General features: G+C 42.3%; 2 protein-coding genes and 3 pseudogenes across 2 annotated transcripts; all 5 read left to right on the forward strand.

Moving 5' to 3' along the window:
• The first annotated feature begins 6061 nt into the window (after positions 1 to 6061).
• Positions 6062 to 7024, forward strand: LOC123346726 (olfactory receptor 6F1-like). Its single transcript, XM_044984197.1, has one exon. The coding sequence runs from the start codon at positions 6062 to 6064 to the stop codon at positions 7022 to 7024; it is 963 nt and encodes a 320-aa protein (XP_044840132.1).
• Positions 7025 to 18940: 11916 nt separating this feature from the next.
• On the forward strand, positions 18941 to 19867 carry LOC123346234 (annotated as a pseudogene).
• An 8602-nt stretch (positions 19868 to 28469) lies between these two features.
• LOC123346231 lies at positions 28470 to 42071 on the forward strand (annotated as a pseudogene).
• On the forward strand, positions 31314 to 32240 carry LOC123346232 (olfactory receptor 6F1-like). Its single transcript, XM_044983517.1, has one exon. It carries the CDS (start codon positions 31314 to 31316, stop codon positions 32238 to 32240), a length of 927 nt encoding a protein of 308 aa, XP_044839452.1.
• A 15596-nt stretch (positions 42072 to 57667) lies between the features above and the next one.
• LOC123346727 lies at positions 57668 to 58627 on the forward strand (annotated as a pseudogene).
• Positions 58628 to 59652: the final 1025 nt, after the last annotated feature.

Here is a 59652-nt window from a genome sequence, read left to right on the forward strand (position 1 = left end):
TTAGGAGCGTAAAACCGATTTAACGCCACAACCGTCCACACTAGGAGGCACCTTATATCGATTTTAATGGCTCTTTAAACCGGTTTCTGTACTCCTCCCTAACGAGAGGAGTAACGCTAGTATCGGTATTAACATATCGGATTAGGGTTAGTGTGGACGCTGATCGACGGCATTGGCCTCCGGGAGCTATCCCACAGTGCACCAGTGACCGCTCTGGACCGCAATCTGAACTCGGATGCAGTGGTCAGGTAGACAGGAAAAGCCCCGCGAACTTTTGAATATTTCCTGTTTGCCCAGCGTGGAGCTCCGATCAGCACGGGTGGCGATGCAGTCCGAAATCAAAATAAAAAAAGAGCTCCAGCACGGACCATGCGGATGTGATCGCTGTAAGGGCAGGCAAATCCGTTCTATCAGCGCTCCGTTACAGAAGATGAAATTCAGAATCCTTTTTTAAAAATCTCCAGACAGACGCCATAGCAGGGACTCAGCGCACTGCAGCGTGACAAGCGTAACGGAAAGCCAAAGAATCAAATGGACGCTCATGGACTGGAGGACTGAAGCTATCCCACAGTTCCTGCAGCCTCCGAAAAGTATTTGCATTCTTGGCTGAGCTCCAAATGCTTCTAGGGTCAAACACAGTGTCCGCGGTGGGTCAGGGCATAGCTTGGCAATCTACTCACGCCCCCCACACACACCCAGAAGCGAAAGGGAAAACAATCCTCTGACTCTTTTACATGTCACCCTATCTTTACTGAATGCTGCAGATAGACACGATGCTGCAGCCGTCAACACCAACATCCTCACTCCCCCCCTGCCATGGGTGGCTGATGGTACAAAAGGACTGGTAACCGTCCTCGTCATCAGCCTATTGGCACATGGGGCAGTAACCATGCTGACTAGCATCCGTCAGGTCGATCAAGGGCGCCTGGCCCTAATTTTTTCTGGTGGTGGATGGTGCAATATGGCTGGTAACCATCGTCATCATAACAACAGGGGGCTGAGCTCCATCAGCCCCCACCCTTCATGTGTAAAGAAAAGATTCAGTTGCCCCTGGACTAGCAGAGGGATGCTGGGCTTCTCTCCTACACACTGCTTAATGTCCTGTCTGGACTATCATAGCAGCTGGAGGCTGCCTTCCACTCATTTATCACTAACAAGTCACCATGTCTTATTCCTGCATTCTTTATTACTTCATCACACAAGTGGGGGGACAATGGTATGGTAGCCCAGGAAGGCTGGGGTAAGAACGGAATGAACAGGTGGTGTTGTTACAGGAGCACCCCCTGTGAATAGCATACAGATCATAATTTCTGCAGGATCTGACACAGAGCAGCTGTGCTCTCTGGTTCTATGATACAGTGGTTATCTAGTACACTTGCCTATATTCTAGGCAGGACTGATTCTATTTTTAGATACCAAAAAGGAGGGATTGACTCAGGGAGTCATTCCCAATTTTGGCTTTTGCGCCCCTGACTAAGAGCAGCCAGGGGCACTTATGACAGCAGCAAATGGTACAAAAGGACTGGTAGCCATGATCATCTTAGTTCCAATTTATGGAAGGGTTTGGATGGTGCAATATGGCTGGTAACCATCTCTGCTGTCATGCAAAAGCAAAAGCATGCTTCTATGTAGCGCTGCTGAATCGCCTCTGTGAGCGGCATCTAGTACACATACGGTGAGAGTCACAAAAGGCAAAACAAGCTCCATGATTGCCATGCTATGGCATCTGCCAGGGCAATCCAGGGGAAAAAGGCGCGAAATGCTTGTCTGCCGTTGCTTTCCCAGAGGAAGGAGTGACTAACGACATTTACCCAGAACCACCCGCGACAATGATTTTTGCCCCATCAGGCACTGGGATCTCAACCCGGAAGTTCCAAGGGGCGGCGGGGGAGGCTGCGGGAACTATGGGATAGCTACGGAATAGCTACCCACAGTGCAACGCTCCAGAAGCCGACGCTAGCCTCGGACCGCGGACGCACACCACCGAATTAATGTGCTTAGTGTGGCCGCGGGCAATCGATTTTATAAAATCTGTTTTACAAAACCGGTTTATGCAAATTCGGAATAGTCCCGTAGTGTAGACGTACCCAGACAATGTATCATTTGATAACTGCCCTGTTCTGTTCATTCCCTCTGAAGTATCCTGCATTGTCCACTGGATACTGAACTAGATGGACCATTGGTCTGACCAAGTATGGCTGTTCTTATGTTGTTACAGTCTTAGTGTAAAACAAGAGTTATTCCTTGAAGTTCAATCTATTAAGTTACCAAAGAGCTTAAGAGGTGGCTTGAACATGGCCTATAAAGATCAGATTTTTATAGGGATTTAGGTTCCTAAAGATGCAGATAGACATGTAGTGTAGCTTTAAAAATCACCTCAGTGCCATTGACTTAAATGGGAGATAAGCACCTAATTTGTCTAGACACTTTTGAGAATCCCAATAGGTGCCTAACTGCATTTTTAGATGCCCAAATACCTTTAACAATCTGGCCCTAAGTACCTGCAAAAGGAGAAGATTCCTGACAGTTGAGGTGTCCTTAATCTAGCAGATAAAAGCAGAATGAGATCCAATTCAGCCTGGAAATAAGAAGCAACATTTTCACCATGGGGTTAACTAACCATTAGAACAATTTGTCAAGGGTGTGGTGAGTTCTCCATCACCTGAAGTCTTTAAATAAAGACTGAATGTTTCCTTCAAAAGAGATGCTGTAGCTCAGACACAAATTATGGGTTTGCTGAGGGAATCATTGGGTGAAATTCCCTGGTTGGGGTTATACAGGAGGTCAGAAGAGATGATCATAATGGTGCCTTCTGGTTTAAAATCTATGAATCACTGATGTCAGTGAGCCTGATTCTCCCCTCACTCACTCCAGTGTAAACCAGGAGTAACTCCACTGGAGTGAGTCGTCTGATTCCCCTCTCAAACACCTGGTGTAAATCTTCCCCTTTCTGTGCTTCAGTTTCCCACCTGTAAAAGGGGGATAATGATCCTGGCCTCCTTGGTAAAGTGCTTTGAGATCTACTGATTTAAAGCGCACAGTCAACCTGTGGAACTCCTTGCCTGAGGAGGTTATGAAGGCTAGGACTATAACAGGGTTTAAAAGAGAACTAGATAAATTCATGGAGGTTAAGTTCATTAATGGCTATTTGCCTGGATGAGTAAGGAATGGTGGCCCTAGCCTCTGTTTCTCAGAGGGTGGAGATGTATGGCAGGAGAGAGATTACTTGATCATTATCTGTTAAGTTCACTCCCTCTGGGGCACCAGGCATTGGCCACTGTCAGCAGAAGGATACTGGGCAGGATGGACCTTTGGCCTGATCCAGTATGGCCATTCTTATGTTCTTAAAGAACTGCATAAGAGCTAAGTATTGTTATTCTTTGGCTAGCAGAAGAATATGTCTCATTGTGCTCTGTTGTTCAGCCAACTCTTTTTGAGACAAGATTCAAGAATAATGAATGGAGATTTGACACAAGGCATGAGCATGTGAAAGTTTTTCAGAATTCAGTGCAGATCAACTCTATGAAGGTAGGTGTACGACTTTACAAAACCCACATGGGGTTGTAGGAATTAGAGGACTGGTCCTTGAGTTATTTATTTAATGACTCCACAAGCAATGCAATCAAAGTTCCTGAGAAAGTTTGTGGATTTCTCTGAAGATCATGTCCCAGGGTTGCCCCTGAACAGATGAAATAAGCCTCCCTGAGGCAAACACCTTTATTTTGCCTGAGCAGAGCAATTAAGAGAGTAGCATACAAGATATAGATCGTTTATTTTCAATTATAAGTATATAAGGAGATATGTAAACAGTCTCTTAAGGATAGTTGATGGTTGACTCCATTAGGGCAGGCTGAGAGCTAGAACCTTTTGACAAGTTTCAAAGAGTGTGTGTTAGAGAAACAGCATTATTGTCTACTTTTTTAAAAGAAAAATAATAACTGTATTGGTTTTCTCTCCATGTTCAGAGATCAGTTTCTTCTACATCTGATGTGAATCATTTTTTTTTCCAATTCTGGATACATCCACAGATTCAACTCAGTGAGTATGTTTTGAAAATTCTTTGAATATCTTCCCATAATAAGTAGCATTTACACAAGTTTAATTGAAATCAGAACGTTTTCTTCTTTATTCCTAACATTAAAAATAATACTAGTTTAGATTACTTAAGAAGAACAAATTTTGCATTCTGATTTTCTTTTCATTGTTTGTGCCAGGTTTCTTTAAGCTAGGATTTTCACCACAGTCTAAAGGAGTTCAATGAACAAATCCCACTGAAATGCAATGTATGTGGATGCCTAATTCCCTCAAGCATCTTTGAGAATGCCATCCTGTGCTTCTACATTGTGCTCACACTACAGTATAAAAGCAGGTTAGACAATTTCTCTTGTGTTTCTAGTCAGTTTCGGATCAGTTTCACCTTCTTGCTGTCTTGCAGAATAATTGTAGTTTTGCAAATAATGCAGACACTGCACTTTCCAAAATACATCAATCTTCCCCTGTATTTAGTCCAAATCAGATCTGATATTTTGAGACAGAAAAAATAAGTTTTTGACAAGAAGAAATAAAAGAGAGAATGAAAAAGCTCTGTAATCAGCACATTTCAGAAAGAAGGACGCAGATTCCATTCCATCTTGTGTACCATCAACATAATTATTTACTAACTTCACCTCAGTTACATTTGTGAAAACATACTAAAGACAGTGCAGTTTGCAGAGGGGCCCATTAAACTGAATAAAATGGGGTCACGCTTTGCATTGGGGCACTATTTATAAATGCTTTCTAAATAGGGTTTGATGGCTTAGATTTTTATCAGGAAATGTCAATAAATCCTATTTCACCATACACACACAAACCGATGAAAAAATATTTTCATTGTTAATAATTGAAATTGATAGGTAGGCAAAGTAAGGCAAATGCTGCTTGAGAACTTATTAGGGCTTGATTAAAAGCTATTTACTTTGTGTATTTTGACACATGATGTTGACTCTTTGTGTTTTAACAGTTATAAAGCTTTAAATGTTTGAATCTCAGCATGTATGGTCATTGAATATATATTGCCTGACAGTCCCCCATTGCCTGCCCCTGCCATAATTTCCACACTGTAGAAATTTAATTGAAAAAAATAAAATAAAAATGTTTAAATCCCATACTTTTGCACAACTGTGCAAAAATACAAAAACAAGGCTTAAAAATAAAAAATTGATATTATCTGTTGAAATTATTTTAAAATATGAATTTTTCCTAGCCTTTTTATAAGCTGTTAAAAATTACAAGTATGTTAGAAACACGAGCAATATATGTTCCAGATGGTTATATGTGCATCAATAGAAAGTTTTACAAATGATTATGTCAGGGTTATAAGCAACATATTTTGACGGGTGGAAACAATACAAATTGCTCAAGCATTTATTAAAGCATCAATTATTTATTAATTGAACCTTATTATAAAGAATGACCAAAATGAGAGGTGAGTGGAGTCTGGAATTTTCTGTGGTACCATCACGATTGCCAATGGTTCAGAGGAGGTATAAGTCAAATAGGAGGGTATCACCATCATCATCAACAGCAACAACATTGGACTGTCATTTTATTGCTAGAGTCAGGGGCCCAAGTTGCGCACTAGAGGTCAGGCCCTTCCTTTAAAATGTCTCGAAGCAGACATCTAAAAACAGAGGCACCCCCAAATCAATAGTCTCTTTTGAAAATATACGCCAGGACTCTTGGGTGCTGTTTCAGGCTCAGGGTGAGGAGTGTGTTCTAGTAGCTCAGAAAAAAGAATTGGGAATCTGGATGCCCGGGTTCTGTTTCCAGCACTGGTAGGTGAATGGGTGCCCATCTCTGTCTAATGCGCTGTGCCGACAACATGCTGTGGGTTCCCAGCTCTCACTGAGAGTTAAATGTTCACTACACCATACAAAGTGTGTTCAGAATCCTGATATCTATGTGACTGCTCAGTTTGTTGTCTGTCAACAATGACTTGCATCTAACAAAATCACCTGTGTATTATTTGGTCTTCCCTTTATGGTTTCATGTGTTTTGGCAGGTACACCACCTTGCAAAAATGGTGAAGGGAAATCAAACCAATGTGAAGGAATTTATTCTGCTTGGGTTCCCTGGCTCTCGTTATTTTCAGAACTCACTCTTCATGCTATTCTTGTTCATGTACCTCCTGACACTCACAGGAAACATCACCATCATATGCTTAGTGGGTACCCACCGTCGCCTCCGCACCCCTATGTACTACTTCCTCTGCAATCTCTCCTTCCTGGAGATCTGGTACACCACAGCTACCATCCCCAAGACTCTTACCAATCTCATGTCCCAAAGCAAAACCATCTCCTTCCTCAGCTGCCTCCTGCAGATGTACTTTGTTTTCTCCTTAGGCTGCACTGAATTTCTACTCCTGGCTGTCATGGCCTATGATCGCTATTTGGCCATATGCCACCCATTGCGCTATAGCTCCATAATGAACAACACCTTGTTCACTCAGTTGGCCATTGGCTCATGGGTAGGTGGCTTCCTGACATTTTCTGTGCCAGCATTTCTGATCACTAGGTTGTCCTTCTGTGGCCCTACGGTCATCAACCATTTCTTCTGTGACATAGATTCTTGGATAGAGCTCTCCTGCACAGACACGTGCCTTTTTGAGATGGTGTACATTTCTATATGCTTTATTGTCGTCCTGGGCTCCTGTTCAGTCACCCTGGTCTCCTACATTTACATCATCTCCACCATCCTGAGAATCCCATCTGCCCAAGGCCAGAAAAAGGCCTTTTCCACTTGCTCTGCCCATCTCACCGTTGTGGTTATATTGTACGGCTGCTCCATCTTCCTGTACGTCAAGACTTCTAAACAGAACTCACTGGACATGAACAAAACTGTCACTGTCTTCGTTACTATTGTGACACCATTGCTTAACCCTTTCATTTACACTCTAAGGAACAAAGACGTCAAGGAAATGTTGAGAAAGTCTTTTCATAGGACACGGCGTTATTGTCCAATGGCCTGGATATCATTGATTTAGGTAGGCAGTGAGGGGAAATCAAGTAAACCATCAAAACTTATGAATATTAAATAAATCATTTATGGTATCTAAATGAAATCAAATAATAATAATAATGCAGAATTTGTCCCAGAATTTGGAAACTATATTACCGGGATTGAGTCTCATTTACAATAAGGCAACTTTGAATTCTTTTGGCAGTGTAAATGGGCCTTAAAATGGGTGTGACTGTAATTTACAAGGTCTGAAAGACCCCTTTACACTGCTGGAATGATGGAAAGGGGTCTTTTTTTCAATGAGGAGCAGGCCCTCATTCTTTGTGTATGGAAACTAGCCTGATATGATATATTTCTCCATTTTACCCAGATACTTACTTCTGACATTTAGCACTCTAGCACTTTTCATGGAGCTCCACAAGCATTGTGATCACTTTGCTTACAATCTAGAAAATGTTGATAAGACTCTCTGAAAACTTGGAGAAAACTTGGACATTACTGGAAAGCTGTGATAATACTTTGTCACATCTGTCAACATAATGATGCAAATTGGATAGCTTCTTATAATCTTTCACATGATTTTACATCTTTCTAGCTCTATTACAACATTTTCACAAGGATCTATGGTCCAGAAGCCACAAGTATTTAGGTGCTAAAATCAGGCTGGGACTTTCCAGGGAGTCTAAAGGAATTAGGCACCAAACCTCATTCAATTTTGATGGGATTTGTGGGCCTAACTCTTAGGCACCTTTAACAATTGCAACCTAAACAACAATAAAATATAATCATGGGTCTAGGTGTGGGTATTTTGACCTGTGATGTTGACAATTTGTGTTATAACAGCTTATAAAGCTTAACTTTTTTAATCTGAATGTCTATTGCCATTAAATAATTGCCTGGCCACTCTCCTCCCACGCCCACCTCCTATAATTTCCTGCAACTGTGAAAATTTAAATGGCTCAAAATAAAAAAAAGGCCTAAAAGTAAACGGTGATATTAACCATTGAATTCTGCCTAGCCAATGTATATAACTTTACCCACTCAGGGTAAAATTTAAGTCAGTAGTGCTACTCATGTGAGTAAGATCATTACAGTCTGTCCTAGTGTACTCCAGAGATTTTTTGCTTTCTCCTATAATGTTTTTATACTGTGGATTTCATGTTGTCTTAATTAGACTGTAAACTGTTTGGCGTAGGGACCATTGCTTAATTAATTACCTACCACAATGGGGTCCTGGTCCACGAATGCATGACTGGGGCTCCACGGCAAAACTGAGTTTGTCACTGGGAAATAGTTGCTGGAATTTTCAAAGGGGCATCCAATTCCCATTGAAAATCACCATCCAGTTAGTCAGCCCCTTTGGAAATCCCTTTTGAGAAGTTGAATAAACCTTTTCCCATCTGAAGGATGATCCTTCACTGGTGTGACTGGTTACTGGCATAGCAGGTTCAAAGATAGATTGGGTCCTGCCCTAATCTCATCCCATGCCAAACTGGTGAACAGGTGTGATTAGGGAACAAGGGGTCAAGCGGTGGGCCAAGAGTGGGTGTGCCCATGGTGGGACTCCTGCATCCAACCCTCAGTACACAAATTGAGTACACTGGAAACAATCCCTGTGTATTGGGCTACTCCTGCTCCATTGAAGGAATAAATGAATATTCATTCCTGAGGTCAATGGATGGAGGACTAGGTTTCCAAAGGCATTTAGGTGCCTAAAGATGTGCATGGACACTTAGACACCTAACTCCCATTGCAATCAATGAGAGTTAGGTGTCTAAATGCCTTTGAGGAACTGAGCCTTATTGGGATTTTCAAAAGTGCCTATTCAAGTTAGCCACCTACCATCCACTGGGAGTTAGGCACCTCATCAGTTTAGGTGCTTTGGAAAATCCCACTAGGCTGCATCTTTATGTGCCTAAACACCTGTGGAAATCTGGCCTAAGTGTTAACAAGAACAAAGTGTACGTGGGCACCTCGAGGTCTGGTTGCTGTTGCTCCTGCAGAGGACGTCTGGTGCATGAGGTGGGAATGACAGGTACTTTGTGCTTTATTTTATTTTCCTGTGTTTCAAGATGGCAAAACACTTTCAAACTCAATTGACTCAGGGAAACAAATCTTCTGAAAAAGGAAAGGGTTTTTTTAGCACTTGTCTTAAGAAAGTAAATGTAAAGCTGTGATGATGCTGTTCTGGCGGGACCCAACTGAGAGTGCCAATTCAGGACCAATTGCTAAAATGCGGCACTTGCAGCCCAAGTCTGTGGTTTTTCTACCTATAAGGCAAACCAAACCAGACAGACAAAGAAGACTTCGGTTTCACCCCACTGGCTAACCACAAGTCACACAAGCAATCTCCTTAGACACTCCAGTCTCCCAGTACCACCACCAGTGCCACTCATCCTGGGGATGCATGGTTATGAAAACCAACACCCCAATAAATGAAAAAGGTTCTCTTGATCCCAAAGAATCGAGCCCCAGACCCAGGTCAATATACAAATCAGTTCTTACCCACAAATCACACTGTTGCCAGTCCTTTAGAATCTAAAATCTAAAGGTTTATTCATAAAGGGAAAAAGGTAGAGATGAGAGCTAGAATTGGTTAAATGGAATCAATTACATACAGTAATGGCAAAGTTCTTTGTTCAGGCTTGTAGCAGTGATGGAGTAAACTGCAGGTTTAAATCAAGTCTCTGGAGAACATCCCCCACTGAGATGGGTCCTCAGTCCTTTGTTCAGAGCTTCAATTTGTAGCAAAGTCCCTCCAGAGGTAAGAAGCAGGATTGAAGACAAGATGGAGATGAGGCATTAGCCTTATATCGGCTTTTCCAGGTGTAAGAACCATTTTGTTCTTACTGTGGAAAATTACAGCAAAATGGAGTCTGGAGTCACATGGGCAAGTCCCTGCATACTTTGCTGAGTTACAAGGCATATCTGCCTCCTCTCAATGGCTCAATTGTGTAGCTGATGGTCCTTAACGGGCCATCAAGCAGGCTAGGCAGAGCCAACACCAACTTGTCTGGGGTGTCTCCCAGAAGCACAGCACAAAGTTGAAATACAGACAGTATAGATCTAATACTCATAACTTCAACTACAAATGATACATACATATAGACTGCATAATCATAACCAGCAACCCATAACCTGGTCCTAGACACTTTATATGACCCCCTTTATATAAGATTTGGTGCCACTACAGGACCTTGGTTGCCACCATGTTCTATATGGTCCCAGATTATATCAATAACATCACAAAAACATCTTTAAGAAGGAAATGCAATGTCTACTAGATTGCAGTCCAGGGCAAGAAAATGAAAAACTGGCATCTACAGTCCCTGATTTCCCAGGTCAAACTGGGCCAGATCCCCAGCATTGCTCAATAGAAATCAGTGCTGATTTACACAAGGTGAGGATCCGATCCATGTGGTTTGACCACAGTTGTGATTCTCTCAGCTCCTCTGAAAATCAGACACATACTGTGTACACATGGGGCAAGATTCTGATCAGTGGAGTTATACCTGTGGATGATCTGGCTCGGACGCTCTGTTTTGTGTTAGATCCACTGATATTTAGAGAGAATTTTCAACTGAACAAACAGCAGGGAAAGAAGACTATAAAATGGCTCCAATAATGCCAGCATGAATCTGAGGGAGAGAGGGTGGGGGTGGGAGATTTTTACCTGGAGTCACACAAACTGAAAACATAGAAGTGAATCAGAAATGCAGGCCCAGAACTTCAAAGGTATTTAGGTACCTAATTACCACTGATTTCAATGTGAGTTAAATGCCTAAATACCTTGAGGATCTGGGCCACAGTTCTTAAATAGTTATTTTGGGTAGCTACATCCAGTTTCACTCTGACTGGGAACATGTCACCTCGGGACAAAATGCAGGGACAAAATTTCTTGATACTTTAAATGACTGCTTCTTGGAGCAGCTGGTACGGGAACCCCCCAAGGGGAGAGGCACATCTAGATTTAATCCTGAGTGGAGTGCAGGAGCTGGTCCAAGAGGTAACTATAACAGGACTGCTTGGGAATAGTGACCATAGTATAATAACATTTAACATCCCTGTGGTGGGAAGAACATCTCAATGGCCCAACACTGTGGCATTTAATTTCAAAAAGGGGAACCACGCAAAATGAGGGGGTTAGTTAAACAGAAATTAAAAGGTACAGTTACTAAAGTGAAATCCCTGCAGGCTGCACCCTGTGGGTGCTTTTTAAAGACACCATAATAGAGGCCCAACTTCAATGTATACCCCAAATTAAAAAACACAGTAAAAGAACTAAAAAAGAGCCACGGTGGCATAATAACCATGTAAAAGAAGCAGTGACAGATAAAAAGACTTCTTTGAAAAAGTGGAAGTGAGATCATGGTGAGGTAAATAGAAAAGAGCATAAACACTGCCACATTAAGTGTAAAAATATAGTAAGAAAAGTCAAAGAGGAGTTTGAAGAATGGCTAGCCAAAAACTCAAAAGGTAATAACAAAATGTTTTTTAAGTACATCAGAAGCAGGAAGCCTGCTGAACAACCAGTGGGGCCCCTGGATGATGGAGTTACAAAAGAAGTGCTTAAAGATGATAGTCATTGCAGAGAAACTAAATGGATTCTTTGCTTCAAGTCTTCACGGCTGAGGATGTTAGGGAGATTCTCAAACCTGAGCCAGCTTTTGCAGGTGATAAATCTGAGGAACTGTCACAGATTGAAGTGTCACTAGAGGAGGTTTTGGAATTAATTGATAAACTTAACATTAACAAGTCACCGGGACCAGGGGGCATTCACCCAAGAGTTCTGAAAGAACTCAAATGTGAAGTTGCAGAACTATTAACTAGGGTCCTTTAAATCTGTACCCAGTGACTGGAAGATAGCTAATTTAAAGCCAATATTTAAAAAGGTCTCTAGAGATGATCCCGGCAATTACAGACCAGTAAGTCTAATGTCAGTGCCAGGCAAATTAGTCAAAACAATAGTAAAGAATAAAATTGTCAGACACCTAGAAGAACATAAATTGTTGGGCAAAAGTCAACATGGTTTCTGTAAAGGGAAATCGTGTCTTACTAATCTATTAGACTTCTTTGAAGGGGTCAACAAACATGCAGACAAAGGGGATCCGGTGGACATAGTGTATTTAGATTTCCAGAAAGCCTTTGACAAGGTCCCTCACCAAAGGCTCTTACATAAATTAAATTGCCATGGGATAAGAGGGAAGGTTCTTTCATGGACTGAGAACTGGTTAAAAGACAGGGAATAAAGAGTAGGAATAAATGGTAAATTCTCCAAATGCAGAGGGATAACTAGTGGTGTTCCCCAAGGGTCAGTCCTAGGACCAATCCTATTCAATTTATTCATAAATGATCTGGAGAAATGGGTAAAAACTGAGGTGGCAAAGTTTGCAGACGATACTAAACTGCTCAAGATAGTTAATAATAAAGCGGACTGTGAAGATCTTCGAAAAGATCTCACAAAACTAAGTGATTGGGCAACAAAATGGGAAATGAAATTTAATGTGGATAAAGGTAAAGTAATGCACATTGGAAAAAATAACCCCAATTATACATACAATATGATGAGGGGTAATATAGCTACAATGAATCAGGAAAAAGATCTTGGAGTCATCGTGGATAGTTCTCTGAAGATGTCCACGCAGTGTGCAGAGGCGGTCAAAAAAGCAAACAGGATGTTAGGAATCATTAAACAGGGGATAGAGAATAAGACTGAGAATATATTATTGCCCTAATATAAATCGATGGTATGTCCACTTCTTGAATACTGCGTACAGATGTGGTGTCCTCATCTCAAAAAAGATATACAGGCATTAGAAAAGGTTCAGAGAAGGGCAACTAAAATGATCAGGGTTTTGGAACGGGTCCCATATGAGGAGAGATTAAAAAGGCTAGGACTTTTCAGTTTGGAAAAGAGGAGACTAAGGGGTGATATTATAGAGGTATATAAAATCATGAGTGATGTGGAGAAACTAGAGACGGAAACGTTATTTACTTATTCCCATAATACAAGAACTAGAGGTCACCAAATGAAATTAATGTGCAGCAGGTTTAAAACAAATAAAAGGAAGTTCTTCATGCAGCGCACAGTCAACTTGTGGAACGCCTTGCCTTAGGAGGTTGCGAAGGCTAGGACTGTAACAGTGTTTAATAGAGAACTGGATAAATTCATGGAGGTTAAGTCCACTAATGGATATTAGTCAGGATGGGCAAGGAATGGTGTCCCTAGACTGTTTGTCAGAGGATAGAGATGGATGGCAGGAGAGAGATCGCTTGATCATTACCTGTTAGGTTCACACCCTCTGGCGCACCTGGCATTGGCCACTGTTGGCAGACAGGATACTGGGCTAGATGGACCTTTGGTCTGACCAAGTACAGCCGTTCTTATGGTCTGCTGTGTCAGATATCTGTGCAGAGCCAGGGCAGCACACAGAGGGAACACACGCACGCAGTCGACTGTTATCAACATTGAACAAAGCAGAGCACCACACTGGTAGCAGCCCTCCCCATTACCACGCGGCTCTGAGCGGGGAGGAGCTCAGGGGCCCCGCCAGAGCCACACTGCATCTGTCCAGGGGAGCTCCTGGATGCGCTAAGGCTCTGGGAAAGGGGCGGAGACGGGGTCGGGTCAGGCTAGGGCCGGGGAGGGAGCCTCAGCCATTCTCGTGGGAGCCCCTGCGGAGCCGGGGCAGGGACAAATTGTCCCACTTCCCCCCCGTGGGTGGCCCTGGTCTGATCTGTCATTTCTCATGAGCCCGTAGTACATTAGGTCTGATTATCATCCCATTGTCACTGGCCAAAATCACAAGGTACTGCGCTGAATCCAATAGGCATGATTCTACTTTCCATGTAGATGAGGGGTAGCTCTTCTGAAGGAAATGGAGTTATGTTGGTTTAAATTGGGAAGAATTCCACTGGAGTTTCAACAGCCTAATCAGGAGTAATCTACTTACTTATTTGGTTCTATGTGAGAGGAGAACCCAACCCACTATTAATAAATCAAATGCAATTTAATTTTGATTTTTTTTGGGTTGCAACTTTGAATGAGTCAAAGGGAGATAAGTGCTCAAGTCCCATTGGCTTAGTCCCCTTTGAAACTCCCAGCCTCAGTTTATACAACACTGCAATCACTAAACTAGATGGGCTTCCTAGAAGAGCCGCCCAAATGCTAAATCAGATGGGTAGATTGATTTATTAGGCAAACAGTGGGAGTCCTCTGTATTGACAATGGTGCAAATTATAGCCAAGTCTAGCTCCACTGTACATCTGAGATAAAAAATACACATTCAAAAATATAATATAGAGTCCTCAGCTGGTTTACACATCATAGTACCACTGAGAATGCTGGGTCTATTTCTCTTTAGGCACAAATTGGCACCAATCCAGGAAATCAATGGGGCTGTCCACTATATACCCCAGTTGAGGATCTAGTCCATCATGGTAGAATCTGGTAAAATATCAATAACTATTTAGTTTACCTAAATAGTCAAATCTGAAGCTGGAGGATCCTTTATTCACTGCAGATGACTTCTTTTTCTGACACCTAAGCATACGGCAGTAAAGAATGCCTGTCAGTGTAGGTGGAATAGTATTAAAATTGCTGGTCTGCCAGATTCTGGGACTGGATGAGAGAGAATGAATCATTTGATAACTGCCCTGTTCTGTTCATTCCCTCTGAGGTATCCTGCATTGGCCACTGTCGGAAGACAGGATACTGGGCTACAAGGACCATTGTTCTGACCCAGTATGGCCGTTCTTCTGTTCTTACGGTCTTAATGTAAAACAAGAGTTTTTTCCTTGAAGTTGAATCTATTAGCTATTAAGTTATTAAGTTACCTAAGAGCTTAAGAGGCGGCTTTAATATGATCTATAAAGGTCAGATTCTTGTAGGAATTTAGGTGCTTAAAGATGCAGATAGACATGTAGTGTAGATTTAAAAATCACGTCACTGCCATTGACTTCAGTGGGAGATAAGCACCTAATTTGTCTAGTCACCTTTGAGAACCCCAATAAGTGCCTTAGGGTATGGCTACACTGGCGATTTGCAGCGCTGGAAAGCCTCCACCAACGCTGCAATTAGTAAGTGGCCACACCTGCAGGGCACTTCCAGCGCTGCAACTCCCTGGCTGCAGCGCTGGCCATACACCTCACTCAGCACGGGGAATAAGGATTCCAGTGCTGGTGCTGCAGCGCTGGTCATCAAGTGTGGCCACACACCAGCGCTGTGATTGGCCTCCAGAGTATAAGGTGTATCCCAGAATGCTTTTATAAATTACTCTCTTTGTTTTGTTATGCAGCCTCTCTTTGTTTTGTTGTTAACGAGCTCCGCGGAGCTCCGTTGCTGTTGCTGCTTATCTAAAAAACAAACAGAGCTCCTGTTTGCTGTGATCAATCTGTACCTGGCTGTAAACAATCAAATGAGAGGCAGGCAGGGAGCGAATGAAACAGCGGGGAGTCGTGTTGGCTGCAGGCTGTTTGCAATTAAGAGTTAAGACTAAGGGGTCGGAAAAATGTTCTGATTTTTCAAGGCAGGAAGCTAAACACACAGTGTTGGCTCCAAAAATCCACTCTCTCTCTCCCCCCGCTCCCTGTCACACTAGACCCCACTCCACCCCTCTCTTTTGAAAAGCACGTTGCGGCCACTTGAATGCTGGGATAGCTGCCCATAATGCATCACTCCCAACAGCGCTGCTAATGCTGCAAATGTGGCCACACACCAGCGCTGGTAGCTGTGAGTGTGGCCACACACCAGCGCTGCTCCTACACAGCTGGATGACCAGCGCTGCAAACTACCAGTGCTGCAAACCGTAAGTGTAGCCATACCCTTACTGCATTTTTAGATGCCTAAATACCTTTAACAATCTAGCCCTAAGTACCTGCAAAAGGAGAACATTCCTGATAATCGAGGTGTCCATAATCTAGCAGACAAAAGCAGAACGAGATCCGATTCAGCCTGGAAATAAGAAGCAAATTTTCACCATGGGGGTAATTAACCATTAGAACCACTTGTCAAGGGTGTGGTGAGTTCTCCATAACCTGAAGTCTTTAAATAAAGACTGGATGTTTCCTTCAAAAGATACGTTGTAGCTCGGAAACAAATTATGGGGTTGCTGAGACAATCACTGGGTGAAATTCCCTGGTTGAGGTTATACAGGAGGTCAGAAGAGATGACCATAATGGTGCCTTCTGGCTTTAAAATCTATGAATCGCTGAAGTCATTGAGCCTGATTCTCCCCTCACTCACCCCAGTGTAAACCAGGAGTAACTCCACTGGAGTGAGTGGTCTGATTCCCCTCTCAAACACCTGGTGTAAATTTTCCCCTTTCTGTGCCTCAGTTTCCCATTTGTAAAAAGGGGATAATGATCCTGGCCTCCTTGGTAAAGTGCTTTGAGATCTACTGATTTAAAGCACCACATAAGAGTGAAGTATTATTGTTATTTTTTGTCTGGCAAAAGAATATGTCTTATTGTGCTCTGTTCTTCAGCCAACTCTCTTTGGGACAAGATCCAAGAATAATGGATGGAGGTTTGACACACAGAACGAGCATGTGAAAGTTGTTCAGAATTCAGTGCAGAGGAACTCTATGAAGGTATGTGTACGAGTTCAAAAAACCCACATGGGGACATAGGAATTTGAGGACTGGCCCTTGAGTTATTTATTTAATGACTCCACAAGCAAAGCACTCAAAGTTCCTGAGAAAGTCTGTGGATTTCTCTGAAGATCATGTCCCACGGCTGCCTCTGAGCAGATGAAATAAACCTCCTTGAAGCAAACACTTTTATTTTGCCTGAACAGAGCAATTAAGTAGACAGTAGCGGATACGATATAGATTGTTTATTTTCAGTTATAGGTATATGAAGAGATATGCAAATGATTTATTAAGGGTAGTTGATGGTTGACTCCATTAGGGCAGGCTGGGAGCTAGAGCCTTTTGACAGGTTTCAAAGAGTGTGTGTTAGAGAAACAGCATTATTTTCTGGTTTTTTTTTTAAAAATAATAGCGGTATTGGTTTTCTCTCCATGTTCAGAGATCAGTTTCCTCTACATCTGATGTGATATCATTCCCCTCCCCCCACCCCCCAGTGCTGGATACATCCACAGATCTAACACAGTGAGTATGTTTTGAATATTTTCCCAGAATATGTAGGATTTACACAAGTTTAAGTGAAATCAGAATGTTTTCTTGTTATTATTATTCCTAACATTTAAATTAATACTAGTTTAGATTCCTTGAACAGAACACATTTTGCATTCTGATTTTCTTTTCATTGTTTGTGCTGAGGTTTTTTAAGCTAGGATTTTCACCAGTGTCTAAAGGAGTTAGATGAACAAATCCCACTGAAATGCAATATATGTGGGTGACCAGTTCCCTCAGGGTACTTTGAGAATGCCAGCCTGTGCTTCTGCATTGTGCTTACACTACAATATAAAAGCATGTTATACAATTTCTCTTGTGTTTCTAGTCAGTTTCGGATCAGTTTCACCTTCTTGGTGTCTTGCAGAATAATTGTAGTTTTGTAATGCAGACTCTACACTTTCCAAAATAAAACAATCTTCCCCCATATTTACTACAAATCTGATCTGATGTATTTAGAGAGAAAAAAATAAGGTTTTGCCAAGAAGAAAAGAAAAGAAAGAATGAAAAAGCTCTGTAGTCAGCACATTTCAGAAAGAAGGACATGGAGTCCATTCCATCTTGTGTACCATCAACATAATTATTTACTAAGTTCATCTCAGTTACCCTTGAGAAAACATACTAAAGCCCAGTTTGCAGAGGGGCTCATTAAACTGAAGAAAATGGGATCACAGTTTGTATTAGGGCACTATTTATAAAAGCTTTCTAAATAGGCTTGGATGGCTTAGATTTTTATCAAGTAGGCAAAGTAAGGCAAATATTACTTGACAACTTCTCATCATGTATGTTAATTGAACAATTACTGCCTGATGGTGCCCCACCACCCCACCCCCATTTTCTGGCCCTGCCATAAGTTCTCAAACTGTAGAAATTTAGTTGATAAAATAAAATCAAAATGCTTAAATACTTCTGCACAATTGTGCAAAAATTCAAAATGAAGACAAAAATAAACATTATTATCCATTGAAATTATTTAAAAAATGAATTTTTCCAAGGCTTCTTGTAAGCAATTAGTAGATTACAAGTACATTAGAGACATGAGCAGTATATGCTCCAGATAATTATAAGCGCATCATTAGAAAGCTTTACAAATGATAATCAGTCAGGGTTGTAAGCAACATATTTTGAGAGGTGGAATCAATACAAATTGCTCAAGCATTTATTAAAAGATCAATTATTCATTAATCGAACCTTATTATAAAGTATGACCAAAATGAGAGGTGAATGGAGTCTGGAAGTCTATGGTACCATCACGATTACCAATGGTTCAGAGGAGGTATAAGTCAAATAGGAGGGTATCACCATCATCATCAACAGCGACAACAGTGGCCTGTCCTTTTGTTGCTAGAGTCAGGGGCCCAAGTTGCCCACTGAAGGCCATGCCCTTCCTTTAAGATGTCTTGAAGCAGACATCCAAAAAGAGAGGCACCCCCAGATCAATAGTCTCTTTTGAAAATATAAGCCAGGAATCTTGGGTGCTGTTTCAGGCTCGGGGTGCAGAGTGTGTTCTAACTGCTCGGAAAAAGAATCTGGGAATCTGGATGCCTGGGTTCTGTTTCCAGCTCTGGTAGCCAAATGGGTGCCCATCTCTGTCTAATGCCCTGAGCTGATCACATGCTGAGGGTTTCCCATTGAAAGTTAAATGTTCACTACACCATACAAATTGTGTTCAGAATCCTGATATATATGTGACTGCTCAGTTTGTTGTCTGTCAACAATGACCTGCCTCTAACAAAATCACCTGTGTATTTCTTCATCTTCCCTTTATGGTCTCATCTCTTTTGCAGGTACACCACCTGGCCCCAATGGTGAAGGGAAATCAAACCAATGTGAAGGAATTTATTCTGCTTGGGTTCCCTGGCTCACGTTATTTTCAGATCTCACTCTTCATACTATTCTTGTTGATGTACCTCCTGACACTCACAGGAAACATCACCATCATATCCTTAGTGGGGACCCACCGTCACCTCCACACCTCTATGTACTACTTCCTCTGCAATCTCTCCTTCCTGGAGATCTAGTTCACCACAACTAACATCCCCAAGACTCTTACCAATCTCGTGTCCCAAAGCAAGACCGTCTCCTTCCTCAGCTGCCTCCTGCAAATGTACATTGTCTTCTCCCTAGGCTGCACTGAATTTCTACTCCTGGCCGTCATGGCCTATGATCGCTATTTGGCCATATGCCACCCATTGCGCTATAGCTCCATCATGAACAGCACCTTGTCCACTCAGTTGGCCATTGGCTCATGGGTAGGTGGCTTTCTGACTATTTCTGTGCCAGCATTTCTGATCACTAGGTTGTCCTTCTGTGGCCCTAGAGTCATCAAACATTTCTTCTATGACATAGATTCTTGGATAGAGCTCTCCTGCACAGACACACGCCTTTTTGAGATGGTGTACATTTCTATCTGCTTTATTGTCATCCTGGGCTCCTGTGCAGTCACCCTGGTCTCCTACATTTACATCATCTCCACCATCCTGAGACTCCCATCTGCCCAAGGCCAGAAAAAGGCCTTTTCCACTTGCTCTGCCCATCTCACCATTGTGGTTATATTGTATGGCTGTGCCATCTTCCTGTACGTCGAGCCTTCTAAACAGAACTCACTGGACATGAAGAAAATTGTCTCTGTCTTCAGTACTATTGAGACACCATTGCTTAACCCTTTCATTTACACTCTAAGGAATAAAGAAGTCAAGGACATCTTGAGAATGGCTTTCAGTAAGACATGATGTTATTGTCCAATGGCCTGGATATCACTGATTTAGGCAGCCAGCGAGGGGAAATCAAGTGAACCATCAAAGCATACTAATAGTAAATAAATCCTTTCTGCTATCTAAATGTAATCAAATAATAATAATAATAATAATAATGGAGAATTTGGCCCAAAATTTGGAAACTATATTACTGGGACTGAATGTCATTCAAAATAAGTCAACTTTGGATTCTTTTGGCACTGTAAATGGGCCTTAAAATGGGTGTGACTGTAATTTACAAGCTCTTAAAGACCTCTTTACACTGCTGGAATGATGGAAAGGGGTCTTCTTTTCAATGAGGATCAGGCCCTTGTTCTTTGTGTATGTAAACTAGCCTGATATGATATATTTCTCCATTTTACGAGATACTTGCTTCTGACATTTAGCACTCTCGCACTTTTGATGGAGCTCCACAAGCATTGAAATCACTTTGCTTACAATCCAGAAAATGTTGATAAGACTCTGTGAAATCTTGGAGAAGACTTGGACGTACTGGAAAGCTGTGATAATACTTTTTCACATCTGTCAACAAGATGATGCAAATTGGACAGCTTCTTATAATCTTTCACATGATTTTACATCTTTCTAGCTCTATTACAACATTTTGACAACTATCTATGGTCCAGAAGCCAAAGGTATTTAGGTGCTTAAATCAGGCTGGGACTTTCCAGGAAAGCTAAAGGAATTAGGCACCAAGACCTCATTCAATTTTGATGGGATTTGTGGGCCTAACTCTCTTAGGCACCTTTAAAAATTGCAACCTAAACAACAATAAAATATAATCATGGGTCTAGGTGTGGGTATTTTGACATGTGATGTTGACAATTTGTGTTATAACAGTTTATAAAGCTTACCTTTTTATATCTGAATGTCTATTGCCATTAGAAAAGTGCCTGGCCACTCCTCCTCCCACCCCCACCCCCTATAATTTCCCGCAACTGTGAAAATTTAAATGGCTCAAAAAAAAACCCTTAAAAGTAAACATTGATATTACCCATCGAATTCTGCCAAGCCAATGTATATAACTTTACTCACTCAGGGTAAAATTTCAGTCAGTGGTGCTACTCATTACTGTCTGGCCTAGAGAACTTCAGAGATTTTCTCCTTTCTCCTATAATGTTTTTACAGTGTGGATTTCATGCTGTGTTAATTAGACTGTAAACATTTTGGGGTAGGGACCTGTCATAAACAGATAGTTAAGAGTTAATGTCTCTTTTACCTGTAAAGGGTTAACAAGCTCAGTGAACCTGAGGGACACCTGACCGGACGACCAATCAAGGGACAAGATAATTTCAAATCTCTGTGGAGGGAAGTCTTTGTTTGTGTTCTTTGTTTTGGGAGGTGTTCTCTCTTGGGATTAAGAGAGGCCAGACGTACATCAAGGCTCTCCAAGCTTCCCGAAATATTCTCTTCTATTCCATATAGTGCATATTAGAAAAGGCGGATTAGTCTTTTGATTGATTTCTGTATTTGCAAATGTGTGTTTGCTGGAACAATATTTTACCTCTTTGCTGTACTTGTACTTATGCTAGAGTCCCTCTAGTTTTTATAAGCTGTATACCCTGTAAGCATTTCCATCCTGATTTTACAAAGATAGTTTTTACTTTTTCTTTCTTTAATTAAAAGCTTTTCTTTTTAAGAACCTGTTTGATTTTTCCCTTGTTTGAGACCCCAGGGGATTAGTCTGACTCACCAGGGATAGGTCGGGGGGAAGAGAGGAATCCCTCTTTGTTTTAGATTCAAGGCGTTTGAATCAGTGTGGAGCCTCTGAAGGCAACCCAGGGAGGGGAAAGTCAGGGAGGGGAATGGTTAATTTCTCCTTGTGTTAAGATCCAAGGAGTTTGGATCTGTGTTCCCCATGGAAAGTTTTTGGGGAATAGAAAGTGTACCAAAACACTATATTTTTTGGTTGGTGGCAGCAGTACCAGATCTAAACTAGGATTTAAGTTTAGAAGGATCCATGCAGGTCTTCATCTTTTGGATGCTAAAGTTCAAAGTGGGGAACAAGCCTATGACAGGACCATTGTTTAGTTAATTACCTAGCACAATGGGGTTCTGGTCCATGAATGCATGACTGGGGCGCCCCAGCAGAATTGGGTTTGTCACTTGGAAATAGTTGCTGGGATTTTCAAAGGGTCATCCAATTCCCATTGTAAATCACCATCCAATAAGTCAGCCCATTTGGAAATATATAACAGTGCTGCCTTCATTTGCATGACCAAGTACTGATTTTTGCCCTAGATTCATAAGTGGCCCTCTCAAGGATTAAACTCACAACCCTCAGTTTAGCAGGCCATGGCTCAAACCACTGAGCTATCCCTCCCCTCCAGAAAGCCCTTTTGAGAAGCTGAATAAACCTTTCCCCATCTGAAGGCTGATCCTTCACTGGTGTGACTGGTTACTGGCATAGCAGGTTCAAAGATTGGATCCTGCCCTAATTCTATCCCACGCCAAACTGGTGTACAGGTGTGAATAGGGAACAAGGGGTCAGGCAGTGGGCCAGAAGTGGGTGTGCCCATGGGTGGGACTCCTGCCATCCAACCCTCAGTCCACAAATTGAGTACATTGGAAACAATCCCTATGTATTGGGATACTCCTGCTCCATTGAGGAATAAATGAAGATTCACTCCTGAGGTCAATGGATGGAGGGCTATGTTTCGAAAGGAATTTAGGTGCCTAAAGATGGGCATGGACACTTAGCCACCTAACTTCCATTGCAATCAATGAGAGATAGGTGTCTAAATGCCTTTGAGGAACTGAGCCTTAATGGGATTTTCAAAAGTGCCTATTCAAGTTAGCCACCTATCATCCAGTGGGAGATAGGCACCTCATCAGTTTAGGTGCTTTGGAAAATCCCACTGGGCTGCATCTTTATGTGCCTAATCACCTTTGGAAATCTGGCCTCAGTTTTTACAAAATCAAAGTGTGAGTGGGCACCTTGAGGTCTGGTTGCTGTTGCTCCTGCAGAGGATGTCTGGTGCATGAGGAGGGAATGACAGATACTTTGTGCTTTATTTTATTTTCCTGTGTTTCAAGACAGTGAAACACTTTCAAACTCGATTGACTCAGGGAAACAAATCTTCTGAAAAAGGAAAGAGGTTTTTTAGCACTTATTTTAAGAAAGTAAATGTAAAGCATCTTTAAGAAGGAAACACAGTATCGCCTAGATTGCAGCCCAGGGAAGGAAAATGAAAAACTGGCATCTACAGTCCCTGATTTCCCAGGTCAAACTGGGCCAGATCTCCAGCAGGTGTAAACTAGCATTTCTCAATTGAAATCAGTGCTGATTTACACAAGGTGAGGATCTGGGCCATGTGCTTTGACCAGGGTTGTGATTCTCTCAGCTCCTCTGAAAATCAGACACCTACTACGTACACATGGGGTAAGATTCTGATCAGTGGAGTTATACCTATGTCAAACCAGTGCAAGTGAGTGGATGATCTGGCTCCGACGCTGTTTTGTGTTAGATCCACTGATATTTAGGGAGAATTTTCCACTGAACTAACAGCAGGGAAAGGAGACTATGAAATGGCTCCAATAATGCCAGCATGAGTCTGAGGGAGAGAGGGTGGGGGTGGGAGATATATACCTGGATTCACACAAACCAAAAACATATCAGAAGTGAATCAGAAATGCAGGCCCAGAGCCTCCTAGGTATTTAGGTACCTAATTCCTAATGATTTCAATGGGAGTTAAATGCCTAAATACCTTGAGGATCTGGGCCACAGTTCTTAAATAGTTATTTTGTGTAAGCTACATCCAGTTTCACTCTGACTGGGAACATGTCACCTCAGGATGAAATGCAGAGACAAAATTTCTTGATACTTTAAATGACTGCTTCTTGGAGCAGCTGGTACGGGAACCCCCCAAGGGGAGAGGCACATCTAGATTTAATCCTGAGTGGAGTGCAGGAGCTGGTCCAAGAGGTAACTATAACAGGACTTCTTTGGAATAGTGACCATAGTATAATAACATTTAACATCTTTGTGGTGGGAAGAACATCTCAACAGCCCAACACTGTGGCATTTAATTTCAAAAAGGGGAACCACGCAGAAATGAGGGGGTTAGTTAAACAAAAGTTAAAAGGTACAGTGACTAAAGTGAAATCGCTGCAAGCTGCATGGGTGCTTTTTAAAGACACCATAATAAAGGCCCAACTTCAATGTATACCCCAAATTAAGAAACACAGTAAAAGAACTAAAAAAGAGCCACGGTGGCTTAATAATCATGTAAAAGAAGCAGTGAGAGATAAAAAGACTTCCTTTAAAAAGTGAAAGTCAAATCATAGTGAGGTAAATAGAAAGGAGCATAAACACTGCCAAATTAAGTGTAAAAATATAATAAGAAAAGCCAAAGAGGAGTTTGAAGAATGGCTAGCCAAAAACTCAAAAGGTAATAACAAAATGTTTTTTAAATACATCAGAAGGAGGAAGCCTGCTAAACAACCAGTGAGGCCCCTGGATGATTAAGATACAAAAGAAGCGCTTAAAGACGAGAAAGTCATTGCAGAGAAACTAAATGGATTCTTTGCATCAATCTTCATGGATGAGGATGTTAGGGAGATTCTCAAACCTGAGCCAGCTTTTGTAGGTGACAAATCTGAGGAACTATCACAGATTGAAGTGTCACTAGAGGAGGTTTTGGAATTAATTGATAAACTTAACATTAACAAGTCACCGGGACCAGATGGCATTCATCCAAGAGTTCTGAAAGAACTCAAATGTGAAGTTGTGGAACTATTAACTAGGGTCCCTTAAATCGGCCACTGTACCCAAGGACTGGAAGATAGCTAATGTAATGCCAATATTTAAAAAGGTCTCTAGAGGTGATGCTGGCAATTACAGACTGGTAAGTCTAATGTCAGTAACGGGCAAATTAGTCGAAACAGTAGTAAAGAATAAAATTGTCAGACACCTAAAACATAAATTGTTGGGCAAAAGTCAACATGGTTTCTGTAAAGGGAAATCGTGTCTTACTAATCTATTAGAGTTCTTTAAAGGGGTCAACAAACATGTGGACAAAGGGGATCCTGTGGACATAGTGTACTTTTAGTTTTCCAGAAAGCCTTTGACAAGGTCCCTCTCCAAAGGCTCTTACATAAATTAAGTTGTCATGGGGTAAGAGGGATGGTTCTTTCATGGCTTGAGAACTGGTTAAAAGACAGGGAACAAAGAGTAGGAATAAATATTAAATTCTCAGAATGGAGAGGGGTAACTAGTGGTGTTCCTCAATGGTCAGTCCTGGTACCAATCCTATTCAACTTATTCATAAATGCTCTAGAGAAACGGGTAAATAGTGAGGTGGCAAAGTTTGCAGAGGATACTAAACTGCTCAAGATAGTTAAGACCAAAGCAGACTGTGAAGAGTTTCAAAAAGATCTCACAAAAGTCAGTGATTGGGCAACAAAATGGGAAATGAAATTTAGTGTGAATAAATGTAAAGTAATGCACATTGGAAAAAATAACCCCAACCATACATACAATATGATGAGGGCAAATTTAGCTACATCGAATAAGGAAAAAGATTTTGGAGTAATCATGGATTGTTCTCTGAAGATATCCACGCAGTGTGCAGAGACGGTCAAAAAACCAAACAGGATGTTAGGAATCATTAAAAAGGGGATAGAGAATAAGACTGAGAATATATTATTGCCCTTATATGAATCGATGGTAACCCCACATCTTGAATACTGCGTACAGATGTGGTGTCCTCATCTCAAAAAAGATATACTGATACTAGAAAATGTTCAGAGAAGGGCAACTAAAATGATCCGGGTTTTGGAACGGGTCCCATATGAGGAGAGATTAAAAAGGCTAGGACTTTTCAGCTTGGAAAAGAGGAGACTAAGGGGTGATATTATAGAGGTATATAAAATCATGAGTGATGTGGAGAAACTAGAGATGGAAAAGTTATTTACTTATTCCCATAATACAAGAACTAGAGGTCACCAAATGAAATTAATGGGCAGTAGGTTTAAAAAAAATACAAGGAAGTTCTTATGCACGCAGCGCACAGTCAACTTGTGGAACACCTTGCCTGAGGAGGGTCTGAAGGCAAGGACTATAACAGCGTTTTAAAGAGCACTGGATAAATTCATGGAGGTTAAGTCCCCTAATGGCTATTAGCCAGGATGGGTAAGGAATGGTATCCCTAGATTGTTTGTCAGAGGGTGAAGATGGATGGCAGGAGAGAGATCACTTGATCATTACCTATTATGTTCACTCCCTCTCGGGCACCTGGCATTGGCCACTGTCGGTAGACAGGATACTAGGCTGGATGGACCTTTGGTCTGACCCAGTATGGCCATTCTTCTGGTCTGCTGTGTCAGCTATCTGTGCAGAGCTGGGGCAGCACACAGAGGGAACACACGCACACAGCCGACTGTTATCAACATTGAACAAAGCAGAGCACCGGACTGGTAGCAACCCCGCCCCTTTACCACACGGCTCTGTGCCGGAGCCACGCAGCAGCTTTCCAAGGGAGCTCCTGGATGCGCTGAGGCTCCGGGAGACGGGGGGGAGACGGGGTTGGGTCACGCTGGGGTGAGGGAGGGAGCCTCAGCCATTCTCGTGGGGGCCCCTGTGGAGCCCGGGGCCTCGAGCAAATTGCTCCACCTGCCCTCTCCTCTGGTCTGATCTATTTCTCACAAGCCCCTAGTACATTGGGTCTGATTCTTATTCCATTGTCACTGGCCTAAATCACAAGCTACTGTTCTGAAACCAACAGGCATGATTCTCCTTTCCATATAAATGAGTCATAGCTCTTCTGAAGGGAATGGAGTTATCTTGGTTTAAATTGGGAAGAATTCCACTGGAGTTTCAACAGCCTAATCAGGAGTAATCTACTTACTTATTTGGTTCTATGTGAGAGGAGAACCCAACCCACTATTAAGAAATCAAATGCAATTTAATTTTGATAATTTTTTTCTAGGTTGTGACTTTAAATGAGTCAAAGGGAGATAAGTGCCCAACTCCCATTGGCTTAGTATCATTTGAAACTCCCAGCCTCACTTTATACAGCACTGCAATCACTAAACTAGATGGGCTTCCTAGAAGAGCCGCCCAAATGCTAATTCAGGTAGGTAGATTGATTTATTAGGCAAGCAGTGGGAGTCCTCTGTATTGACAATGGTGCAAATCATAGCAAAGTCTAACTCCACTGTACATCCGAGGTCAAAAATACTCATTCAAAAATATAATATAGAGTCCTCAGCTGGTTTATACATCATAGCACCTTTGAGAATGCTGGGTTTATTTCTCTTTAGGCACAAATGGGCACCAATCCAGGAAGTCAATGGGGCTGTCCACCTATATACCCCAGCTGAGGATCTAGTCCATCATGGTAGAATCTGGTTAAATAACAATAACTATTTAGTTTACCTAAATAGTCAAATCTGAAGCTGGAGGATCCTTTATTCACTGAAGATGACTTCTTTTTCCGACACCTAAACATAAGGCAGTAAAGAATGCCCATCAGTGTAGGTGGGATAGTATTAAAATTGCTGGTCTGCCAGATTCTGGGACTGGATGACAGAGACTGTATCATTTGATAACTGCCCTGTTCTGTTCATTCCCTCTGAGGTATCCTGCATTGGCCACTGTCTGAAGACAGGATACTGGACTTGATGGACCATTGGTCTGACCCAATATAGCCATTTTTATGTCCTTATGGTGTTAGCGTAAAACAAGAGTTATTCCTTGAAGTTGAATCTATTAAGTTACCAAAGAGGTTAAGAGGTGGCTTGAATATGATGTATAAAGGTCAGATTCTAATAGGGATTTGTGTGCTTAAAGATGCAGGTAGGTATGTAGTGTAGATATTAAAATCACCTCACTGCCATTGACTTAAATGGGAGATAAGCACCTAATTTGTCTAGACACTTTTGAGAATCCCACTAGGTGCCTAACAGCATTTTTGATGCCTAAATACCTTTAACAATCTGGCCCTAAGTACCTGCAAAAGGAGAAGATTCCAGATAGACGAGGTGTCCTTAATCTAGCAGATAAAAGCAGAACGAGATCCAATTCAGCTTGGAAATAAGAAGCAATTTTTTCACAGTGGGGGTAATTAACCATTAGAACCACTTGTCAAGGGTGTGGTGAGTTGTCCATCATCTGAAGTCTTTAAATAAAGACTGGATGTTTCCTTCAAAAGATACGTTGTAGCTCGGACACAAATTATGGGGTTGCTGAGAGAATCATGGGGTGAAATTTCCTGGTTGAGGTTATGCAGGAGGTCAGAAGAGATGACCATAATGGTGCCTTCTGGCTTTAAAATCTATGAATCGCTGAAGTCATTGAGCTTGATTCTCCTCTCACTCACCCTAGTGTAAACCAGGAGTAACTCCACTGGAATGAGTGGTCTGATTCCCCTCTCAAACACCTGGTGTAAATTTTCCCCTTTCTGTGACTCAGTTTCCCATTTGTAAAGGGGGATAATGATCCTGGCCTCCTTGGTAAAGTGCTTTGAGATCTACTGATTTAAAGCACCACATAAGAGCGAAGTATTATTGTTATTTTTTGTCTGGCAAAAGAATATGTCTTATTGAGCTCTGTTCTTCAGCCAACTCCCTTTGGGACAAGATCCAAGAATAATGGATGGAGGTTTGACACAAGGAACGAGCATGTGAAAGTTGTTCAGAATTCAGTGCAGAGGAACTCTATGAAGGTAGATGTACGAGTTCACAAAACCCACATGGGGACATAGGAATTTGAGGACTGGCCTTTGAGTTATTTATGTAATGACTCCACAAGCAAAGCACTCAAAGTTCCTGAGAAAGTCTGTGGATTTCTCTGAAGATCATGTCCCAAGGCTGCCTCTGAGCAGATGAAATAAGCCTTCCTGAGTGAAACACTTTTATTTTGCCTGAACAGAGCAATTAAGAAGACAGTTGCATATAAGATATAGATTGTTTATTTTCAATTATAGGTATATAAAGATTTACGCAAACAATTTATTAAGGATAGTTGATGGTTGACTCCTTTAGGGCAGTCTGAGAGCTAGAACCTTTTGACAAGTTTCAAAGAGTGTTTGTTAGAGAAACAGCATTATTATTATTATTATTATTATTATTAAATAATAACTGTATTGGTTTTCTCTCCATGTTCAGAGATCAGTTTCTTCTACATCTGATGTGATATCATTTCCCCTCCACAAATCCAACACAGTGAGTATATTTTGAAAATTCTTTGAATATTTTCCCATAATATTTAAGATTTACACAAGTTTAAGTGAAATCAGAATGTTTTGTTGTTATTATTATTATTCCTAACATTCAAATTAATACTAGTTTAGAGTCCTTGAAGAAAACACATTTTGCATTCTGATTTTCTTTTCATTGTTTGTGCTGGGGATTTTTAAGCTAGGATTTTCATCGGAGTCTAAAGGAGTTAGATGAACAAATCCCACTGAAATGCAATGTATGTGGGTGCCCAATTCCCTCAGGGTTCTTTGAGAATGCCAGCCGGTGCTGCTGCACTTTGCTCACACTACAATATAAAAGCAGGTTAGACCATTTCTCTTGTGTTTATAGTCAGTTTCGCATCAGTTTCACCTTCTTGGTGTCTTGCAGAATAATTGTAGTTTTGTAATGCAGACTCTACACTTTCCAAAATAAAACAATCTTCCCCCATATTTACTACAAATCTGATCTGATGTATTTAGAGAGAAAAAAATAAGGTTTTGCCAAGAAGAAAAGAAAAGAAAGAATGAAAAAGCTCTGTAGTCAGCACATTTCAGAAAGAAGGACATGGAGTCCATTCCATCTTGTGTACCATCAACCAGGGGCGGCTCCAGGCCCCAGCACGCCAAGCACATGCTTGGCGCGGCATACTGCGGGGGGTGCTCTGCCGGTCGCCGGGAGGGCGGCAGGCGGCTCCGGTGGACCTCCTGCAGGCACGTCTGCAGAGGGTCCGCTGGTCCTGCGCTTCCAGTGGTCCACCAAAGCCACCGGACAAGTGGACCCTCCGCAGGCACGCCTACGGGAGGTCCACCGGAGCCACCTGCCGCCCTCCTGGCAAACGGCAGAGCGCCCCCCCGTGGCATGCCACCCTGTTTGGGGCGGCGAAATGTCTAGAGCCGCCGCTGCCATCAACATAATTATTTACTAAGTTCACCTCAGTTACGGTTGTGAAAACATGTTAAAGACAGTGCAGTTTGCAGAGGGGCTCATTCAACTGAAGAAAATGGGGTCACACTTTGTATTAGGGCACTATTTATAAAAGCTTTCTAAATAGGCTTGGACAGCTTAGATTTTTAATGGGAAATGTCAGTGAATCCTATTTAATCATACACACACAAAACGATGAAAAAATACTTTCATTGATAATAATTGAAATTGATAGGTGGGCAAAGTAAGGCAAATATTGCTTGACAACTTCACAGCGTGTATGATCATTGAATAATTATTGCCTGATGGTGCCCCACTCCCCCATCCCCATTGTCTAGCCCTGCCATAAGTTCTCACACTGTGGAAATTTAATTGATAAAAATTAAATAAAATAAAAATGTTTAAAACCCATACTTCTGCACAATTGTGCAAATATTCAAAAACAAGAAAAAAACATTATTATCCATTGAAATTTTTAAAAAAATGAATTTTTCCAAGCCTTCTTATAAGCAATTAATGATTACAAGTACAGTAGAGACATGAGCAGTATATGCTACAGATCATTATAAGCGCATCATTAGAAAGCTTTACAAATGATTATAAGTCACGGTTGTAAGTAACATATTTTGAGAGGTGGAATCAATACAAATTGCTCAAGCATTTATTAAAACATCAATTATTTATTAATCGAACCTTATTATAAAGTATGACCAAAATGAGAGGTGAATGGAGTTTAGAAGTCTGTGGTACCATCACGATTACCAATGGTTCAGAGGAGATATAAGTCAAATACAAGGGTATCACCATTATCATCAACAACGACAACAGTGGCCTGTCCTTTTGTTGCTAGAGTCAGCGGCCCAAGTTGAGCACTAGAGGCCAGGCCCTTCCTTTAAGATGTCTCAAACCAGAGATCCAAAAACCAGAGGCACCCCCAGATCAATAGTCTCTTTTGAAAATATAGGCCAGGACTCTTGGGTGCTGTTTCAGGCTCGGGGTGAGGAGTGTGTTCTAACAGCTCAGAAAAAGAAACTGGGAATCTGGAAACCTGGGTTCTGTTTCCAGCTCTGGTAGCCAAATGGGTGCCCATCTCTGTCTAATGCCCTGAGCCAACAACCTGCTGAGGGTTCCCAGCTCCATTGAAAGTTAAATGATCACTACACCATACAAATTGTGTTCAGAATCCTAATATATATGTGATGGCTCAGTTTGTTTTCTGTCAACAATGACCTGCCTCTAACAAAATCACCTGTGTATTTCTTCATCTTCTCTTTATGGTCTCATGTGTTTTGGCAGGTACACCACCTGGCCCCAATGGTGAAGGGAAATCAAACCAATGTGAAGGAATTTATTCTGCGTGGATTCCCTGGCTCTTGTTATTTGCAGATCTCACTCTTCATGCTATTCTTGTTCATGTACCTGCTGACACTCACAGGAAACATCACCATCATATTCTTCATAGGGACCCACCGTCGCCTCCACACCCCTATGTACTACTTCCTCTGCAATCTCTCCTTCCTGGAGATCTGGTACACCACAGCTACCATCCCCAAGACACTTACCAATCTCATCTCCCAAAGCAAAACCATCTCCTTCCTCAGCTGCCTCCTGCAGATGTACTTTTTCTTCTCCCTAGGCTGCACTGAATTTCTACTCCTGGCTGTCATGGCCTATGATCGCTATTTGGCCATATGCCACCCATTGCGCTATAGCTCCATCATGAACAGCACCTTGTCTACTCAGTTGGCCATTGGCTCATGGGTAGGTGGCTTCCTGACTATTTCTGTGCCGGCGTTTCTGATCACTAGGTTGTCCTTCTGTGGTCCTACAGTCATCAACCATTTCTTCTGTGACATAGATTCTTGGATAGAGCTCTCCTGCACAGACACACGTCTCTTTGAGATGGTGTACATTTCTATCTGCTTTATTATCATCCTGGGCTCCTGTGCAGTCACCCTGGTCTCCTACATTTACATCATCTCCACCATCCAGAGAATTCCATCTGCCCAAGGCCAGAAAAAGGCCTTTTTCACTTGCTCTGCCCATCTCACCGTTGTGGTTATATTGTACGGCTGCGCCATTTTCCTTTATGTCGAGCCTTCTAAACAGAACTCACTGGACATGAACAAAATTGTCTCTGTCTTCAATGCTATTGTGACACCATTGCTTAACCCTTTCATTTACAATCTAAGGAATAAAGAAGTCAAGGAAATCTTGAGAAAGGCTTTCAGTAGGACGTGAAGTTGTTGTCCAATGGCCTGGATATCATTGATTTAGGCAGCCATTGAGGGGAAATCAAGTGAACCATCAAAGCATACTAATAGTAAATAAATCTTTTCTGGTATCTTAATATAATCAAATAAATAATAATAATAATAATAATAATAATAAATAATAATTAATAATAATTAATAAGAAATGGAGAATTTGGCCCAGAATTTGGAAACTATATTACTGGGACTATGTCTCATTCACAATAAGGCAACTTTGAATTCTTTTGGCAGTGTAAATGGGCCATAAAAAGGGTGTGATTGTAATTTACAAGGTCTGAAGGAACAGTTTACACTGCTGGAATGATGGAAAGGAGTCTTATTTTCAATGAGGATCAGGCCCTCATTCTTTGTGTATGGAAACTAGCCTGATATGATATATTTCTCCATTTTACCCAGATACTTGCTTCTGACATTTAGCACTCTAGCACTTTTGATGGATCTCCACAAGCATTGAAATCACTTTGCTTACAATCCAGAAAAAGTTGATAAGACTCTCTGAAAACTTGGAGAAGACTTGGACATGACTGGAAAGCTGTGATAATAGTTTGTCACATCTGTCAACAAGATGATGCAAATTGGACAGCTTCTTACAATTTGTCACATGATTTTACATCTTTCTAGCTCTAATACAACATTTTGACAAGGATCTATGGTCCAGAAGCCAAAGGCATTTAGGTCCTACAAACAGTCTGGGACTTTCCAGGGAGTCTAAAGGAATTAGGCACCAAGACCTCATTCAATTTTGATGGGATTTGTGGTCCTAACTCTCTTAGGCACCTTTAAAAATTGCAACCTAAACAACAATAAAATATAATCATGGGTCTAGGTGTGGGTATTTTGACATGTGATGTTGACAATTTGTGTTACAACAGCTTATAAAGCTTAACTTTTTTAATCTGAATGTCTATTGCCATTAAATAATTGCCTGGCCACTCTTCCTCCCACGCCCACCTCCTATAATTTCCCACAACTGTGAAAATTTAAATGGATCAAAATAAAAAAAATGCTTAAAAGTAAACATTGATATTACCCATCGATTTCTGCCAAGTCAATGTTTCTAACTTTACCCATTCAGGGTAAAATTTAAGCCAGTGGTGCTACTCGTGTGAGTTAGATCATTACAGTCCGGCCTAGTGAATGCCAGAGATTTTCTGCTTTATCCTATAATGTTTTTATAGTGTGGATTTCATGTTGTCTTAATTAGATTGTAAACTCTTTGTTTGGTTAATCACCTAGCACAATGGGGTCCCGGTCCACGAATGCATGACTGGGGCTCTCTGGCAAAGTTGGGTTTCTTGAATTTTCAAAGGGGCAACCAATTCCCATTGAAAATCACCATCCAGTTAGTCAGCCCCTTTGGCAATCCCTTTTGAGAAGTTCAATAAACCTTTTCCCATTTGAAGGATGATCCTTCCCTTGTGTGACTGGTTACTGGAATAGCAGGTTCAAAGAGATATTGGGTCCTGCCCTAATCTCATCCCACGCCAAACTGGTGAACAGGTGTGAATAGGGAACAAGGAGTCAGGCGGTGGGCCTATAGTGGGTGTGCCCATGGGTGGGACTTCTGACATCCAACCCTCAGTCTAAAAGTTGAGTACACAGGAAACAATCCCTACGTAACGGGGTACTCCTGCTCCACTGAAGGAAGAAATGAAGATTCTCTCCCTAGGTCAATGGATGGAGGGCTATGTTTCGAAAGGAATTTAGGTGCCTAAAGATCTGCACGGACACTTAGACACCTAACTTCCATTGCAATCAATGAGAGTTAGGTGTCTAAATGCCTTTGAGGAACTGAGCATTAATGGGATTTTCAAAAGTGCCTATTCAAGTTAGCCACCTACCATCCAATGGGAGTTAGGCACCTCATCAGTTTAGGTGCTTTGGAAAATCCCACTAGGCTGCATCTTTATGTGCCAAAACACCTTTGAAAATCTGGCCTCAGTGTTAACAAGATCAAAGTGTGAGTGGGCACCTCGAGGTCTGGTTGCTGTTGCTCCTGCCAAGGATGTCTGATGCATGAGGAGGAAATGACAGATACTTTGTGCTTTATTTTATTTTCCTGTGTTTCAAGACAGTGAAACACTTTCAAACTCGATTGACTCAGGGAAACAAATCTTCTGAAAAAGGAATAAACGACAATGGATAATTGGATGGACAAATAGCAGAAGGAGGAAAGAGTGTAACATCCTGGTGGACAGATAGACAGAAAAAAAATAGGTGGATGGACGGATGATAATACAGATGGAGAGTTATATGGACAATTGGATGGATGGACAGTTGGATAAAGTGACTATTAGCTCACTAGGGATACAAGTGCCACTCTGTTTCTCCTAGTGCCCATTATACAGTATAGCCAACCCTTCCCCACCCCTCACTTTCTGCTGCCCCTAGTGCCCATTATACAATATAGCCACTCCTTCCCCACCCCCACCCTCTGCTGACCCTAGTGCCCATTATACAGTATAGAGGACTCTTCTTCACCCCTCACCCTTCAGCAGGACACTACACGTCTGAAAATAGCAGTGTAGACAGCACTGCTTGGGCGAATAGAGAGACGTGTGGGGTCTGTACTTGAGAACACACAAACAAGCTTCAGGGGTGTCTTTACCCGTGCCTTACCATCTACACTGTGATTTATTCCTGTGCTACAGGGCTGCCCATGTCTGTACTCTACATGCCGCCAAAAGAAGCATGCAGTGTGGACAAACCTTGAGGTAAAGAGAAAGTTTTACTTGGTGTGTACTCAGGCCTTATTCGGTATTTAATTTCGTCTCATTCACTATTTACTCAGTGCTCACTTAAGCTGGTATTTTCAAAGGAGCCTATAGGAGTTAGGTGCTCAGGTCACACTGAAAACGTAACTCCCCTAGACCCTTTCGAAAATCTCAGCTTACTGGGGCAATATTGTTACTTGGGCCATAATTGCACTGAAGTCAATGGGCTAACTCCTGAGATTCTTACTCAGTTCTTACTAAGCCAAACTGCAGTCAAGTTTCTGCTAGTGTCTCTGCTCTTCATTTTGGGTGGATGCAGGGAAGGCCTCAAATGTCTGATCTGTCATTTTTCATGAGCCCCTAGTACGTTGGGTCTGATTCTCATCCCATTGTCACTGGCCTAAATCACAAGGTACTGCGCTGAAACCAATAGGCATGATTCTCCTTTCCACATAGAGGATGGGTAGCTCTTCTGAAGGGAATGGAGTTATGCTGGTCTAAATTTGGAAGAATTCCACTGGAGTTTCCACAATCTAATCAGGAGTAATCTACTTATTTGGTTTTATGTGAGAGGAGAACCCAACCCACTATTAATAAATCAAATGTAATTTAATTTTGATTTTTTTTTAGGTTGCGACTTTAAATGAGTCAAAGGGAGATAAGTGCTCAACTCCCATTGGATTAGTCCCCTTTGAAACTCCCAGCCACAGTTTATACAGCACTGCAATCACTAAACTAGATGGGCTTACTAGAAGAGCAACCCAAATGCTAAATCAGATGGGTCAACTGATTTATTAGGCAAGCAGTGGGAGTCTTCTGTATTGACAATGGTGCAAATCATAGCCAAGTCTAGTTCCACTGTATATCCCAGGTCAAAAATACTCATTCAAAAATATAATATAGAGTCCTCAGCTGGTTTATACATCATAGCACCACTGAGAATGCTGGGTCTATTTCTCTTTAGGCACAAATTGGCACCAATCCAAGAAGTTAATGGGGCTGTCCACCTATTTACCTCAGTTGAGGATCTAGTCTATCATGGTAGAATCTGGTAAAATAACAATAACTATTTAGTTTACCTAAATAGTCAAGATCTGAAGCTGGAGGATCCTTTATTCACTGGAGGTGACATCTTTTTCTGACACCTAAGCACAAGACAGTAAATAATGCCCATAAGTGTAGGTGGGATAGTATTAAAATTGCTGGTCTGTCAGATCCTGGGACTGGATGACAGAGAATGGATCATTTGATAACTTCCCTGTTCTGTTCATTCCCTCTAAGGTTGTCAAGGTTTCTTCCCCCAATCTGAACTTTAGAGTACAAATGTGGGGACCTGAATGGACACTTCTAAGCTTAATTTTCTAGCTTAGATCTGGTACACTGCCACCACTCCCAAGCACTAATTCCCTTCCCTGGATAGCCTTGAGAGACTCTTCACCAATTACCTGGTGAACACAGATCCAAACCCCTTAGATCTTAACACAAGGAGACATTAACCATTCCCCCTCCTTTCCCCACAGACTTTCCCTTCTCTGGGTTGCCTTGAGAGGCTTCACACAGATCAAAACTCCTTGGATCTTATAACAAAGAGGAATTAACCATCCCCCCTCCTTTTTCCCCCCACCAATCCCTGGTGAGTTCAGACCCAATCCCTTTGGGTCTTCAAACAAGGAAAAAATCAATCAGCTTCTTAAAAAGAAAGCTTTTAATTAAAGAAAAAGAAAAGGTAAAAATTATCTCTGTAAAATCAGGATGGGTAATGCTTTACAGGGTATTTAAATTTATATAGCCAGAGAAAACCCCCTCTAGCCTCAGGTTCAAAGTTACAGCAAACAGAGGTAAAAATCCTTCCAGCAAAAGAAAGATTTACAGGTTGAGAAAACAAACATAAGACTAACCCGCCCTCCTGACTAGGTACTTACAAATTTGAAACATGAGACTGATTCAGAAAGATTTGGAGAGCCTGGATTGACGTCTGGTCCTTCTCCGTCCGGAGAACGAACAACAACCAAAACAAAGAACACAAAACAAAGACTTCCCTCCACCAAGATTTGAAAGTATCTTGTCCCCTTATTGGTCCTCTGGTCAGGTGTCAGCCAGGTTTACTGAGCTTCCTAACCCTTAACTATCTGTTTATGACAAAGGTATCCTGCATTGGCCACTGTCTGAAGACAGGATACTGGGCTACAAGGACCATTGGCCTGACCCAGTATAGCCGTTCTTATGTTCTTACGGTCTTAATGTAAAACAAGAGTTTTTCCTTGAAGTTGAATCTATTAAGCTATTAAGTTATTAAGTTACCTAAGCGGTTAAGAGATGGCTTGAACATGGTCTATAAAGGTTGGATTTTTATAGGGATTTAGGTGCCTAAAGATGCAGGTAGACATGTAGTGTAGATTTAAAAATCACCTCACTGCCATTGACTTCAATGGGAGATAAGCACCTAATTTGTCTAGTCACCTTTGAGAATCCCACTAGGTGCCTAACTGATCATAATGGTGCCTTCTGGATTTAAAATCTATGAATCGCTGAAGTCAGTGAGCCTGATTCTCCCCTCACTCACCCCAGTGTAAACCAGGAGTAACTCCACTGGAGGGAGTGGGCTGATTCCCCTCTCAAACACCTGGTGTAAATCTTCCCCTTTCTGTGCCTCAGTTTCCCATTTGTAAAAGGGGGATAATGATCCTGGCCTCCTTGGTAAAGTGCTTCACGATCTACTGATTTAAAGCACCACATAAGAGCTAATTATTATTATTATTCTTTGGCCAGCAAAAGAATATGTCTCATTGTGCTCTGTTGTTCAGCCAACTCGTTTTGGGACAAGATCCAAGAATAATGGATGGAGGTTTGACACAAGGAACGAGCATGTGAAAGTTGTTCAGAATCCAGTGCAGAGGAACTCTATGAAGGCAGGTGTATGAGTTCACAAAACCCACATGGGGATATAGGAATTTGAGGACTGGCCCTTGAGTTATTTATTTAATGACTCCACAAGCAAAGCACTCAAAGTTCCTGAGAAAGTCTGTGGATTTCTCTGAAGATCATGTCCGAAGGCTGACTCTGAGCAAATGAAATAAGCCTCCCTGAAGCAAACACTTTTATTTTGCCTGAACAGAGCAATTAAGAAGACAGTAGCGCATATGATATAGATTTTTTATTTTCAGTTATAGATACATACAGAGATACGCAAATGATTTATTAAGGATAGTTGATGGTTGACTCTATTAGGGCAGGCTGAGAGCTAGAACCTTTTGACAAGTTTCAAAGAGTGTATATTAGAGAAACAGCATTATTGTCTGCTTTTTTAACAGAAAAATAAGAACAGTACTGGTTTTCTCTCCATGTTCAGAGATCAGTTACTTCTATATCTGATGTGATATAATTTTTTTTCCCAATTCTAGATACATCCACAGATCCAGCACAGTGAGTATGTTTTGAAAATTCTTTGAATGTCTTCCCAGAATATGTAGGATTTACACAAGTTTAATTGAAATCAGAATGTTTTCTTGTTATTATTATTCCTAACTTTCAAATTAATACTAGTTTAGATTCCTTGAACAGAACAAATTTTGCTTTCTGATTTTCTTTTCATTGTTTGTGCTGGGGCGTTTTATACTGGGATTTTCATCGGAGTCTAAAGGAGTTGGATGAACAAATCCCACTGAAATGCAATGTATGTGGGTGCCCAATTCCCTCAGGGTTCTTTTTGAATGCCAGCCTGTGCTTCTGCATTGTACTCACACTACAGTATAAAAGCAGGTTAGACAATTTCTCTTGTGTTTACAGTCAGTTTCGGATCACTTTCACCTTCTTGCTCTCCTGCAGAGTAATTTATTTACTACAAATCAGATCTGATGTCTTTAGAGAGAAAAAAATATTTTTTTGCCAAGAGAAAAGAAAAGAAAGAATGAAAAAGCTCTGTGGTCAGCACATTTCAGAAAGAAGGACACAGAGTCCATTCCGTGCTGTGTACCATCGACATAATTATTTACTAAGTTCACTTCAATTACACTTGTGAAAACATAATAAAGACAGTGCAGTTTGCAGAGGGGCTCATTCAACTGAAGAAAATGGGGTCACACTTAGGGTATGGCTACACTTACAAATCTGCAATGCTGGTAGTTGCAGCGCTGGTCGTCCAGCTGTGCAGGGCCAGCGCTGGTGTGTGGCCACACTCACAGCTACCAGTGCTGCAGTGTGGCCACATTTGCAGCATTTGCAGCGCTGTTGGGAGTGATGAATTATGAGCAGCTATCCCAGCATTCAAGTGGCAGCAACGTGCTTTTCAAAAGAGGGGTGTGTGGGGCAGTGTGACAGGGACCGGGGGGGGGGGGGAGGAAGAGAGAGTGGATTTTTGGAACTGACACTGTGCAAAATCAGAAAATTTTCCCACCCCCTTACTGTTAACTGCAAACAGCCTGCATCCAACATACTCGCTTTCCCCCCTCTGCCCCCTCCCGCCGTTTCTCTCAAGCAAAGCAAACACTCAACCCCTGTGAATGACTCCTTTTCTCGCTGCTGGTCAAGCAAAACGCAAACACTCAACCCCTGTGAATCACGCAGGGAGGAGGATCTCATTTGATTGTTCACAGATTGATCACAGCAAACAGGAGCTGATAAGCAGCTCCCGTAGAGCAGCTCCGGTAGCAAAGGAGCTCCGGAGGTTCACAACAGAACAAAGAGAGGCTGCATAACAAAACAAAGGGAGTAATTTAGTTAAAAGCATTCTGAGATACACCCTTATACCCTGGAGGCCAATAACAGCGCTGGTGTGTGGCCACACTTGATGACCAGCGCTGCAGCACCAGCGCTGCAATCCTTATTCCCCATGCTGAGTGAGGTGTACGGCAAGCGCTGCAGCCAGGGAGTTGCAGCGCTGAAAGTGCCCTGCAGGTGTGGCCACTTACTAATTGCAGCGCTGGAGAGCCTCCACCAGCGCTGCAACTCGCAAGTGTAGCCATACCCTTAGTATTAGGGCACTGTTTATAAAAACTTCCTAAATAGGCTTGGACAGCTTAGATTTTTATCGGGAAATGTCAATAAATGCTAATTCACCATAAAACGATGACAAAATATTGTCATTGATAATAATTGAAATTGATAAGTAGGGAAAGTAAGGTAAATGTTGCTTGACAACTTTTCAGCATGTATGGTCATTGAATAATTATTGCCTGATGGTGCCCCAGCCTCCCACCCCCATTGTCTGTCCCTGCCATAAGTTATCACACTGTGGAAATTTAACTGATAAAAATAAAATAAAAATGTTTAAAACCCATACTTCTGCACAATTGTGCAAAAATTCAAAAACAAGACAAAAATAAACATTATAATCCATTCAAATTATTTAAGATATGAATTTTTCCAAGCCTTCTTAGAAGCAATTAATAGATTACAAGTACATTAGAGACATGAGCAGTATATGCTCCAGATCGGTATAAGCGCATCATTATAAAGCTGTACAAATGATAATAAGACATGGTTGTAAGCAACATATTTTGACAGGTGGAATCAATACAAATTCCTCAAGCATTTATTAAAAGATCAATTATTTATTAATTGAACCTTATTATAAAGTACGACCTAAATGAGAGGTGAATGGAGTCTGGAAGTCTGTGGTACCATCACCATTACCAATGGTTCAGAGGAGGTATAAGTCAAATACAAGGGTGTCACCATCATCATCATCAACAGCAACAACAGTGGCCTGTCCTTTTGTTGCTAGAATCAGGGGCCCAAGTTACGCACTAGAGGCAAGGCCCTTCCTTTAAGATGTCTCAAAGCAGAGATCCAAAACCAGAGGCACCCCCAGATCAATAGTCTCTTGTGAAAATATAGGCCAGGACTCTTGGGTGCTGTTTCAGGCTCAGGGTGAGGAGTGTGTTCTAACAGCTCAGAAAAAGGAACTGGGAATCTGGATGCCTGGGTTCTGTTTCCAGCTCTGGTAGCCAAATGGGTGCCCATCTCTGTCTAATGCCCTGAGCTGATCACATGCTGAGGGTTTCCCATTGAAAGTTAAATGTTCACTACACCATACAAATTGTGTTCAGAATCCTGATATATATGTGACTGCTCAGTTTGTTGTCTGTCAACAATGACCTGCCTCTAACAAAATCACCTGTGTATTTCTTCATCTTCCCTTTATGGTCTCATCTCTTTTGCAGGTACACCACCTGGCCCCAATGGTGAAGGGAAATCAAACCAATGTGAAGGAATTTATTCTGCTTGGGTTCCCTGGCTCACGTTATTTTCAGATCTCACTCTTCATACTATTCTTGTTGATGTACCTCCTGACACTCACAGGAAACATCACCATCATATCCTTAGTGGGGACCCACCGTCACCTCCACACCTCTATGTACTACTTCCTCTGCAATCTCTCCTTCCTGGAGATCTAGTTCACCACAACTAACATCCCCAAGACTCTTACCAATCTCGTGTCCCAAAGCAAGACCGTCTCCTTCCTCAGCTGCCTCCTGCAAATGTACATTGTCTTCTCCCTAGGCTGCACTGAATTTCTACTCCTGGCCGTCATGGCCTATGATCGCTATTTGGCCATATGCCACCCATTGCGCTATAGCTCCATCATGAACAGCACCTTGGTCACTCAGTTGGCCATTGGCTCAGGGGTAGGTGGCTTTCTGACTATTTCTGTGCCAGCATTTCTGATCACTAGGTTGTCCTTCTGTGGCCCTAGAGTCATCAAACATTTCTTCTGTGACATAGATTCTTGGATAGAGCTCTCTTGCACAGACACGTGCCTCTTTGAGATGGTGTACATTTCTATGTGCTTTATTGTCACCCTGGTCTCCTACATTTACATCATCTCCACCATCCTGAGACTCCCATCTGCCCAAGGCCAGAAAAAGGCCTTTTCCACTTGCTCTGCCCATCTCACCATTGTGGTTATATTGTACGGCTCTGCCATCTTCCTGTACGTCGAGCCTTCTAAACAGAACTCACTGGACATGAACAAAATTGTCTCTGTCTTCAATACTATTGTGACACCATTGCTTAACCCTTTCATTTACGCTCTAAGGAATAAAGAAGTCAAGGACATCTTGAGAAAGGCTTTCAGTAGGACGTGATCTTATTGTCCAATGATCTGGATATCATCGATTTAGGCAGCCAGCGAGGTGAAATCAAGTGAACCGTTAAAGCATACAAATATTAAATAAATCCTTAGAGATATATAAATAAAATCAAATAATAATAATAATGCAGAATTTGGCCTATAATTTGGAAAATATATTACTGGAACTGAGTCTCTTTTACAAAAAGGCAACTTTCAATTTTTTGTCAGTTTAAACAGGCCATAAAAAGGGTGTGACTGTAATTTACAAGCTCTTAAAGACCCCTTTACACTGTTGGAATGATGGAAAGCGATCTTCTTTTCAATGAGGATCAGGCCCTCATTGTTTGTGGATGGAAACTAGCCAGATATGATATGTTTCTCCATTTTACCCAGAGCTCCGCAAGCATTGAATTCACATTGCTTAGAACCCAGGAAATGTTGATAAGACTCTCTGAAAACTTGGAGAAGACTTGAACATGATTGGAAAGCTGTGATAATACTTTATCACATCTGTCAACAAGATGATGCAAATTGGACAGCTTCTTACAATTTTTCACATGATTTGACATCTTTCTAGCTCTATTACAACATTTTGACAAGGATCTATGGTCCAGAAGCCAAAGATATTTAGGTGCTAAAATCAGTCTGGGACTTTCCAGGGAGTCTAAAGGAATTAGGCACCAAGACCTCATTCAATTTTGATGGGATTTGTGGTCCTAACTCGCTTAGGCACCTTTAAAAATTGCAACCTAAACAACAATAAAATATAATCATGGGTCTAAGTGTTGGTATTTTGACATGTGATGTTGACAATTTGTGTTATAACAGCTTATAAAGCTTAACTTTTTGAATCTGAATGTCCATTGCCAGTAAATAATTGCCTAGCCACTTCTCCCATCCCCACCCCCTATAATTTCCCGTAACTGTGAAAATTTAAATGGATAAAAATAAAAAAAAATACTTAAAAGTAAACAGTGATATTACCCTTCAAATTCTGCCAAGCCAATGTATATAACTTTACCCACTCAGAGTGAAATTTATGTCTGCGATGCTACTCATGTGAGTTAGATCATTACAGTCCGGCCTAGTGAACTCCAGAGATTTTCTGCTTTCTCCTATAATATTTTTATACTGTGGATTTCATGTTGTCTTAATTAGACTGTAAACTGTTTGGGATAGGAACCACTGTTTGGTTAATTATCTAGCACAATGAGGTACCGGTCCATGAATGCATGACTGGGGCTCCCCAGCAAAGTTGGGTTTGTCACTGGGAAATAGTTGCTGGGATTTTCAAAGGGGCATCCAATTCCCATTGAAAATCACTATCCACTTAGTCAGCCACTTTAGAAATCTCTTTTGACAAGGAACTCACAACCCTCAGTTTAGCAGGCCAATGCTCAAACCACTGAGCTATCCCTCCCCTCCCAAAATACTTTTTGAGAAGCTGAATAAACCTTTTTCCATCTGAAAGGTGATCCTTCACTGGTGTGACTGGTCACGGGCATAGCAGGTTCAAAGACAGATTGGGTCCTGCCCTAATTCTATCCCATGCCAAACTGGTGAACAGGTGTGAATAGGGAACAAGGGGTCAGGCGGTGGGCCAGAAGAGGGTGTGCACATGGGTGGGAATCCTGCCATCCAACCCTCAGTCCACAAATTGAGTACACTGGAAACAATCCCTATGCATTGGATTACTCTTGCTCCATTGAAGAATTAATGAAGATTCACTCCTGAGGTCAATGGATGGAGGGCTATGTTTTGAAAGGAATTTAGGTGCCTAAAGATGTGCACGGGCACTTAGACACCTAACTTCCATTGCAATCAATGAGAGTTAGGTGTCTAAATGCCTTTGAGGAACTGAGCGTTAATGGGATTGTCAAAAGTGCCTATTCAAGTTAGCCACCTACCATCCAATGGGAGTTAGGCACCTCATCAGTTTAGGTGCTTTGGAAAATCCCACTAGGCTGCATCTTTATGTGCCTAATCACCTTTGGAAATCTGACCTCAATGTTTACAATATCAAAGTGTGTGTGGGCACCTCGAGGTCTGGTTGCTGTTGCTCCTGCAGAGGATGTCTTGTGCATGAAGAGGGCATGACAGATACTTTGTGCTTTATTTTATTTTCCTGTGTTTCAAGACAATGAAACACTTTCAAACTCGACTGACTCAGGGAAACAAATCTTCTGAAAAAGGAAAGGGTTTTTTAGCCCTTATTTTAAGAAAGTAAATGTAAAGTATCTTTAAGAAGGAAACGCAGTGTCGACTAGATTGCAGCCCAGAGCAAGAAAATGAAAAACTGGCATCTACAGTCCCTGATTTCCTAGGTCAAATTGGGCCAGATCCCTAGCAAGTGTAAACTAGCATTGCTCAATTCAAATCAGTGCTGATTTACACAAGGTGAGGATCTGGGCCATGTGGTTTGACCACGGTTGTGATTCTCTCAGCTCCTCTGAAAATCAGACACATACTGTGTACACATAGGACAAGATTCTGATCAGTGGCGTTATCCCTGTGTCAAATCAGTGCAAGTGAGTGGATGATCTGGCTCTGATGCTCTGTTTTGTGTTGGATCAACTGATTTTTAAGGAGAATTTTCCACTGAACTAACAGCAGGGAAAGAGACTATAAAATGGCTCCAATAATGCCAGCATGAGTCTGAGGGAGAGAGTGTGGGGGTGTGAGATATTTACCTGGAGTCACACAAATCAAAAACATAGAAGTGAATCAGAAATGCAGGCCCAGAACCTCAAAGGTATTTAGGTACCTAATTCCCACTGATTTCAATGGAAATTAAGTGCCTAAATACCTTGACAATCTGGGCCACAGTTCATAGTATTGAAGCAAAGTTCAGAATCTGGCTCTAAATCCATTGATTTAAGAGAGATAACTCTAGATTTACGTTGTGGTTACTGAGGTCAGAATTCAGACTTAATTCCATTGTCTTCACTGGGGTGACTCTGTGTTTACACTGGGATAATTGAGATCAGAAACTGACCACAAACCCTGATTAGAATGAAGTACAGTGGGTCCCCTTGAAAATGTGACAGCTTTGACTTACATAAATACATAAATGTAATTGTGTCAGTCCCGAGATATCAGAGTGACAAGGTGGGTGAGGTAATATCTTTTATTGGACCAACTTTTATTGGTGAGAGAGACAAGCTTTGGAGCCGCACAGAGCTCTTCTTCAGGTCTAAGAAAGAAAGAAAGAAAGAAAGAAAGAAAGAAAGAAAGAAAGAAAGTGCTTCTCCAGCCTTTATCTGTTATATTTAGGCTTTTGGGGCCATAGACTCTCTTTAGTTTCATCTTAAGTACAGAGACTGGCATTTTGTTGGTCCTTAGCAGATGATTGAAAGTAACAATCTGAAGAGTTTAACACGTTTTCATATTTGGGCCTACAAATGTATTCTCATTGTGTGCTCCACTGTAAAAAGTATTGGAAAGTTCCACAGACGCGACAATAACTTATCGTAACAAATGTTGATGGAAAAAGGTAAGACGGAAAGGCTGAATTTCTCCAAACAGAAAGGTGTCCTGATATAACTCCAGGACTGTGTTAAGATCATGCCTGGTAATTAAGACAGTGTGGGTTTGATAATTCAGTGAACCAAAATGGTTGTACCAAAACTAGGCCTAACTGGTGGACAAAAAAAAAGGTGGATCATCCTAATTCTGAGCAATGTCCTGACTAGATCTAGATGGAGAGAGGAAGCCAGATGACACTGCCACTAGCTCCAGTTAAATCCCAAATACAACCTGAGATATGAGATTCTCTCTCTCCTTGTGATGTGTCCTTTTTTCTTCCCCCACCTTATTTCTCCTCTTTCCTATCCTTCTCCTTTTCCCTCCTGCCTAATGAGATTCTGGCTTAGTTGGCCAAGATTGTATCTTTTCCAACATGACTGTAGACTTGTGACCCAGAAGGGGAAACTAACAGCAATGCCCAAAATAGCCCAATCCTCGCACAAGCTGGTCAAGTGTCAGAGGGCATTTCTACACTGGTGTAAGGCAGGAGGCAGGCAGCAGAAAGCGGAGGAAGCCGGCAATCACTCTCTGGGCATTAGAGAGGGAAAGGAGGCAATCCAGGGGGAGAAGAGAAGCCCTGGGATCCTGGCTCTGAAGGAAGGGTGTACCCAGAAGGGTGATGGAGCGGAAAACCTGAGAGAGGCAAAGTAGGAAAAGGCTCAGGGAAATGGCAGCAAGGTTTGGGACAGAGCAGCCCCTGGCTGCTGATGAGAGGGTCCCTGAGCAGGAACCTGGAGTAGAGGGCAGGCCCGGGTTCCCCTACCAGCCCCGGGGGAAGTGGCATTGCCTTGGATTGCAATTTTGAGGGATTTAAGAAATCAAAATCCCCAATACTGACTCTTGTTGACTCTTGTCCTCAACAAGGACAAGTGTAGAGTCCTGCACTTAGGACGGAAGAATCCCATTCACTGTTACAGACTAGGGACCGAATGGCTAGGAAGCAGTTCTGCAGAAAAGGACCTGGGGGTTGCAGTGGACGAGAAGCTGGATATGAGTCAACAGTGTGCCCTAGTTACCAAGAAGGCTAGTGGCATTTTGGGCTGTATAAGTAGGGGCATTGCCAGCAGATCGAGAGACGTGATCATTCCCCTCTATTCGACATTGGTGAGGCCTCATCTGGAGTACTGTGTCCAGGTTTGGGCCCCACACTACAAGAAGGATGTGGATAAATTGGAAAGAGTCCAGCGGAGGGCAACAAAAATGATTAGGGGGCTGGAGCACATGATTTACGAGGAGAGGCTGAGGAAACTGGGATTATTTAGTCTGCAGAAGAGAAGAATGAGGGGGGATTTAATAGCTGCTTTCAACTACCTGAAAGGGAGTTCCAAAGAAGATGGATCTAGACTTTTTGCAGTGTTACCTGATGACAGAACAAGAAGTAATAGTTTCAAGTTGCAGTGGGGGAGGTTTAGGTTGGATATTAGGAAAAACTTTTTCACTAGGAGGGTGGTGAAGCTCTGGAATGGGTTACCTAGGGATGTGGTGGAATCTCCTTCCTTGGAGGTTTTTAAGGTCAGGCTTGACAAAACCCTGGCTGGGATGATTTAGTTGGGGATTGGTCCTGCTTTGAGCAGGGCGTTAGACTAGATGACCTCCTGAGGTCCCTTCCAACCCTGATATTCTATGATTCTATGACTATTCAAGCTGGAAATTCATTCTAGATGTGGCTATGGCAGTATTATAGCCATAGGTATCTCCAGCTGCTGATGTGCCTCTGATTTATACAATGTGAAAGAGCTTCATCAGGAGACAAGGAGACAGGCCTGCTCCAAAAGTGAAGGCCAAAAGTATAAGTGGGTTCAAAAAAGAACTAGATAGGTTCATGGAGGATATGACCATCAATGATTATTAGCCAAGATGATTAGGGATGTAACCCCATGCTCTGGGTGTCCCTAGCCTCTTACTGCCAGAAGCTGGGACTGGATGACAGAGGGTGGATCATTCAGAATGTCCCTGTTCTGTTCATTTCTTCTGAAGCATGTGGCAGTGGCTACAGTCAGAGACAGAATACTGGGCTAGATGGACCATTGGTCTGACCCAGTATGGCCATTCTTATGCTCAAAATACCTTAAAACCCAGATATTAAATCACTTTCCTTAGAGATGGGAGACCTAACTTCCCATCTCTGCTCCCCGTCAGGCAGAGAGGGAAACTAATCAACGGTCTCCGACATTCCAAGTGAATGCCCTCACTGCTAAGTTAAAGGTACTGGGGAGGCACTAAGGTTCCCTGAGCTGCTTTGTGAATTTACACTTTTGTTCACCTCCAGGTGAAACCATTTGTTGAATTTCTGTCCAATTCACAAATAGTATGCGGTGGACCAAAGTTGCAATTTTCGGCTATTGTCTGAAAAATGTCTCCCAGCTCTATACAGGGTAGCTACTCCTTTGTCTCATCTCCTATTCTGTCCTGACATCTGACAGAGTCTATCTGCTCTTTTCACATCTCTTAACCTGTGTATCCACCTATCGGTGATGCCTAAGGATGGCCAGGTATTTCCCATGCTGTCTCCTCTGCTGCCCTCTAGTGGTTATTAGATAGTATGATTAGGCTCTTCAAAGGAGTGTCAGGGAGATGAAATGATTTGGTATTTGGGTTTCTAGCTCCTTAGGCTGCTTTGAAAATCTGAGCCTAAATACCTGCCTTTGTATTGGCTGTCCCTGAGATTTGAATACCCAATTCACTCTGGCTCTTTTGAGACTCCAAGCCTCAGTGATCTCATTCTTATGCATTACAGAGTGTTGCTTAAGGGCTGACACAGCACAATGTAACTAGGAGCTTTTTACAGTGAGTGAACTTCAGGGATCTTGTCCCCAGGGAACAGGACAACATTTAATCAGCTCTCAAGAAATCTGCTCTTTGTCTTGGAGTCAGCCAAAGAAAGGCTCTTTGCTTCACTCTCACTGATAAACTTACATACCCTGAAGGGTTTCGCTGCTCTGGGTAAAGAATATTCGATCTCCTTGTATGCTGTATGCAGAGGCAGAGAGAGAGAGATTAGACGGAGAGATCAGTAAGAAGGTAGAAAACAGACTAAGAAAACAGAAAGAGGAGATCACAGGTCAGAATGATCTCACCAGATTTATAATCCACTTTTAAGGGAGGTGAGTTGATTCACATCTTATTCCTTCTTAATCTTTTTTTTTTACCCTTTACATTTGAAAGGGTAAGATTCTGCTCTCCTTATCCAGGGTGAGTCTCTCTGCAGATTCCCATTGACTCTATGAGACTTCTGCCTGGATGCAGCAGTGTGTTCACAGGACAGGGAGTCAGTTGCCGCACCGCAGAGGCCCTGGTTGGCAACACATTGATTTGAATCACCCATCTCTCTCTCGGCAGCACTGAGACAATTGGGATCAGTCGGTGCAAGTAGCAGTATAATCTATTTTTGGTGTGTGTGTGTGTGTGTGTGAAGGCAGTGTTTCTCAACCTATTTGATATGAGGGACCAGTTTGCTGCCTTCCTAAACTGTGTTAGGGGGATCTTAGGGACCAGTGCAGGCCCACAGACTGGTCATTGAGAAATACTGTTAGGAGGTGGCAAGGTTAGGGGCAGGACATTCTCTGGAGCAGGGGTTTAGCTTTTGAATTCACTTTGCACAGAATCTGCCTCTGTTGACATTCAGGTTTGAGCAGAAGGTCCGTCTCTCTGCTTAGGCATTTGTTTGATTGGCTTCATTGCCATTTTCACTAAAAATCAAGTTCAAAATAGCCACTCACTTCCATGGGGACAGGATAGATTCTCTTCTGTATGAAGAGCCTGATATTCAGACATGCAGGATACTGAGTCAAAAGTCCCATTGGGTGAGATTTTCAAAGGAACTGAACTGATTTAGTTACAAAAGTCCCATTAATTTTCAAACAGACCCCACTTTCCAATTTAGGTCACTGTACCCAGAGGATGTTTGCTGGACACACAGACTTATTATGATTTTTATTATTCTCCTTCACTATTACATAATGGGGATTTTCAAAAATAAAATAGATTTCAAAACATACAAGATCTTTAAGCTTAAAAAGGGGAAGCTACTGTCTAATATGTATCCCCAGGAGTCATCAATAAATCCTGATGCCAAACTTACTCTGTTGTAGGTTTGGATAGTCTGGAGTTCTGTTAAACCCTCCGCAGAATTTCTGCTTTTTAGATGCTCAAATACATTTGTTCTCCTTTGACTTTCCTTAAAATCCTGACAATGCCGGTGATTGCTGTCTGCCGGAGGTCACTGACTATGATGTCTCGCATTCCTAACATGTTCTTGTTGTGTATTTGGTTGTCATGGGTTTTGTTACTATGGCAACTGAGTTAGACTATTAAGGGATAGCTCAGCCGGTTTCAACCGGCTGAGTGAGCTCTCTGTTTCTGTAAATAAAATGGAGGTTTTGGTTAGCTGTCTGCTCTCTGGCCTCAAGTGATTGCTTCCTACACTGGCTGCCCCTAGGACATAACACTGGCGACGAGGGTGGGATCCTGGTGCTGCTCCAGTAACAGAAGGAAGTAGAAGTCAAGGTAAAGACCAAACAAAGAAAAAAAGCTGCTTGTTTGCACTGACTGTGAAAGTGAAACTAAAAATCATGGCTACTCTGACCAGGCCCCTGGAGCCTTTTGATGAGAATACAGAGCAGTGGTATGTATATACTGAGCGTTTTGAGCTTTTTGGTATTGCAAATGACATTACAGAAGCGAAGAAGGTGCCAATATTCTTAACTGTTGTAGGGGCTAAAACCTACTCTCTGCTACGCAGCTTACTACACCCTGTTAAGCCTGAGACTAAATCTTACAGTGACATTGTGGAAATCCTGGGGTCTCATTTCTCCCCAAAACCACTGGTAATTGTTGAAAGATATAGGTTCCACAAAAGAGACCAAAAGGAAGATGAAACAGTTGTACAATTTGTAGCCATTTTAAAAAAGCTAGCAGAACACTGTGAATTTAAAGAGATGTTAAATGATGCCCTGCGTGACAGGTTAGTGTGTGGCCTCTGCAGTGAAGCTATACGGAAGCGCCTACTGACAGAGGCTCAGCTTACATTACAGAAGGCTGTTGATATTGCTGTCTCCATGGAACTGGCTACAAGGGAGGCACAATACATCGGTGCATCCCCTAGGGTGCAAAAAGTGTCACAAGAACTGACCCACAAAACGGTGCAGAGTCAAGAATGTTACCGCTGTGGTAAGCTGGGTCACCAGGCATCAGAATGCTGGTGTAAGGACCTGGTGTGTCAACACTGTGGCAAAAAGGGACACATTGAGTATGCCTGTAAACAAAAGAAAAAGAGGCCTGTGGTCTGGCCGACAAAAAGAGGAACCTTGCATACCCTAGAGCAGACCCAGGATGATCAAGGTGACACCTCCTCACAAGAGGAAGTGCCACTGCATGTTTTGTCTTTGGCAGCGGGCTCACATGAATACTGGGTAACCCCTTATTGGAGGGCAAACCTATAGGCATGGAACTAGACACCGGTGCAGCTGTCTCGCTGGTTCCTGAGACTGTGTATAAGGAAAAGCTACAGCATCTTCCGCTTAAGGCAACAAAAACTGTTCTGAAGACGTATACAGGTGAAGCTGTGCCCATGTTGGGCACTATTGATGTTAAGGTGGAGCTCAATGGACAGGCGGCTAAATTGCCACTGTTTGTGGTGAGAGGTGACTACCCAGCCTTAATGGGTAGGTCTTGGCTTGGGAAGATTCAGCTGAACTGGGCAGAAGTGCACCGGATGACTAAAGAAGAAACCAGTCTAACCCCTATACTAAGGAAACATGCTGCTGTTTTTGGAGATGATTTGGGAAGTATGAAGGGAATCACTGTGACATTGAACATTAAACCTGGCAGTCCACCAAAATATCTGAAAGCCCGAACTGTGCCATATGCCATCAGGCCAAAAGTTGAAGCAGACCTGGAGCGCCTGGTCACCAATGGAGTCCTAATACCAGTTACCCATAGCTCATGGGCCACTCCTATCGTTCCAATAGTGAAGAAAGATGGCTCTCTCCGGATTTGCAGTGATTTTAAAGTCACTGTCAACCCAGTGTTGTGTGCAGAGCAATACCCGCTTCCCCGCATCGATGACCTCTTCGCAGGCCTGGCTGGGGGACAAAAGTTCAGTAAAATTGATCTGAGTCAAGCATATTTACAGATGCACGTCGATGAAAAGTCCCAAGAGCTGTTGACTATTGTGACTCATAAGGGGCTTTATCGATACTGTCGCCTACCCTTCGGAATCACATTGGCTCCCGCCCTGTTCCAGAGGGCTATGGACCAGATCTTGTGTGGCTTGTCAGGAGTTCAGTGCTATCTGGATGATATCCTGGTCACTGGAAGAAATGAAGAGGATCACTTAAAGAATTTAGAGGCTACCCTACAAAGACTGGAAGAGTATGGCCTACGAGTTCGCAAAGACAAGTGTGAATTCTTCAAGCCCTCTGTTGAATATTTGGGACACATCATCGATTCTGCAGGTCTTCATAAGGCCCCTGCAAAAGTTAAAGCTATTGTGGAGGCTCCCCCACATCGAAATGTAAGCCAGCTACGCTCATTTCTAGGACTACTGAACTATTATAGAAAGTTCATCTCACAGTTAGCCACACTGCTAAAACCACTTCATGAGCTCCTTGGGCAGAACAAGGCCTGGAAGTGGACTGAAGCCTGTGATGTTGCATTTAACAAAGCTAAGGATGCATTGTTAAATTCTGAAGTTCTAACGCACTTTGATCCATCCTTACCCCTGCAATTGGCCTGCGATGCTTCCCCTTATGGAGTGGGAGCGGTCGTGTCACACATTATGCCTTCGGGAGAAGAAAGACCTATTGCTTTTGCTTCACGCAGTCTAAGCAAAGCAGAAACTAACTACGCCCAAATCGAACGTGAGGCATTAGGAATTGTTTTTGGAATTAGGAAGTTTCATCAGTACCTGTTTGGGCGAAAGTTTACTCTTCTTACAGACCATCGACCTCTGACATCAATTTTTGGACCCTACACAGGCATTCCCCCATTAGCTGCTAGTCGTATGCAACGTTGGGCATTGATACTTTCTGTACACACATATGAAATCAAATATCGGAAATCCACTCTGCACGGCAATGCAGATGGCCTCTCAAGGTTGCCTTTACCGGTCAAACATCAAGATAGTGCCCAAAAGGAAATCTTCTACTTTGAACAGGTAGAGAATACACCCATCACTGCTACTCAGATAAAGAAGGCAACCCGCGTTGACCCAGTATTATCCCAAGTTATGGACATGGTGATGCATGGAAAATCTCGACAAACCTCTCCGGTCTCACCCGACCTTGTTCCCTACGTGTCCAGGCGGACGGAGTTATCGGTCCAATCTGGTTGTTTGTTGTGGGGGAGGCGTGTCATTATTCCACCACCCCTGAGATCACAGATGTTAGAACAGCTACATTCCGGTCACTGTGGAATAGTGCGCATGAAGGAAATTGCACGAAGCTATTTTTGGTGGCCTAGATTGCACAGTGCTATTGAAGAGAAGGCAAAAGCTTGTATGTCATGTCAGAGTGTAAGAAATGCACCCCAGTGGGCACCCCTACACCCATGGGACTGGCCTGAAAACCCGTGGCAATGTATTCACGTTGACTTTGCTGGCCCCCTTGAAGGAAGCATGTTCTTGGTGGCAGTAGATGCCCATTCTAAATGGCCAGAAGTCTCTATAATGCAGTCCACTACTGCAGAGAGTACTATCCAAAAACTACGAGGACTCTTTAGTCGTTTTGGTCTGCCAGAACAACTTGTGAGCGACAACGGACCGCAGTTCGTCTCTCAGGAGTTTCAAAATTTTATGAAGGCAAATGGGATACACCACATCACGTCAGCACCATATCATCCGTCCACCAACGGATTAGCTGAAAGATTTGTGAAGACAATGAAAAACGCTTTGAAATCAGCAAAGGGACAACACTCCATTCAAAAGCGTCTGGATACCTTCTTACTTTCCTATAGAAACACACCTCATGCTACGACCCAGGCTTCCCCAGCCTTTCTAATGATGGGACGACAGCTGCGCACTTGCTTTGATCTGCTGAAACCTTCTGAACCCAGACAAACTGTGCAACATCAGCAGCAATATCAAGTAATCAGATGGGCACCCAGAGCAAAAGACCGAACCTTTAGCCCAGGGCAGCCAGTTTTGGCTCGGAATTATACTTCCAGAGCTAAATGGGTCCCGGCCACAGTCATCACTCAAACAGGACCTGTTTCCTATACAGTCCGGACTGCAGAGAATCTTACCTGGCGGCGACATGTAGATCTGCTGTTGCCAGGTCATGCCAGTCTTCAGGACCCATCTGCAGTTGAGGGGTCTGACTTCACCCCTCCTGGTGAGACACCGAATCATGAGTCACCTGTTCCTGACTGTTCTCCTCCATTACTGCCGGCAGCTGAGATACCCCTTTGTCCAGCACGAGCTGATACCACCTCCTCACCTATTCGTGCTGCGGACCCTGAGCCCCTAGTACTTTCGGGTGCAACAACACCAGAAGTTCGCCGTAATCCACCTAGAGACAGAAGGCCTCCTCATCGGCTGGATCTTTAGTTAGGGCGAACCCACGGTTATGGGGCAAAATAATCCCCAGGGTTTAGCCGGGAATGGAGGCAGTCTACCCTCCTTCTCTAGTTTAGTGTGTGTTTTATTTAGGGGATGTTCTTATTAGGGGGGGAGGAATATGTTGTGTATTTGGTTGTCATGGGTTTTGTTACTATGGCAACTGAGTTAGACTATTAAGGGATAGCTCAGCCGGTTTCAACCGGCTGAGTGAGCTCTCTGTTTCTGTAAATAAAATGGAGGTTTTGGTTAGCTGTCTGCTCTCTGGCCTCAAGTGATTGCTTCCTACACCGGCTGCCCCTAGGACATAACAGTTCTTGTGCTGCTCATGCAAACCCTGAAGGGTCACTTCAAGTGCTCCAATAATCACTCGGAACATCTTTGTTCCAGTTTTCCAAAATATTTCCTCTTCATGGCAAAGTTCTTGATACTTTGACATATTCTCTCCTTGTTTCTTTTTTATGTGTCTGTCTGCTGGTCTGGCAATATGAGCCAACATGTGCTTGTTTGTCTTCTTCTCCACAGCTATGTCCAGCCTCGTTGCTTGCACTGTTCGGTCTGTGACAATTGCCAGATCTCTTCATTCTCTAGAGCACTTTCAATTCGGTGGTTGTAATAGCGTATGGTTTGTTTAAATCCATACGTGCCACCGAGGCTCCAAGGGAGACACTTGGCAACCACATTGTATCCATTCATATCTTCTCTCCCAGCCAGGCTCCTGCAAGTGCTCAGCACAGGCTCCTCTGTCTCTTCATTTTTGGAACACATTCTGCAGTTTTGTCATTCAATTTTGCTTTGTGCATCGTTAAGCCATACTCATGTGCTCTCCTAATCATGTTCTCTGTCTCTCTTTTGAGGTATTTTTTTTAAAGCCGCGAGTTTGTTAATCCTCTCTCACTAATGGGTTTGATCCCTCTCCACCACTGGCTGTCCATTCATTTCTTTGTAAATCTTTCAAACCTTTCTTTGGCAATTAGCTTTCTCCATTCTTTCATGCTTTCTTGAGCTGCAATGCAGCTCAGTCATCGCTCGATATCGCGACCAGATGATCTTTAAACTGGTTGACTCTGCATATAATTTGATGTTATATTCTTCATTGTCAATTGCTTCCTCCACAGATAGCAGACCATTTCCTCCATCACATCATCAGATGTGAATCCTGTCCAAGTCTTGATTGATATTCAATGTTCTGTGCATCACCAGGAGCTTGGTTCTCCCTGTCACAAACTATCCTGGACATCTGTTCTTCAAACTTTTACTAAGGTGTTCAAGTGTTCTTAGACCTTTCAGCCAGAATCCATGCATTCTAGTCTGGGTGCTTTCCAAGTTTTCATTCCTCTCTGTACTTCATCTATTTCTTCCTTTGATATACCTATGTATTCCTCTATTGTGTGCTTTCAAAATTTTTCTCTCACATTTTTATCTAGTCTGCTGTCTGATTATGCTGTACATCCTCAGACCTGATATCATTCCAATAGCTCTGAAACTCCTTCACATTATTCATTGACTCTCTATTTTCTCCTGTTCTGCTTTTTAACTTTAATCAGATCAAAGAATCTCCTAGGGTCTCTCATGAAGAGTATGTTCTCTTGCTACTGACAAATTTGTTCTGAATATCTTCAAGCCGATGACTCTGAGCAATCAGCTTCTGTTTACATTGTTCCTTCACAACTCTCACATCCCTTTCATTCAGCTGATATTTCACCTCCAGGGCTATTCGCTGGTCTTTTCCCTTCAAATGATTTTTGTCAAATTCATCCAGTAGATTGGTATCTCAACACAAATACTTATTTTTTCTGGTTTATCCTTCATTTCCATGGAGCTTCTTGAATATAGGAAGTTTTCTGGTAGTTCATATCCTCAGATGCTTGATGTTAAAAGGAAGAGCTGCTATTGGCAGCTGTAGCATAAATGATATAATTCAGTTGGCTAGTACTTGTTGGCCTTACTGCTTCCTTGAGTGCTTCATTCAATACATGCATGATATCAACCAGTCTTTGCTAGTCTACAGATTTCATCCTTGGTAGCGTTGCTCAGTGCTCCATGTCTCTTACATTCTGTATGATCTCAATCAACAAATCATTTATATTTCCTGTAGTTTCTTCAGGTGCTGTTTCACTCATATTTGTCTTCAATATTTCTTTCATTTGTGGCTGCTATATGTCCTGTATCGTTGCTTCTACCAAATGTTACACACCACTAATCTCCTTTTTCAGGCTTTCAGTCTCCATTTGTGTAGATTCTCCTCTTTGGAAAAAGCTCTTCGCTGTCTGCTGAATCTATGTTTGGTCATTTCTTTTTTCTGTATTGTTATTGTTTCTCTCCTTCCACGTTGGAACATTTATTTTCTCCAGCTTCTCTCTTCCAGTTTTGCAAAAATTCATCACGATTGTCTTTCTTTAAAAAAAAAAAAATTAAAAGATCTGCTCTAGGAACAATTTTGAGGATGTTCTATGGCCTGTGTTATCCAGGAGGTCAGACTAGAGGATCACATGTATCCCTTCTGGCCTTAGAGTCTATAAATCTATGAGCCATCGGATCCCTTCTTGCTTTACACTACTAGACCATTTCACTTTTGTTGACAATGACATCCTATTTCTTAGGTTGTTTTGGCCATTGTATGAGATTGACTTGGGGTAACCCACCACCACACAACAAACCCTGCTGGGTAACAAGCCTGTGGACGAGCTAAGTTCTGATGATGTCCCTTTTATGCTGTTCATAAAAATGATTGATTTGCCTGTATTCTTCATATTGGCTTGGTTTGGCAGGCTATACCAGCTGGGTGCCAAACCAGTACGTCTAGGCCTTGGGTTTATTATTAATTAATTATTGTTATTAATTAATATTATTATTGAAATCCTATACATTTTAATAGGGATAAATCCAATAAGACAAAACAGATCTTCAATAGGGTTTTCAACAAAATCCTCTAAACAACCCCTACAAAATCTAACAGACGAAGAGATTGTTTTTATAGAATTGGTCAGATCCCCAGATTGTGCAAATTGGCCATAGCTATGCTGGAGTCAAAGGCCCAGGTCCCCAGATGGTGTAAATCAGCTGTAGATCCACTGCAGTCAGGGAGGCAGATTACAGAGCTAGCAGGCCAGAGAGAGAGAGAATGACTTTATAGCCTGATAGCAAAAGCACTTTCCCCCAATGCCAGAGACCCAGAATTCGGTCCCCCTTCTCCAATGCCTCTTTAATTATTTAACCCCAGTGGAACAGCTTCAACAGGAGAGACTGAGGGAGCCCCATATCACACTGTCCCATTCTCCCTGCTGAGCAGGGTTTTTGTGAATCCCAGTGGGGCCTGATTCTGGGATTTAGTCACCTAAAGTGGCAGTTAGGGGCCTAAATCCGTTGTGACTCTAGTCTATTTTGTTCATTTAAAACATGCATTTGGAGTAGGGCCCTCTTTACATTCATCCTACTGCTCGGATATTCACCACAGGCCACTTCAATTTACCTTTATTTTATGTGTTCCTTTCATTCTTGCAGGTCACAGTTTTCCTGAAAAAATATTAATGGAAAATCAAACCACAGTGAGTGAATTTATCCTCCTGGGACTTTCCAGTGACCCACAGATGCAGATTTTCTTCTTCCTGCTGTTTTTAGTTATTTACCTAGTCACCCTAGTGGGGAATGTAATGATCATGCTGGTCATAAGGGCTGATCCTCACCTACACACCCCCATGCACTTCTTCCTCTTCCATTTATCCTTTGTTGATATCTGCTATTCCTCAGTCACGGTGCCTAATATGCTGATGGATTTCTGAGCAAAGCAAAAAACTATTTCTGGTGATGGATGCATTGCCCAGATGTTCTTCTTTTTCCTCTCAGCTGGTACAGACATTTTCATTCTCTCAGCCATGGCGTATGACCGCTACGCTGCCATCTGTGACCCATTGCATTATGTGCAGACAATGAGCAAAGCGATCTGTGTTCAGCTGGTGATTGGTGCATGGACCATGGCCTTCTTAGGTGCCACAATTAACACAGTTTTTGCCCTCAAGTTGCATTTCTGTGGGCCCAATCAAATCAGCCATTTCAGCTGTGAGCTCCCTCTACTATTACAACTGTCCTGCACTGAGATTCTTATCAATCAAGTGCTGCTTCTCACATCTACTGTGATACTTGGGTTGAGCTCCTTCCTCCTCACACTGATCTCCTACATTCACATCATCTCCACCATCTTAAGGATACGCTCTGCGGAGGGCAGGTGCAAAGCCTTCTCCACCTGCAGCTCCCACCTGATTGTGGTCAGCTTGTTGTATCTGACAGCTCTTTTCCAGTACATAAATCCCAGCTCGGTCTCCTCTGTGGTGCTGGATGAAATATTTTCCATCCAGTACAGCGTCTTGACCCCCATGTTAAACCCCATCATCTACAGCCTGAAAAACAAGGAGGTGAAAAGGGCTCTAGGAAAAATGTGGGGAAATTCAAGTTTCTCAAGTAGCGATGATGTTTTTATATTTTATAAATAAGAACGCATGGAATGATGGATAACCATTGTTCTGGATGTTTTTCTGCTCAGATATCTCACTGACACTTTGGACCAAATCCTCAGTTGGGTCTCCTTCATCCAGGGTGAATGCTATAAACACCAGACTATACAGTCATTCATGCCTTCTCGCTCTTTCTTTCTTCTTCCCATCCCAATCTTGCTTTAATCTGGGACACTGACCACAATAGAGGTATGACTGATTGACACCAGCTGAGGATCTGGCCAAATCTGTACACAGAAGTTCTTTGTCTATTACACTCTTTGGTTCTTCTAGGGTATTTTCTTAAAAAACCTGTATTTAATATCTGTAGCATCTTATTGGATTGATCACTGTTAAAATCGCTAGGGTTTTCTAATAATACTAATCACTGGAGCCAATGGGTGTAATCCCTAGCTAGGGCTATATTCATAAAGGGATTTAGGCTTGAACAGGAGAGATTGAGAGAGATCCACATCAGGTATCCTATATCCCAGTGGGGAGGTCTCCCACATGGGAAGGGGCATATCCCAGGCGACTACCCTAACCACTGGGATAAAAATTATGAACGGTCTCCTCCTCCTAATTCTTTCTTGTTCTCTCCCACCCCCTGCTTCTTGTAACAACACCTTAGATAGGGTTAGAGGGTTCCCAGCTGAGAATCCCAAGCAGGAGGTGCCTCCCCCTAGAGGATACAGGAACTGAACTCTATGACAGCAGCAGGGTTTTCAATACACCTCTCTCCTCACCATCTCTCATTGGCTAGGGAACCACTACTCAAGCTGTTTTTTTCAAATCCCATTCTTAGGTACTTACCTCTCCCCATTCATTGTAGAGGGAGTCTGGGCACTGAACTCAGGTTTTGTGCATCTCAGTGATTTTCTAGGCACACAAAATTAGCTGATTTAATGCTCAGCATCACAATACCTACATCTCTTTGGGAATCTAGCCCTTGGTATAAATTGACCAAGACCCATTAAGGCAATGAAGCTAGATGGATTTACATCAAGTGGAACTCTGGCTCGTAG

Source organism: Mauremys mutica, chromosome 12 (genome assembly GCF_020497125.1).
Source record: "Mauremys mutica isolate MM-2020 ecotype Southern chromosome 12, ASM2049712v1, whole genome shotgun sequence".
Taxonomy (NCBI): Eukaryota; Metazoa; Chordata; order Testudines; family Geoemydidae; genus Mauremys; species Mauremys mutica.

Excerpts from the sequence above, each read along its gene's own strand:
- LOC123346726 (XM_044984197.1), top strand. The coding sequence starts at position 6,062 with ATGGTGAAGGGAAATCAAACCAATGTGAAGGAATTTATTCTGCTTGGG.
- LOC123346232 (XM_044983517.1), top strand. The coding sequence starts at position 31,314 with ATGGTGAAGGGAAATCAAACCAATGTGAAGGAATTTATTCTGCGTGGA.